At 41.0% G+C, this 65,149-nt stretch overlaps 12 protein-coding genes across 17 annotated transcripts in view; 5 read left to right on the top strand and 7 right to left on the bottom strand.

The window, feature by feature from the left end:
• drg2 (developmentally regulated GTP binding protein 2) overlaps positions 1 to 4,339 on the bottom strand; it is a 4,541-nt gene extending 202 nt beyond the window's left edge. Inside the window, exons 1-14 of the mRNA XM_030790085.1 lie at positions 4,233 to 4,339; positions 3,981 to 4,082; positions 3,563 to 3,723; positions 3,380 to 3,469; positions 3,215 to 3,275; positions 3,025 to 3,115; positions 2,833 to 2,905; positions 2,599 to 2,689; positions 2,183 to 2,280; positions 1,831 to 1,907; positions 1,317 to 1,405; positions 760 to 818; positions 389 to 442; positions 1 to 293 (exon numbers count right to left, since the gene is read on the bottom strand). The exon at positions 1 to 293 is cut by the window's left edge and continues 202 nt beyond it. Of these exons, the coding sequence (XP_030645945.1) occupies positions 207 to 293; positions 389 to 442; positions 760 to 818; positions 1,317 to 1,405; positions 1,831 to 1,907; positions 2,183 to 2,280; positions 2,599 to 2,689; positions 2,833 to 2,905; positions 3,025 to 3,115; positions 3,215 to 3,275; positions 3,380 to 3,469; positions 3,563 to 3,723; positions 3,981 to 4,044 (1,095 nt within the window). The 5' untranslated portion in view covers positions 4,045 to 4,082; positions 4,233 to 4,339 and the 3' untranslated portion in view covers positions 1 to 206. The remainder of the gene's footprint in view (positions 294 to 388; positions 443 to 759; positions 819 to 1,316; positions 1,406 to 1,830; positions 1,908 to 2,182; positions 2,281 to 2,598; positions 2,690 to 2,832; positions 2,906 to 3,024; positions 3,116 to 3,214; positions 3,276 to 3,379; positions 3,470 to 3,562; positions 3,724 to 3,980; positions 4,083 to 4,232) is intronic.
• Positions 4,340 to 4,641: 302 nt separating this feature from the next.
• On the top strand, positions 4,642 to 5,886 carry gfer (growth factor, augmenter of liver regeneration (ERV1 homolog, S. cerevisiae)). The gene is made up of 3 exons (XM_030790859.1): positions 4,642 to 4,848; positions 5,342 to 5,553; positions 5,651 to 5,886. The coding sequence occupies exons 1-3, from the start codon at positions 4,642 to 4,644 to the stop codon at positions 5,811 to 5,813; spliced, it is 582 nt and encodes a 193-aa protein (XP_030646719.1). The 3' UTR covers positions 5,814 to 5,886.
• A 1,585-nt stretch (positions 5,887 to 7,471) lies between these two features.
• Positions 7,472 to 11,689, top strand: syngr3a (synaptogyrin 3a). The gene is made up of 4 exons (XM_030790694.1): positions 7,472 to 7,573; positions 9,342 to 9,576; positions 10,122 to 10,267; positions 11,480 to 11,689. The coding sequence occupies exons 1-4, from the start codon at positions 7,472 to 7,474 to the stop codon at positions 11,687 to 11,689; spliced, it is 693 nt and encodes a 230-aa protein (XP_030646554.1).
• A 3,188-nt stretch (positions 11,690 to 14,877) lies between these two features.
• On the bottom strand, positions 14,878 to 20,302 carry znf598 (zinc finger protein 598). The gene is made up of 12 exons (XM_030790206.1): positions 20,058 to 20,302; positions 18,885 to 18,997; positions 18,670 to 18,799; positions 18,362 to 18,573; positions 18,036 to 18,253; positions 17,791 to 17,905; positions 17,516 to 17,694; positions 17,211 to 17,292; positions 16,265 to 17,094; positions 16,009 to 16,162; positions 15,629 to 15,773; positions 14,878 to 15,432 (listed from the first exon to the last, which is right to left on the bottom strand). The coding sequence occupies exons 1-12, from the start codon at positions 20,229 to 20,231 to the stop codon at positions 15,073 to 15,075; spliced, it is 2,712 nt and encodes a 903-aa protein (XP_030646066.1). The 5' UTR covers positions 20,232 to 20,302; the 3' UTR covers positions 14,878 to 15,072.
• Positions 20,303 to 22,273: 1,971 nt separating this feature from the next.
• flii (FLII actin remodeling protein) lies at positions 22,274 to 33,301 on the bottom strand. 3 transcript variants are annotated; one of them, XM_030790077.1, is made up of 30 exons: positions 33,218 to 33,301; positions 32,115 to 32,225; positions 31,833 to 31,904; positions 31,582 to 31,662; positions 31,220 to 31,305; positions 30,883 to 31,044; positions 30,630 to 30,733; positions 30,348 to 30,523; positions 29,934 to 30,091; positions 29,747 to 29,831; positions 29,270 to 29,417; positions 28,589 to 28,722; positions 27,753 to 27,965; positions 27,350 to 27,529; positions 27,009 to 27,091; positions 26,838 to 26,912; positions 26,660 to 26,743; positions 26,393 to 26,564; positions 26,116 to 26,220; positions 25,814 to 26,005; positions 25,346 to 25,534; positions 25,011 to 25,150; positions 24,613 to 24,823; positions 24,220 to 24,374; positions 24,036 to 24,096; positions 23,385 to 23,513; positions 23,123 to 23,229; positions 22,905 to 23,010; positions 22,748 to 22,813; positions 22,274 to 22,558 (listed from the first exon to the last, which is right to left on the bottom strand). In XM_030790077.1, exons 1-30 carry the CDS (start codon positions 33,278 to 33,280, stop codon positions 22,424 to 22,426), a joined length of 3,783 nt encoding a protein of 1,260 aa, XP_030645937.1. In that variant the 5' UTR covers positions 33,281 to 33,301; the 3' UTR covers positions 22,274 to 22,423. The 3 variants fall into 3 exon arrangements, with proteins under 3 accessions (XP_030645937.1, XP_030645939.1, XP_030645940.1); XM_030790079.1 differs by having other exon boundaries at positions 27,753 to 27,962; XM_030790080.1 differs by lacking the exon at positions 30,883 to 31,044.
• Positions 33,302 to 34,020: 719 nt separating this feature from the next.
• On the bottom strand, positions 34,021 to 41,785 carry top3a (DNA topoisomerase III alpha). The gene is made up of 19 exons (XM_030790502.1): positions 41,684 to 41,785; positions 41,465 to 41,524; positions 41,283 to 41,356; positions 41,110 to 41,185; positions 40,909 to 41,017; positions 39,774 to 39,917; positions 39,510 to 39,680; positions 39,139 to 39,239; positions 38,802 to 38,876; positions 38,434 to 38,516; positions 38,091 to 38,298; positions 37,701 to 37,886; positions 37,453 to 37,582; positions 37,239 to 37,352; positions 36,083 to 36,248; positions 35,459 to 35,605; positions 35,185 to 35,307; positions 34,354 to 35,051; positions 34,021 to 34,169 (listed from the first exon to the last, which is right to left on the bottom strand). The coding sequence occupies exons 1-19, from the start codon at positions 41,783 to 41,785 to the stop codon at positions 34,021 to 34,023; spliced, it is 2,916 nt and encodes a 971-aa protein (XP_030646362.1).
• Positions 41,786 to 42,722: 937 nt separating this feature from the next.
• smcr8a (Smith-Magenis syndrome chromosome region, candidate 8a) lies at positions 42,723 to 45,899 on the top strand. 2 transcript variants are annotated; one of them, XM_030790364.1, is made up of 3 exons: positions 42,723 to 44,391; positions 44,461 to 45,202; positions 45,449 to 45,899. In XM_030790364.1, the coding sequence occupies exons 1-3, from the start codon at positions 42,948 to 42,950 to the stop codon at positions 45,897 to 45,899; spliced, it is 2,637 nt and encodes an 878-aa protein (XP_030646224.1). In that variant the 5' UTR covers positions 42,723 to 42,947. The 2 variants fall into 2 exon arrangements, with proteins under 2 accessions (XP_030646224.1, XP_030646223.1); XM_030790363.1 differs by having other exon boundaries at positions 42,723 to 45,202.
• A 2,865-nt stretch (positions 45,900 to 48,764) lies between these two features.
• Positions 48,765 to 53,546, bottom strand: shmt1 (serine hydroxymethyltransferase 1 (soluble)). The gene is made up of 11 exons (XM_030789828.1): positions 53,471 to 53,546; positions 52,476 to 52,588; positions 52,078 to 52,223; positions 51,786 to 51,901; positions 51,481 to 51,641; positions 51,010 to 51,091; positions 50,562 to 50,774; positions 50,016 to 50,138; positions 49,610 to 49,726; positions 49,358 to 49,468; positions 48,765 to 49,202 (listed from the first exon to the last, which is right to left on the bottom strand). The coding sequence occupies exons 2-11, from the start codon at positions 52,566 to 52,568 to the stop codon at positions 49,030 to 49,032; spliced, it is 1,335 nt and encodes a 444-aa protein (XP_030645688.1). The 5' UTR covers positions 52,569 to 52,588; positions 53,471 to 53,546; the 3' UTR covers positions 48,765 to 49,029.
• A 314-nt stretch (positions 53,547 to 53,860) lies between these two features.
• Positions 53,861 to 56,148, bottom strand: pdap1b (pdgfa associated protein 1b). Its single transcript, XM_030790372.1, has 6 exons — positions 55,835 to 56,148; positions 55,387 to 55,478; positions 55,205 to 55,300; positions 54,962 to 55,080; positions 54,559 to 54,710; positions 53,861 to 54,365 (listed from the first exon to the last, which is right to left on the bottom strand). The coding sequence occupies exons 1-6, from the start codon at positions 55,845 to 55,847 to the stop codon at positions 54,310 to 54,312; spliced, it is 528 nt and encodes a 175-aa protein (XP_030646232.1). The 5' UTR covers positions 55,848 to 56,148; the 3' UTR covers positions 53,861 to 54,309.
• A 284-nt stretch (positions 56,149 to 56,432) lies between these two features.
• Positions 56,433 to 58,061, top strand: bud31 (BUD31 spliceosome associated protein). Its single transcript, XM_030790289.1, has 4 exons — positions 56,433 to 56,618; positions 56,806 to 56,928; positions 57,047 to 57,213; positions 57,428 to 58,061. Exons 1-4 carry the CDS (start codon positions 56,525 to 56,527, stop codon positions 57,476 to 57,478), a joined length of 435 nt encoding a protein of 144 aa, XP_030646149.1. The 5' UTR covers positions 56,433 to 56,524; the 3' UTR covers positions 57,479 to 58,061.
• A 1,333-nt stretch (positions 58,062 to 59,394) lies between these two features.
• Positions 59,395 to 61,927, top strand: cpsf4 (cleavage and polyadenylation specific factor 4). 3 transcript variants are annotated; one of them, XM_030790384.1, is made up of 8 exons: positions 59,395 to 59,690; positions 59,903 to 59,953; positions 60,034 to 60,186; positions 60,270 to 60,365; positions 60,485 to 60,578; positions 60,676 to 60,748; positions 61,047 to 61,127; positions 61,214 to 61,927. In XM_030790384.1, the coding sequence occupies exons 1-8, from the start codon at positions 59,588 to 59,590 to the stop codon at positions 61,280 to 61,282; spliced, it is 720 nt and encodes a 239-aa protein (XP_030646244.1). In that variant the 5' UTR covers positions 59,395 to 59,587; the 3' UTR covers positions 61,283 to 61,927. The 3 variants fall into 3 exon arrangements, with proteins under 3 accessions (XP_030646244.1, XP_030646242.1, XP_030646243.1); XM_030790382.1 differs by having other exon boundaries at positions 60,966 to 61,127; XM_030790383.1 differs by having other exon boundaries at positions 60,676 to 60,762; positions 61,052 to 61,127.
• A 690-nt stretch (positions 61,928 to 62,617) lies between these two features.
• atp5mf (ATP synthase membrane subunit f) lies at positions 62,618 to 64,235 on the bottom strand. The gene is made up of 4 exons (XM_030790321.1): positions 64,156 to 64,235; positions 63,124 to 63,231; positions 62,910 to 63,026; positions 62,618 to 62,780 (listed from the first exon to the last, which is right to left on the bottom strand). The coding sequence occupies exons 1-4, from the start codon at positions 64,169 to 64,171 to the stop codon at positions 62,752 to 62,754; spliced, it is 270 nt and encodes an 89-aa protein (XP_030646181.1). The 5' UTR covers positions 64,172 to 64,235; the 3' UTR covers positions 62,618 to 62,751.
• Positions 64,236 to 65,149: the final 914 nt, after the last annotated feature.

Raw genomic sequence — 65,149 nt, 5'->3', positions numbered from 1 at the left:
TTTAGGATCTTCCTCGTTTCTCTATGATAACCAGATAAGTTTCATAAATGATTTGACATAAACAAGAATGACTCATTCTACTGTCTCTGATGGAGCTGATCTTTTTGTTTTTGACAAGATAAAGTTACGTATTACTGAACAGAAGTCCTTGAGGGTGTAGATGTGGTGAAATGTCCTGTTCATAAAACAAAGTGACATGACGGTTTTTATTTCTTCACGATCTGTATGACATCCTCGTGCTCCATGATGTGGGTAAGCCCCACCCTCTGGGGGCTGTACTTTGTGCTTGTTCCCTGCCAGACAAAACACAATGAAATAAAACCAGCATCTTGGAAAGACAACCCTCTTCAGAGAAGCTTCGTACAACGTTGGAAATGTACAGACTTACCCAAACAAGTGCATACTTGAACTGGCTTGCTAATGTTCTGTGAATTCTGTGACACTGTAGAGAATGAAAAGAAATATCACGCATCAGCTAAATGCTGATTACAAAGATGAGTATTAGAGCTTGGGCAAAACATGTCGTTTTTGTTTGTAATCATAAGTTATTTTTGTCCAGTTCCACACAGAGCACTAAACAAAAGCCTTAGACTATGGTGTTATGTTGTGCTGTGGTCTCATGTTGTGCTGTGCTGTTGTGTTTCGTTGTGCTGTGGGGTATGTTGTGCTGTTATGTTTTGTTGTGCTGAGGTGTTGTGTTGTGGTGAGCTGTAGTGTTCTGTGTCATGTGTAGCGCTGAGACCTCAGATGGACACATACCACATGTTCTACTGACGCTCCTCTCCTCATGATGATGGGGTCGCCGAAATCTGGACGCTCTAAAGTCCAAAACAAGAACAGGAATAAATGATGCAGAATTAATGAGTTACAGAGAATGTGCAGAGAAAAAAAATACTAATCAAAATGTGAAAAGTAAGGTTGTCTGTCAGGTACATACTGAATTGATTTTATTTCATTTCTTGAGACTTTACAGGATAAGTATGCTTATGGTCAAAGTATATGCAATTCATTTCAATTTAAGATATTTTGCTTCAGAGAATGAAAAGAGAAACAACAGGACAGCACAAAGTATGGAGCACTAAGGACATGGTGAGAATCACGGCTGGAGGGGTTGGCATTGCTTCATCTAAATCAGGCCACTGCAGAAAACCAAACTCATCCTTACAAAACCAAAGGCTCAACTGTAGGTTCACTTCAAATGTCTTTTCAGGTACGTTCACAACAGTTGCAGCGTGGTAATCTCTCAAACGTACGTCATATTGGAAGAAACTGCATTTTCAGATCATTAAAATGTCAAAATGTGCTTAGTATCTCACCTCCCCTCTTCTTGGTGTAAATGCAGATCAGAGCCAGGTATTCCCAAAGCTGCTCCAAGAGGTAGTCAAGATTCAACTTCATTCCGCAGCTGCAGGAACAGACAGAAAGGTTTTTACTGTGTACCAGTCCTTTTGTTTTAAAACAGATCAATGTAAAATACAAGTTAAAATTCATCTGCCACACTGAACACTAATTGCAGAGATTATGGGTGGTAAACAGTAATTAACTTGCATTTAAATGTATTCCACAGAAGTACTGAGCTGGACTTGAAAGGAGTGAACTCCATTCCATTCAAACTCCACTCTCAATTTTTTTCTCGCTCTCTCCTTTTTAAGTGTATAATACCGAAGATTTTTTAAGGAACTTCCTCTTTTGGCATCTGAAGGAGAATGGGATGTGTGTGTCTTCCTGTGACTTCAGTGAAAGCCTCAGACGTTTCATCATCGTTGAACATTATTATAGTTTTCTGGTTTAGAGCATGTCTGTAAACAATCAAAACATGACCGCACTAACCTGATTACCACACTGTTCGGCCTGCGGGCAAGGCGGTCCACCTCCTCGATCGAGATCTGGTCAACTTTGTTATACACCTGACAATGGAAAATAAATGAACATATGCATACATTTCTTCATTCACTCTAAATTCAATCCTTTATGCATCACTCCATAACTCACTTTATCCTCTGGCATAGGTTAAAATACTTAGCAATGCTCAAAAAAAGAGAAAACACTACAACACAGTGATAGCATTCATTCAGCTGGAAACAGAAACTTAAGACCTCACTCAATAACCAGCGTTTTGCACAGTGAGTCTGATTTCTGATAACACAAACTGTTTTCTGAGAGGAAAAAAATGTGCACTTACATATAGACAAGGCATGTAAACTCTGTTTCCCACAATGACATCAATGAATTCATCTGGAGTGCTGTCTTCTCTGAACAAAACCTCTGCATTGAAGATTTCTTACAGAGTCACGTTAAGGTATATCATTTTCACAGAGCATGTATGTTCTGTGTCCCTGTACGTACATTCAGTACAGTGGACTGTATAAATGTACCATAGAGTTTGTCTGCATGTTCGGATCACAGAGCGAACAGCATGACAGTGCCGTAGAACGGACTGTATAAAACTTCTGTGGTGTACATTTTTCATAAATGAACAGCGAAGTGTTTTATATGATTACACAGTCAAATGGCTCTATAGATGTACCACAGAACGGACTATATGATTGCACAGTAGAGTGGATTAAATAAATGAACCGTGGAGTGGACTGAGGATACTGTACTCATGAAGAATGAGCTGCACAAGCTTCTCAGAGCAATGTGTCAGAGGAACAGTTGAGTTGTAGGAGAGTCCACCGCCTTTCTTGGGCTGCAAAAGAAAAAAAAAATGGCTTCACCGGAACTGCACTCCATCATCACAATCAGGATAAATGAGCCTCAGAGCTACACCATTCTCAGAAGCTCCTCACAAACTGAGTTACTCTCTGATGCAGAATGAACTGGAGGGAGTACCTTGAAGTAGATATTTGGTTTGCATCGGTTTAGTCTGATTCCAACAGATTCCAATTCTTTTTCTAGAAGCTCCCTAAAAGAGAATGACAAAAGTTGCAATCGTATGTACTGCCCAGTAACAAGTTAAGAGGAAATGCACCCTCTGGGGATTAACAACAAACTCCGCATACAACCTCTCAAATCACCACCAACCTCTGAACATCCCCTTTGGTTGCATCCAGCATCATGATAACCACATCTGCCGTTCTTGCCACAGCTATGACCTGTCTACCTCTGCCTTTTCCTAAGAGACACAGAACAACAGAGAGCTTAGCAAAGAGGAGGAGGGAGGGGAATCAGTAAGCAAATCATTCAAACTCAGCTCACTGACATATTAAATTACCTTGGGCAGCACCCTCAATAATTCCTGGCAGATCCAACAGCTGAATGTTGGCTCCTTTGTACTAATGCAGAGAAGGGGGTAGGGAAATTAACATTCTACAAAAAATATTTAACGAAGGTAAAAAAAAAAAAAAAAACGGTGAGGAAATAAATCTGCTGGAAATACCTCGATGACTCCTGGGATACAGGTCAACGTGGTGAACTCGTACGAGGCCGCCTCACTCTCGGTTGATGTCATTAAGCTGAGAAAAGTAGACTGATTGACAGAGTACCAGTGTTATTCAACCGACTCATTATCCACATTCTATATGATTATATTGACCACGTGACAATATATGTTGCTGGTTACCTTTCCGACTGATGGAAAGCCAATAAGAGCAACCCTGGCATCGCCAGATTTCATCACATCAAAGCCTTCCCCTTTGGCTCCAGCTGATTTTGAGGGTTCCAAGAGCTGAGCTCTATATTTAGCTAGTTTGGCTTTTAGAAGACCCAGGTGGTATTCAGTCGCTAAAGGCAGAAATATACCTCTACTTAAAATTTTGACCGTGGCAACAGCATCACCATGTTTGCGGACATACAACAACTTTCTTGCTGCACAACACATTACGTTAACATATACCTCTAAAAATTCTCTCATATCTGGTGTCGAACTAATAATTACAACAGTCGGTCGCTAAACAGTGCACGCGACTCCGAGACATGTCAGCACATAGTGAGACAGTGCTCTCCATATTATGGTGGTCCAATGAAATTCTTCAACTTACCTTTGTTCTTCTGAGTCCGAGAGATTTCTCTCTCTATTTCTGCTATTTTTTCGAGAATCCCCATTGTGGCTTAAGTTAATTAATGGCCCTGTACCCTGTGAACTTATCACATGACAAAGAAGAAGAAAGAAAACGTGTTAAAGAAAAGGGACAAAAAACTAGCCAGCTACGTTGAGTTAGCAGGTCCGCTTTTAGCTGATATGTGATTGATATTTAATCAGTTTTCGGAAAAGGAGCACACTCCAAACATACTTTTTCTGCCCCGAAACTTTATCCTCCCTTTGATACGTAACAAATATGTTACGGAATTGCTGTCAAAATAGCAGTTTTACAGAACTCGAACTCTGCAGCATGCCCGAATGATGACATCATCAACCGGAACCAATGTGTGCTACGTATAATTGGTTCCGGTGAAAACAGATATTTTAACACTGAATCTATGGTTCCATTCTATGTACTGTAAGTAGCCCTTGAAATAAATGCGCACATATTTGACGTTTATATTCATTTAATGGGTTAAATTATTGTTAACTGAAGTGAGCTCATACGTATGTGTTAAGTCCATTTTGAAATATTAAAATGACAAACAAATATCGTGTCTGTCGTTCAGTAGGTTTAGCCAATGACATAACAATCCCATAATGCATGAGATTTCTGGAAAATGGCAGCGTCTGGAGGGTCACGATCATCTGCGAGCAACCCACCCGGGTTTGAAAGTTTCCCTTTTCCTGTGCCAGGCATAGTACAAGATGACACTACAGCTAAAGACCAAGAGAAGAGTGGAGAGACGAAAAAGAAACCGTGCAGAGCGTGTACGGATTTCAAGTCATGGATGAAAGTGCAGAGGAAACAGTCGTCAGTGGTCCAGGTGACCTGACCATCAGACTTCATTCAGTGATCAGTTCACTAAATCATAGCTGTGAACAGGTGTAAAAGAACAAATGTAACCTACATTTCCAGTATTGGTTCGCAGATTTAAGATCATGTAAGATAATGTGACAGTCACTGGGTTCTTTTTTGGCTTTAGTTTAATGATAATTTACTAGATTCAACCGAATATTGCGTAAATTTGTTGCCAAGGCTGGAGATTACTGGCATTGTAGGCTATACAAATAGGGAAAGGAGTGAACTTCACTCGGAAACGCGGAAAGAATGACAGGCTAAGAAGACTTTTATTTTTCTGGAGCTATTTAGCCCGTTTTTAATACAGTAAACAATTGGTCCAACTTAAAAGCAAAGCTTATATTTTTATTTACTTGTTTATTTTCATTGGGCATTACTTTAATTAAACAGTACTGTATCAGAACTATGGTTGAGCAGATTATGAAATCCATGTAATTGTTTATGTGTGTTTTGGCCAGGAAACCCATGTTACAGAGGAAAGTGAGAAGGCAGTAGAATGCCCTCTTGATAGAGAGGAACTGGGCAGAAGTTCATGGTCTTTTCTTCACACCATGGCAGCCTACTACCCTGATTCGCCGACCACAGTCCAGCAGCAAGAGATGACACAATTTATCAATCTGTTCTCGAAGTTTTTCCCCTGTGATGAATGTGCAGAGGATTTGAGATCAAGGTAAAAGTTGCTAATTTGAATCCCAGTGTTTAATCTGAACAAACTAATTACTTAACAGTCCCTTTTCATCATTAAATTATTTATTTGTTTTTCTCAGACTGAAAACAAATCAACCAGATACAAGTAATCGCCACAATTTCTCACAGTGGCTGTGTCGACTTCATAACGACATCAATGTACGACTAGGGAAGCCAGAATTCGACTGCTCCAAAGTGGATGAGCGATGGAAAGACGGCTGGAAAGATGGATCGTGTGACTGATCATAAACATGATGGCTTTGGCTGAGATGCTTTTCTGTGAAAATAACCGTGCCTGTGTAATGCTGTGTCATTGTGTTTTAAATGTGTTATATTTGATTATGAATATGATGGTTATTGATCTAAAATACACTTTCATGATAATTATATTTTCAATTATATTTTATAAGCAGTGCTATAGTTGTTATTTCAGGTCTGAATGAATACAAGATTATAAAACTGATAAGTTGGCCTAATTATTGCTAATGATTGTCATTAATTATATTGCTAATAATAACTGTTTAGTACCAGAGGACATTTTCCTATGGAAGATGTCGTCCACAATGCTATATCTGTTTTTACTGGTGGAAAGAAATTCCATCATTTTGGTGTTTTGTTTGTGAGAGAAAGCTCTTTCCTAGAAGCTGCTTTAGAATCACCCAGTAGTCTTTATTTGGGTTGATGTCTGGTGACTGTCACAGCCTTGGCACATGGTTCACATGGTTTTCCACTCTCATTCAGCCACATAATGACCACTTGCACCCTGTGGATGGGGTGTTGACGTCCAGGAAGAGAGCGCTCCCACTCAGGTTAGAAACACTTCGCCATAGAATGTCGGTGATTACACAGAATGACTTTTCTTGACGTGTTGGGCTTTACTTTACCCTCTGAGGGGTTGAGCTGACCTAAAATATTGCAGGGAGATGCAACCAGAACCCTTCTGTGTGAAACAAGCACGCAGGCTGGTATGTTTCTTTTGCAGTGTACCACATGTGGGCTCAGCTGCTTCTTGTCAGGGTGAGGGATGAGTCATCTGATCATATGACTTTCTCCCACTGACTTTTTTTTCTCTCCTGAGCACTGCCTGTGTTCTCTGCCCCACTTACTACAACCTGACCACAGCATCCCACTCTGAGCAGTTCTCAATGGACTGTTCTCTGTAAAGCTGCCTGTTCACACCCTTGATGGATTTTTTGCAGTCAGCTGATTCAGTGTGGATCATTCGTTTTACCTTGCATCATACATGGACGTTATGGTTAAAGAATAGTTGTCTTTAGCTGATATTGTCTTTTCTTTTAGACTTCTATGCCAACATCACATTAGCCACATTTCCTCATGAAACCTTAGCAAAGTAAGCAGTCTTTCTCATTGGAGTTCCTGCCAAAGTGCGCCTCAGTTGTCACCGCCCATTTCATAGTCATGTCTCGTAGCCAAAATAAAGAGTACCTGGGACTGCATTACATTTTTCTACATGATCCCACATATGATGGGCTTTTTAAAGCTTAATTAACTCAGGGACCACGCCTTTGGAAAACGCCTGCTTTCACTGTAGTTTAAGTATGAGTCATTGTATTGAATCATTATTTACTGAACATTTTGTGAGATGTGAGTCACATTCCGTGAAACAGTGACATACATTCATTTTAACAATCGCTATCCTCAACGACAGTTTACAGGCTGCACCACATGAAAGAAAAAAACAGCAACAACAAATAAAAATCGACGTAATCACATAAAATCTTTGGCCTCACTATTTGAAAAAACGGTCGGTAGATGCTGCTGTTGAGGCGATCCGTTTTTACATGGGCTCGCTCGCAGTGGGAACGCCACTGCCAAGCAGTGGGGTGTGTGTGTACCTATCTCGACCCAAAGCCTAAAGCCACAATAGCGGTAAGAGGAAAATGGACGGAGCGGGCTCCTTTGGCGCTGGAAGAGCTGGAGGTGCTTTCGACCCTATTGCCTTTATTCAACAACCCCAGACCATCCTCAGAATATTATCGTGGGTAAGACCAATTAATTTTGATGTACCCCGCTGTAATTTCCGTTGCATGTGTGAATGGTCCAGATAAGGTTGGATTACAGATATCCATACATTGTGATGTATTGTGATTGTTAGATAACGCAACATCCGTTGTGCTCTATGTATGAGAAGGTATTTAGGAGTCGTCTTTGTTCACTTAATAACAGTATTTTTTTTTGTTGATTTAGAAACCCTCCCCCCCAAATAAAAACAGACATACAATGCCATGATATTGACATCATATAGCAGTAGGGTGGAGAGTGTGCAGAATGTGTTTTCACAATTGATGAATATTTTCAAAATCCCCAAGACACATTCAAATCATAACCTGGACCCATTAAGTAAACTGAATACGTAGTTTATTGCGTTTGAATCGCTCATCTGGTAAGCTTTTGTGTGGGCTTCAATTTAATCTGTCAAGTGTTCCTCTTCTGTAAAGCGCACGGCACTGATTATGATGATGGCGTTAACTATTTCTTCGTATCCCTTTTATAGAGACTACAATCTATCCTCCACGTAAAAAAAATAACTAGTTCCCCTACACAAATATATCTGTAATTACGAAAAAGATATTTTCGTTAATGTAGCTTTCCCGGTAGAAACATATGCGCATCCGAATCCCCGCCTATATAAACGGCACACCGACATTTTGATTGGCTGTCATGATGCGGACTGCTCTGCACTTGTGGATCAGACCTAACGTGAAAATTTAGTTGTTCTGTATATATTATTCTGAAAATACGTTTCAGCTATAAATGCGTTTTATAAAGTATATGTGATCATGATTTGAACGTGTTCAGTGAACTGAAAACATAATTTTGTCATAGCGTGGGCTAATCAGGGTTGCCGGCTATATATTTTGATTTTACCAGCCGAGCATTCTCAAAGATCAGTTTGCAGTAGAACACGACCTACAGTATCTTTAAATCTTCTTTGGGAGGGAAACTTGTACTGTACAGCGGCTTTTAAAAGTTTATGTTGATGCGAAGATAGAATGTACAGAAAATAGTTATAAGGGTCGTGAGGAGAGACTGTTTGGAGTCTAATAATTCTAAAAGATGGCATCCTTGAATTGCTGATGGTTCCCACTCCAAATATATTTGTCTGAAACGTTATTAACTGATACAGGAGTTTTTCAGAAAAATTGTTTTATTTTCATGGTGTGGATTTTGTTATGTTGCCAGGTACTCTTTTACAACAGAGAAAAGTCACATATTTTGAGAATTCGGTCTCTGCTTCTAACTAATTAATAACTAGCACCCTTTGTTTCTCCGGAAGACCCCATCAAGGGAAAAGGAATTTGGTCAAGGATGCCAATCTATGGGTTTTTCCCTCTTTTGTCATTGGATGACTGACTAGAATAATACAATAAAACAAAGCCGTACTGAGTACAAAATGCATTACTATTGAGACTAAGACTGAAAACTGATGCTTTAAAAATCAACAACATACTTTGAATGCCAATTACCAAAGGACATGCAGGTCACAGACAGTTTTGGTTTGGTGTTGACAATATTGATTTAGGTTGATCACTGGCCGCAAACACAGTGCAGAAATTCAGATTATTATGATTATGTTTCAGGGACACTGAAGCATTTCCTTGTGTACAGAGAGACAGAATATGGCCTGATTTATTGTACTCATAAGAAACACCAAAATGGTACTACATATGTCACCATCATATGTTAAATGTCATATGTTATCTATTATTCATAATAGAGTTTTATTTTTCCTATCTCCTTCCATTGTAGATCTTCTCCATGGTTGTGTTTGGATCCATAGTGAACGAAGGCTATGTCAACAGCGGGAGCGAAAGGCTGCACTGCGTTTTCAACAAAAACTATGATGCCTGCAACTACGCCATCACCATCGGGCTAATAGCATTTCTTGCATGCATCTTTTTCTTTGTAATGGATATGAAGTTTCAGCAGATCAGCAGCGTGAAAGACAGAAAAAAAGCAATCATGCTTGAGATCGGTTTCTCAGGTGAACGGACGCGACGCTACTCATGCCACGCATGCAAAACTCCATTAATGAGGGATACTGGTCATCCAGTGAAAGCAAAAGTAAACAGTGATATGAGACAACTCGACTTAGTGAACACAGATTTCTGTTTGTCTTTGCTTCTTCTTCTTCTTTTTTTTTTTCTTTTTTTTTTTTTACCAACTGTAGTTATTGGACCTCTCAAACTCCCGCTGCGACCAATTTTACTACCGTGTTATGGTTTTGCATAATGATCAGCCTCAGTTTTGCTAAATTGTCCCTACGTCAGTATGCCCTCAAGGAACTGCTCTACAGTACTACCACATGCACTGCAGTCTTTTTTGCCAAAAGACTTTTTTTTTCACACCAGGGACCTATCCAAATAGAACACAATGTCCTTCGTGATAAATGAGTTACAGAGATTTTCTTTGAAGAAGAAGCCTTACCAAACCTGAAAAGTTAAATCAGAAGTTACTGTTTATAACCAAATAACTTCAAGTCTTGTTTATTTATGTATTACACTGAAATGTTGTGATGCTTGTTGGCAGGTTTCTGGACATTCCTATGGTTTGTTGGTTTCTGCTTCCTGGCTAACCAGTGGCAGCGCACCACTCCAGATGAGATACCCTTGAACCAAGGAGCTGATGCTGCCAGAGCTGCCATTGCTTTCTCTTTCTTCTCCATCATTACCTGGGTGAGTGATTTACAAGAGGTTCTTACAGCAAACATGTCTGCGTTTCAGACACAAAAAGAGATCATTTTCCCCATCATAAAGGCACAAATTAAATTTTCATGCAAGGCACTTAGAATTTTGTAAAAGTAGGTCTGAGAAACCTCTGTAGTGTCATAGTGTTCCAATATTATTCTAGACATAGATCATTTGTATTTGATATATTGATGAATTATGTGTCCAGGGTAAATATTGAATTGGGAAACATGATCCACTCCTCGCAACCACATGTTAGAACCTGGGATAGCCTCTCTCCAACCATAATGTTTGCCATTCAGTCTCCCTGGGCCTTGGGCCTCAGGAAATGGGTGAACAATGATAGGGAGAACACAGAGAAAGAGTCCTCTCTGATCTAAGAATAAACAGTTACATAGTGACCTATCTAAGTCTCTTTAGATGGATGTAACGCTCTACATTCTGGTCCTCAGGGTAAGCAGAATCACACAATAGAATCACTCCCATTTCCCTTGACTGGGAGTTCAGGTCAAAACAAACACAACAGTCTTTCTCTTTGTGCATTGCTGGTTTTTAATGAGGCAATTTGATCAAATCCGCTCAGTTTACTTAAAAAGACAACTCTTTGTCTGAGAGGAATTTCTTTGTATTCAAAATGTGTCTGAAATGTGTTCTGTAAAACTCGCTCTGATATGGTTTTGTAGTTTTACACTACAGCCAATGACTTTTTTGACTTTGCCATTGTTTAACTTCATAGTTTATTTCCTGAGTATTCAAAGTAGGGACACAAAAACAAAGTCAGTGTTTGTTTTTGTCAAAAAAGAGAAAAGAATGTATTTTTGTATTTCTCAGTCAGACATTAAGATTTTGTTCACATACATACATACGCATGCGCACACACACACGAATGCACACACACACACACACACACACACACACACAAAGAAACACTATTTTTCATCATTAATGTTTTTAAATAACACAACAAAATTCTTGAAAATTTTAAATGTTTTTAAATATTCAAACTCAGTAATTTTTAATACAATGTACTCTTCAGTCAAAAAGAATTGCTCAGTTGTTTTTTTTTGTTTGTTTTGTTTTGTTGTTTTTTTTAAGGGTGATTTTACAGAATTCTATACCTGTTAGTGAGCGTTGTTCTCATTAGTTCCTGGAGTAGGCTACTCTGACCGCTTGTTCTCTTTTTGTCTGATTTCCTCCCAGGCTGGCCTGACTGTAAGAGCTGTACAGAAGTATCTTTTGGGAACAGACATGACGCTCTTCGTCTCAGACCACCTCGACAGCAGCACAACCATACAGCCGTACCCCACCGCCCCGGGCGGAGAAACCGCTGACGCGTACCAGAGCCCACCTTTCACTGAAAACGCAGACTCCACCACCACTGCCCCCACCTATCAGGTGCCAATCTACTGAGGGATGTTGCCCCAGCGAAACCGCGTCAAAACGAGTGTAAAGGGGGGTGTGGCTGTCCGGTCCGCTCCACAGATGATGAAGCAGTATTCATGGGTAGTGCTGTGATGTGATTTTTGTGTACAGGAGTTTATTGAATATGATTTTTGGTGTTATCCCGATCTGCTTTCGTAGTTTTATGTTGCTAAGCCAGTTGTAAAGGAAAAATAGGCAAGTTCAAGAGGAAGAAAAAAACCCAAACCATGATAAATAGAGAGAAATGACCATTCTCCCTCTCAGTCTCAATCAATGTCCAAAGTGACTTTCCAGGCCAAATTACTGAAGCACTCGCCCGAGTGATGCAAAATAATTTAATGCATAAATACACAAAATAGGTATGTAGTAAAAAAATGGATCTTCCAGAAGCCTGCTAAAAGGATACTGAGCATTTATGAGTAAATATTAGAAGTTAAAAGGCTCTGCTTTTTAAGTTTTGAGAAGAGAAAATAATTGTGTTGCATGTGTCTCATTTAGCGCCATGCATTGAGGACAGTAACTTGAATGAATAGGTTTTCCATATGCTGTAAAACATGTAATCTAAGTGCAATATCTGACATATAGTTTAAGCAGATTTCAGAGTCTAAATGTAGTCTTCAGATTACTACCTATAAATGTTTACCATCTAAAGGCTGCCAAATTGTCTTTTTTGTTTGTTTGTTTGTTTTGAGGAGAGCAGTCTTCCTCAGCTGAGGCAGAGGCCTGAAGTGTAGATAATTGTGAGTTTCCGTGATGAGGTGTGTCTCGTTGTTCAGTGATGCACATGCAACATGCCAGTTCAGTGTTTGATTTTAGTAGAGGCATTTTTCAGAGTTATACACCCACATCGAGACAGAAGTTCAAACGTGGTTTTATTTCAGCTCTGAGAGTGGATTCTGATTGGTTATTCCAGAGACCCTAATAACCCAGCACCATCAGTGCATCAGTGTGTGTCTCTGTGTTACAAATGAAATGTAACAGTTACAACACCAACTACAAACAAATGATTTAAAGCAAAATTGCTTTCGTAGCTCTGACCTGTTTACTATCTAAACATAAAAAAAAAGATCAATGAAGATATGACGGTTTTAATCCCTTAAAAAACATTAAATTATGAGATTTCAGGCAAAGCATAGACATCTAACCACCCTCAAAGCTACAATATCCAATATCCAATATTTCTCCCATTTCCAAAGTCAATTCAATGAAATCAATAAATTAAAAGAAAACCTGGACAGAAACACGTTTAATTTTCTGGTCATTTGTCTTAGTTGTTGTTTTTGGGACCAAAAAAAAACCATTTTGAAATATTTTCCTGTGGGTGTTGGCAAAGAGACATTTGGTGAGCAGTGTCGGTGGTTAGTCTACTGTGTGATAAGTCATCTCTGATGTTTCTGTGTCTCTCAGATAGGACTGTGTATACTCCAGAGTGGTTCAGATTGTTAACTCAGTACATGTCAATTGAGTCTGTTTGTGAAAATGGTCAGGGTCTTGTGTTTCCTGTTATAAAGCTGCACTCATGTTTAAACAGCTTCATGGACCAACTCTACAGTATGGGACAGAATAACTAAGAACATTTTTTCTCTGGTGCAAAGTTTGAAACACTGAGAAATATCAGATTTTAAATGTAAGATCAAGTAGTCTTAAAAAAAAAAAATTATGGCCATCATCAAGCATAATAGTAATGAATCAAATATTTAAGTCTCAAATGTTAAGAATTTGCTTTTTATTCACCTTTGCCCGATGAAAATGTCCTGTAAATCTGTCCCTTTCTATCTTTTTTCTTTTTTAAACATGACACATATACTCTCAGGCAGACTAGCCCGTCGTGTGACTTAATGCTGTACACAGAGATGACGTTCTGTTGTCAAACTGAGTGTCTTAAGACTTAAGCTGTCTGACATTATGAAAAATAAAACGGACAGGGTTTTTGACAAGGGGCTCTTTTGTGGATCTGTTCTTTTGGGGATGGCGACGGATAACGTGCATGGTTTAACAGAGTGAATCAAAACAACTGTCATACACAACGCCTTCGTTTGTGCGGTTTCCCTTTCAGGGAGAAAAAGATTTTTAATACAGAATTAGCCAACTGCAGATCTTTCACGGTTAAGTAAAGGGCCAGTTACAATTAGCCACAAAACTCAGAGGGGGGGACAACTTTACTAATAGGCAATAACAGACAATGCAGAACCGATGTGTTTAGGTCAGTTAATAAACTTACAACGGGAGAGAGGCATTAGCATGAACTCTGAAAGACTCTACTGAAAGGGGTAAAATAAAAGTTAACATATTGCTGTATGACCGTGTTTCTATTGATGGCTGCCACTGTAGAAGTGACATTATTACTTAAAACAGTCCTCTGATGTAAAAAAAAAAAACCCAAATGCTGTCTGTCTTGTCCAACAAATCCTTTTCAAATACACTTCACTGTACATGACTGTAATCAATAGTAGGGTTGATTTAAAGAAAACGTTTCAAAAAAAAAAAAAAAAAAGCTTGTGGTGAATCAGTCATTACACGTATAAAATTTCAAAAAGTCTGAACAGAGTGTGTGTATGTAAACATGTGCTTGAATTCACCACAGAACGGAGCAAAGTGCTCGGAGGATGAATGTATGCATCAGCAGTGTAGCAGCTAGAGGTGTGCGTGACGACTCCACTGTTTAAATTACAAAGCTCAGAGTAAAGATTATAGACTTACAGGTTTCTGTTTTGAATCCCTAGGAAAGTATCCCTCACTGATTATTTGCGCCTTGTTGCAAATTACTCAGAATTTCTTTTTTCCTGCAACTCACTGTGGAGTAAAACGCCTTTATTTGTTAACGTCGAGCTGTTAAACATTAAGGGACCGAGCGTCGGGGGAGAAATGAACTAAATGTATTCTTTTTCAAAGACAAAGCCGCTTTAATAGAATTACAAATGACCATGCTCAAGTAACTGACCGCCGTAGAAATGAACCCATAACAGATGGAATTCAAACAAAACCCTGAATTACTCGAGTAGCTTTCCAACTTTTCAAGCAGATTTAATTAATCTCCCTTGAAAAGGGATCCAGTATGCTGAAATGAGTTGAGTGGAAAAAAAAAAAATTTAAAAAAAATGGCACAGTCCTGATTGGTCATCTCCATCGTAGAATTTTATGGAGAGGAGAAAAAAAAAAAAAAAAAAAAAAAAAAAGCTCCAATCAAATCAACGCCCCTCCTCCCGGCGAGTGCTGTAGTCATCCTCACGTGTGTAACCACCACTTCACATTGCACTTCAAGTAAATCTTCATCTCCACGAGCGTCTTTTCATACCAGAGAAGCACTAGCCCCTGTGACGCAGACAGCCTTGGCCGAGCTTTGGCGGTATGTGTGTGTGTCTGGTCAGCTGTTAACTGATGATTTTGCTTATGGACTGCAAAGACGGAAAGTCGTCGTTTTCCATGTGCAGGGACTTGTGGGCGTTGAAGTCCTTTAGTGCCAGAACCTGCCTACAGGTGGGACACACCTGGCAGTCCAGTTCTATGCTGTTACTGGTGGTGCTGGTTTGCCAGGCTTTCTTTTTGTTTTTACCAGGTTTGGGACCAGTCTGCTGTTTCTCCAGGGCCTTGGAGTCCCCGTGGGCAGTGAGCAGCTCCTGTTGTTTTTTCGTGTCTGGGAGTAAAACCAGCAACTCGTTGAAGACTCTCTTAAAGTTGTCCCCCAGCAGTTCCTGGCAGCTCTTATGGTACTGGGCAGCTGTAATTACACCCTGATGGACGGAGAAGCGGTCGCTTTGTAATTACATTCAACCAATGTACACAACAGTACGCATTTACCGTATAAAATTAATATGCTTATTAGTTTTAATTGGTTCAAAGGTGACAGTGGTGTTACAAAACCACTCTGGTTACTACATAAAAAAAAACCCATCTCTGTCTCTCGCTTATTGGAATAACGTTCTTTACCTGTCTGAACTGGCCTGAATAGTTTTTGAACTCATTGAACTTAGATTCATCATTCTGGAGGAAGTTTTTAATGGATTGGATAAGGTCCATATTTCTCTGTTGGAAATTTTCAGGTATGAGGTAGTTCCCAGAGGTCACTGCAGGTCTGAAACAAATAAGTAACAAACAGAACATATGAACAACAAACAGAGCATGGTAACAGGAGCAGAAAGAGACAGATAGATAGATTTACAATACACGTATGATACAGAGAGAGATACACACATAGACAGATAGACATACAGTGTTGCACGTGGACTCAAAGGGTTTTTTTTGCTAGTAGTAGCACATTCACATTTTTGTGTCCAACATGTATGTAAATAAAAAACAAACTGCCTGACCTACTGAGAGCAGGAATGACAGGTTCCACCACATTGCTGTTGAGAGGGACACCGGTGAAGCCTGGGGGAGGTTTGCTGACCACGGGCGCCAGTCCTGGAGGAGGTCGTGGTGCTCCACTCTGAGTGGTCTTCATAGGAAACGCACTTTTAAAGCCTAAGATAACACACACACACACAAAATAAATGTCAGCAGGGTAACGCCACGCTTCAGATGTAATACAACAACTGTGGACAGGTACTTAGTGAGCCATTATACCAGGTGGGGGTCTCTTAGCAACTAAGGCTGGGAAGTCCTCTTCCTCTGGTGGTATGGGTGGCTCCAACGTCGGCACCTTTTTAGGAACCGGGGGTTCCTCAGGGGGGATGTTGGGGGCGCTGCTCTCGGGGGGCTTATCCGTATATCCGTTCGCTAACATGCTCGTTTTGGGAAGCACCGGGGCTTTGGGGACACTGACATCCGGGGGTTTCGTTTCAGGTACATTCTCTTTGTGCGCCGTGTTGGGCAGCATTTCGTCGGGGTGCGCGGGGGCTCCTGGCGCGGAGGACGCAGCTTGTTTCTTTTTCTTGCCTGCTTTGGCACTTGACTGAGCTGAGGCACCTTTGACTGTCAGCAGGGAGGAAATGTCCAGCATGGTAGGCACGGCCCGGATCTCCTGAGTGGTTTTCCCAGCTTGGGGGTCGTCATCATCGGACGAAGACAGAGACTTGATCTGAGCCGCGGCTCTGGCGCTCTCCGCGGAGACGAGCTTCTTCTTGCGCCGAGAAGAAGAAGAGGAGGAGGAGGAGGAAGAGGAGGACAGGGCTTGAGGGAAGCTGGCGGATGTGAGGGGAGCAGAAGGTGCGGGTGTCGGTTTGACTGGTTGCACTATGGGCTTGCTACCTGCCTGAGACCAGGCAGATGTTGCGTTACTCTGGGGCTTGTGAGGTTTGATCTTGGAGACCAACGCTGGAAAGTCCTCCTCTTGGAAGGAAGACGGTTTCTTGGCCTGAGCAGAGTAAGCAGGTGTCATGGGAGTGGACACCACAGAACCGGACAGGCTCGGGAAATCGTCCTCCTTCAGCGCAACAGGAGGTGGTTTGATCGTGCTGTAAGCAAAGAAGAGCGAGATCGTCAGGAGGAACAATAAATAAATAAATAACGAAAAAAATTAAAAAAGAGGATTAATGATATCCAAAAGGTCATTTAAGCAGATTAGATTTACCTCGGAACAGGTGGTGGTGCGGCGCCCCCTAACACAGGGAAGTCGTCACCACTCAATGGAACATTGTTTTTCATCGCTCGACCTGAGATGGAAAATGTAAAACACGGATATTTTAACTATATATACACTTAAGACCTTGCAAAGATGATTTTTAAACACTGTAACCTCATGTGAAGTTTTTGAACAGTTTTAAAAAGGGTCCATCTTTAACCTAACTGCAATTATTATTATTTTTTTTATACATATATAATAATAAATATACTCATTCATACAGCTGATATGCCTGACGTTTTGTTGACTACTACCTTGAGAATTTTCAGGCGGCTTAGCGGGATTTCTGTTGCTTCGGAAGTTGTCAACATCCATCTTTTCCTCTTTGTGTGACTTTTGGCTGTTCCTCTCCTGCATACGTACTCTCTCCTCTTGGCGACGGATCGCTAGCGAGGCTCTCAGAGCTGCAGCCGTCTCCCTGTCCTCTTCCTCCCTGCACAATAAAACTCCCCTGTCAGTACAAGGACGCTCCACCCCAGCACAAGGCTAACACTCCCTGCTAGACGGCACTGCATTAAAAAGGTCATACCGGTTGTATCTCCAGCTTCTCATGTTCTGCGGCGTTCCTTGAGCTCTTCCTCTTCCAGATCGTCCTTGTCTATTGAAGCGATCCACTTCTTCGTAGTCCTCTCCCCCTACCATACCTTGAAGGGACATAAGGAAATGAGGAGGGACCAGTAAGATTAAAGTGATATCCTTCAAGGCAAGTCGTGCAGGTGTTGAGAAAGCTCTGGGCAAGCAGAGTGCTTGAAATTGATTTTGCCTCTCTCTTACCATCATTCCTCCTCTGCTGCCTGGGGGCGTAGCTGAACTGCAGATCGATGTGGCGGTTCTGTCTCGCTTCGGCCCGGTTCTTGCTGTGGGCGGCGGCCTTGTGGGCCTTATAGTCGATCTCGGTCCGGAAGGCGTGAGTGAACTGCTCTGTGCTGCAGTTCCCCTCCTCACAGAGATAGTGGCTTTCTCTGAAATGTTCCCTCAGGTACTCATAATCACTGTGTAATGAATTACAGCTGTATTAGTGGGTAAAGTAATCTAGTGTTAGGCATATTCTGACTGTCGTTAGGGTGAGGAGCGTTAAGCGCTGGGACATGAGAACAGACCTGTAGTATTCTTGAGCTCCGTCTGCATCACAGAAATGACAGAAGTAATGATCTCGTCGCAGATGCTTGAGCAGCTCGTCGTTGTCAAGGTAACGGTCGTCACAGAATTTGCACAACGGATGCCCGCGGTGGGAGGTGTCGTCCGGGTCGCCTTGGGTTCGATGACGAGCCAGTTCTTTGCGACTGTACCACTTTCGTTCATAGGAGAATATCTGAGGGGGGGGAAATTATAAGGGGTATGATAGACACGTGCACGCTGAGGTGTGCTATATGACAAGTGACTTCCAGGTTAACTGCCATTTTCGTACCTTTAAGTGTTTGGCACACAACTTGCAGCAGAACAGTTCATGTTGTTTGCGCATGTGTTGTTCCAGCTCCTCAGCTTTTGAAAAGACTTTCGGTTCTGAACAGCGCTGACATTCATGTAGCAAAATCTTCCTAAATTCATGAAGTAAAACAAGGGCATTGTAAATAGGTTAAGGGTAAATACAGCAAATAGCAAACATAATTATGAATGACAAACCTGAACTGCGCATAGGTCCTGCCATCACTGAAATATATGTCATGTTTCTTCTCGAACTGAAATTGCTGATATGGGAGAGTGGAAAATGGCTGAAGCGTTTTCACAAAAATGACCTGAAAACAAGAAATTTGCAAAGTCATAATTAGCAACAACCAGAAAAAAAACGTTACTCTTGGAGAAAAGTGAATTAAAATTCATTTACACATAGATAATAAACATAATCTCGCAACCCTAATTAGGATAAGCAGTTTAGAAAATGAATGAATGAAAGATGAACATAATAATGATTAAAAAAAATACCCTTCTCATTATTACATTTGACAGCTGTTGGCTACTACAAAAGAAGTATTTTTTTCTAGCAGACTTGAAATGCCTTGTTTGTATTGGGCTCTGCTTACTACTGATAGATAAAGCGAGAAATGACACGTTAGTCTGTGAATAGGTTGGCCTCTGGCCGGGAACACACCAGCCTCCATATGGAAATTGATCTGCATTGCTAGGTGTACCTAAAGAGACAGTCAGACACGGCTGAAGCACTTACATAATAACGTATTGCCTTTGCTGAATAGACTTTAGCTACATGACAGCGACGCGTCACTGCCAGACGATGTCAGCTAGGTTAAGTTTCTGTTGGTGGGTAACTCTAGCCAAGTACCAAACCCAGTCATCTAAGACAGCACCAATACTCAAAGCTAGCACTGCTAAACAATAAACTAATTTGGAAATGTAGATACATTACAAACGAACGTCCCCGTATGGTAGCCAGAGGTATGACTTCTTGTATTGAACCCTGCTAGCCAAGCTATCCCGGCTATCCAGCTAATCGCCGAACATAATCAAGTTTGTCATCGAGTTTGCTTTCCACAAAACCTTTTCTTCACCCCGTGAAAAGCTAGATTCACTGTGACCAAACATGTTCAAATTACGACGAGGCAGGTCAGCCACACGACGTCTGTCACCTAGTTACATATTGAGTGAAAGACAGCATAACTTGTGGGCTAGCATTATCTAGCTTGAATGGCTAAAGGTTGGCCGCACATGCATTCAAACTGAGTGAACCATTTTCACAATTTGGGCAGGTAACAAACAGACCATTTTCAAAAACCTGATGAAATAGCCACTAAAATCAGATGTGACAAGTTTTCTTCCCACGCTCTGAGAAGCAGGCAGTACCTTGTCAAGTTCCTCGCGGCACACGGCGCAATATTTCTGATCGCACAACACCCTCATCTTAGTCGAGCAACGGTAACACACCGGGTGATCACACTTCCCCAAAGCATAGATCTCTATATCTTGGCAGCACAACACACACGTGCGCTCGGCTTCCTTTGCAGCTGTAGGATCCATGGTACAGAAGGCACAAATTCCGAGATTTTTGGTTTTCAGGCTAATTTATCAGTGGTGAAGTCTGTAAACGGAACACGGCAGTGAGACCAGTGGAACTGTAATGGTATTTACGTAATAGATTGTTGCAGTGCATTATGGGTATCTCACGAATGACGTTCAAGTAGGTTAGCAGAGACCAATGATACGCTTATTAATAACCAAACGATACCATGGAGATCTGAAAGAAATGCATAATTAGATTTTGTTTATGTATGTGTTCACTAATTTTGTATATATAACGTGTAGAGCGTACAGAGATATTCCTCTAAATATTAAGGTTATTAACATACTTGTTTAGTATTTGTTCTGTTTGACAGTAAATTTCCCCGACACAACGTGGTGTGAAATTTAAAGAAATTCTTAGATGTTAAGAATACGGTTCCGTAGCTTTAATGTTTTGAATATAAACTAATCTCAACCAACAAAGACACTGACATGCAGGACTGATTTGTATCTCTAACTTCTAAACGAATGATTTTTATTTCTCATCACCACGCTATGATACAATATAGTATATCGATAACTTATAGTACTATGTATGTTTGTACTACCTGGGTTAAATGGTTGAAGTATGTTTTCCAGTATGTTCATTGTTTTGCCTTTAATAGTACTTAATGCAGTTTAAGTCCTACATAATCGATTAGTGGATAAATTTTCCCATGTGGTCCTTAAAAAATCTTTTTCGGCGTACAAACAATCGCAGTCCAGTTTACTTACCAATTAATGAGTGACAGCTATTGAATTGGAATTAGCATCTTAAGTATCTCCTAAACGTGCATGCTGTACGATACGTAATAATACTTCAAAGAGAAGTGGAATGGCAATTCGTGAAACTTTATTTCCATACAAAATACATAAATAGAGCATCTGCAAGTGAGTTCAGAGGCAGTAAATATTTGTACAAACAGAAATACACATACACGTGCACAGACAATATGACTTAGTGACAACAATGAAAGTGAGAGACAGCCATTAAGTTCTCCCAATCCCTTTGTGATAGCAGATTTGATAAACATGATTAAGATCAGATTACATGAATTTGCTCTGACTAGTAAATGATATTCCTCAGTCTAGATTGCACATACGTCCAACATTCCCAACAATTCAGTTGGTCAGTGTCCAAGCAGTAACGGAACAGGAACCTGTACTTCAGATACCTCAGTTACACCACTGATATTACTGCATTTAGTAGCACACACCTATGCTAATATGTAGCATTCTAGACGACAGGTTTTTTTTTTCTTAAATTATATGTTTGGCAGTTACAGGGCATTCAGCAGTAAACAGAAAGACCATTTATAAATGAATGCAGTGTGCAGAAAACCTCTCATTTCTCTGATATCATACAATTTGACCTGCAGTGGACCCGTCTTGGCACAGTCGCTATCACAGTGGAGCGCAAAGCAGTAAATCAGGACTGCCATCAATTGCAAAACAAACAAACGAAAAACCCTTCACTACATGTGTCCTCGGTGGCAACAGCTGATTCTGAAGAATTATAACAAATGTAGTGACGGCCAAGTCTCACTTTGTGCTTGTGCAGTGGCAGAAATCTGATATAGCTCTTTGTATTTTCAGAATACAACACTGAAAAGGAGTAGCTGTGTTAAAACAACAGACATGGAAAGACGCTACTCCATATACAAGCAAAATTAGCTTTAAAAAAAAAAGAGAGAGAGAGAGAGAGAGAAACCGCTGCAAAAGCTGTTCTACGTCATCTTTAAAAAATAAAAACACACGACAATGCAATTTCGCAACAGATTCATACGGCCAGCTGGTACAGTTGCGCTAAACTATTTATAAAACCTACCTCTGAACAGATATGTTTCATTCTGAGAACTAGAGTAATCCCTTGAAGTACACAGCAATCTAAGCAGCTTCCACTTAATTGCTGTATTATTTCTAAAAATCGTTTCCCATGTTGAACATTACACATAAATATAAAATTCAATCAATCATTTTGTTCAAATTGACAAAATATATATATATATAATATTTATGGGCTTTTCAAACAAAGTACTACTATAGCGCAATGCACAGAGGAAATTACTGTAGCCTTCTTGTTGGTGATGTACATTGATATGTGAAGAGTACTGTTGATGGATGTGTTGGGATGTGTATGGACTGTGTGTGTGTGTGTGTGTGTGTGTGGTCTATGCGGGTGCAGTTTTAAAGGTGCTCCAGGCATGAAAGCAGCGGGTGAAGCAGTGTGGCTCGTTGCCTTTGCGCACCAGCCGGAGCTTCCTGGGGTGCTCGGGGTCTTTGGAGCGCATGTGCTGAATGTAAACCTGTTTTAAAAGACATCAAAGCAATGAGGGTCACAACTGCACACATGTATATAAACAGCATATGAAGTACTGTACTGATTTTTTTTAAAAAACAGGGTTATTAAAATGAGTGTATTAAAAAACATATTTGTTGGTAATTTGTTTTTGAAGAGGAATGACAGACTCTAATATGAGATGATCTGGACTCACCTGACAAGCCTTCAGACTGAGTTTAATCTCAACCTGACTGGTCTGTGTACCCACCCACATGTAAACCTGTCATACACACACATTACAGTCAACCACAGTGTCATTAATGCGTTGAAAATGACAGACTGTGCTCTGTGACAACGGGCGTGCTCCTTACCTCTTTGCCATTGTCCAAAAGCATGATGTCATCATCAGCAAGGTCATCCTGACAGAAGTCAGAGCACTTCTCTGACACAGCAAAGTAGCCCTTTTCATTAGAGCACCTTCAAGAGGGGGGAAAAAAAAAAAAAAATCCCATAAACTCTCAACATCAGGCCGCAAAACGGTAGGCAGCAGTGACAGCACATGACTGGATGTGCACAGTAATATTCAAACCTGAACAGTCTGGCGTATTTCATGTAGTCTGCGTCTTCATCGTAAGGCTTCTGTGAGCCAATGCCCACCCAGAAGAAGTTTTCAGGTTCCTCCCCCTCATTAATCACCTAAAGACAAGGGTAAAAAAACAAAAAACAAACAAACAAAACAAACACAACAAAGACAGGGATTGGTCCAGAGAGGGTTGTGGAATGCTTTAATTATTCACGTTTCTATGAAACGTGTGTATGATTTTTGGCATCATAGACTAGCATTAACATACCTGTTTGCTGTAAGTGTCATCGAACATGGAGTTCATAATATCCTCTGCCAGTTTAGCCTCATCCGGATCTGCTGCCCGGCCCACCCAGGTGTACACTATGCCCTGGTTGTCTGTGCTTTCAAATGGCACCTAATAAAAACACACCATTCTTTTCACCATCTTATAGCTTTTAACATTACCAAGTTTGTTTGCGTATTGCGTGGAGTGATGCCCGCTTTCACATAACTCCCCACGTTTGTTATTTCAGATTAGTTGGAACCAAAGCTCATAGCAAAGAGAATGAGCTCATAGCAGGGATTAACGTACAGTCCAATAAACCTACTCAAACAGGAAAGGATTTAGTCACACTTCAAACTATGTAAATAAAGCAGAGTGTCTCTGATCATTCACGAAGGCCACACCCCTCCTACACTTATATGTCTCACTAGTTGATAATCAAACCTGTGTATTTCACGTTTCTGTACACAACTTTCACATGAATGGTCCTACTACAGATTCACTGAGAGACTTTGAGCCCAATCACCTGCCTTGTAGGCTCAATGTTTATGTTTAACCATTAGACAAAATTTTAAACAAAACACACAAACAAATTTTTGCTGAGCACACTTACTTCCTACATTTAGCGCAAGCATAAAATATAAACCACTTTACCTTTAGAATGAAACAGAATTCAGAGTTCAGATTGCCGGAGTCTGTAGCTATCTGGATGGTCCTAGAAAAATAATTTAACAAATGTGTGTCAATACATAAAGATGTCCAAAACAAAGGGAAGCATGAAGCCTTACTTTCAGACTCCATAAAATCTTCAGGTATATAGCTGGGACCCAACAGTTACCTGGTACAGAGTGCACTGCCATTGGTCCTGATATGATACAGGCTTGGCTGCACACTGTCCACCTTCATCTTCCTCTTCCCTTTGTGGATAATGAACTTCCTCTTAAAGTGAGACAGGAACTTAAGGTTCTCCTGCTGCTGAGTCATCCTCACAACCTTGATCACGCGCACGCACACGCGCACACACACACACACACACACACACACACACACACACACACACACATTACATTTTAGAATGGTGTACTATTATTTATTGCATAACAAGATAGCTGAAGAAACAACAACTGATTGAAATCTTACATGCCTCTCTCTTTCCTGAAACGGAGTTAAATGGAAGTCTGTTTTACATGTGTTGGCAGACAGACATCGTTGAGCACGTGAGTAGGCATACCTCCAGTTTTCCCGGGAACAGGCTCTCAAACTTCTTCTGCAGGCTGAACGTAAACGTTAACCAGCCCATGTTGGACGCTTCGCGGCCCTGCCAGAAATACACCACGCACTGGAAGTCTTCCTCGGGTTGTTTGTCTTCATCCTCTCCCTCCTCCTCTCCTTTTTCCTTGCCTTTCCCCTGATCGTCCTCATACTCCACGGGGACCCAGTACCTACACAGCACGGAACACACGAGCGCAAAAATGTCACTATGGCCCACCGGCAAATGTCACTTCTACGATTAACCGTGTGCGGTCACCTTAGGGAAAAAAAAAACATAATCGCACCTCGCGGTAAGGTGCGGTTGCTTCACGGAGTTACAGAGCGGCAGAACATTCGGATCATCGTGTTTACACCCACCTGCAGAGGAAGACGTAACAGTCCTGAGTGTGGAAGTGCCCAAACTCTTCCTCCGGCAGTCGTGCAAATTTCTTCCCCTCCAGCACGAATCCCTCCATCCCGTCTAGGTCTTCGTTCCACTCCTCCATCATCTGCTCTGCCTGCAGGTGGAAAAGAAAAAAAAAAAAGAAAGAAAACAGGTTCAAACGGATTCTGGACTCAGAAATCACTGAGTGCAACACAATGACTAATACTGTAAAAAAAACAAAAAAAAAAACAACCAAAAAAACTCAAACAAACAAAACACATGACGTAATGGAAAGGTGGGCCAAGGGTGTTGGCAGCCAACTCCTCACCTCTGTGAGAGGCATGGGCGGTTGCCTGGGGAGGAACAGGGCAGTGAGGTCTGCTTTCATCTGGTCCTTCTTCTCTGCGTCTTTTTTCACCTTGCCTGACAGGCTGGCATTCTGCTGCACGCTCTCAGCGTTTCTGGTGTAGTCCACTTTCAGTACGTCATCCCAGTTCTTGAACTTCGATTTGAAAACCTTACAAATACAAATCGTTGAATATTTGGGTACATAATGTGTATTTCATTTGGAACAGCTTAAAACACAACCGCAGATCAAAATCACAGATAAAATTCTTCTGAGACTTTGGCCTCGTGACAGAACTTTGTTCAAAAAAGTGGTTCATAGTTTACCAGCTATTCCTGAACCCAAAGGGGGTGATTCAGACACTCTTTATTTTAACGAAGACTGACCAACGCTGATACGGAAGTTTACCAAAATTTTGACTGGTTCGGTCAGTCAGTTGATTAATATTACCTGACACTCGGTTCCCTCCAGGTTTCGAATGACCACAGCGTGCTTGGGCCGATGCAGCATGCCACACACTTCTTGACCCAGTTTGAGAGCAGCCGCTCTGACGAGTCTCGGGGACTTGCGTCCGATCCAGATGAAGACTTCAGACCAGCAGTCTAGGATGTAGACTCCTTTAGTGTCCAAAAGACTTTGGAGCTGTGGTCAGAAACCAGCCGGTGAGTCGAAAAAGTTCCATAAAAATGAATAACACAACGGAGCAATTAAGGAACTCTGCATTAGAGAAAAGTCTGAACAGATCAGCATACCAGTCGGAGCTCCGGTAGCACGTCCAGTTTGAACTTGTTCTTGTGTTCCACTGAAAGCTTGTAGTTAATCTGAGGGAGCTCAAGGTATCCCAGGCCCAGGCCAACCTAAACACACCAACAGAAACTTTCAAATGACTGTTGAACCACATCATGCAGGTGGCCTGATCTCTGGGGGATGATTTACAATCATTATGCAGTATGTAATCTCTATAGTGCACTGTGTTAGCATGCTTTACAATATTCCACTTTATGACATGAATTATGGATCCTATCTTACCTTGTAGAGTTTGGGTCGGACGGGAGCAAAATCATCCGGAACATGTTTCTTGATTTCCTCAGGCTGTCCTCCAAGAATTTCCCAAAACTCCGGAGGTTCCTGATTTTGCATCAGTGTGATGATCTCTGCCTTTCCTTTCCTCTCGTTCTTATTGATTTTCTCAGCAAATAACCTGAACACAGTATTGTCAGCGTTACAAAACAGCCGATGTACATTGGTGAATGTAAGAACAACCTTCTCCAAAAATCTAAATATAAAAATCTCTACCTGGCTTTGGTGGTACCACTGAGTGTGGCATTGGCTCCTCTCCACACATAGATTGCAAGACCACAGTCGACTAGGAACACGAATCTGGAAAAGGAAACACAGAGTGGGGAATGAAGCTGTAGCCTGGTGCAGTGATTTTCCTGAGTCTTGATAAGGTAAGAGTGTCTGTGGGGCTTACCGCGGGTCCAGAGATGATGCCTTCAGAGGTACAGACTCCAATTTGATGTTCTTCTTCCCATATACCCGATAAAGTCTGTTGACAAAACAAACAGATTAGACGGAATTCTCTACAGCATTCACACACACGTTTGTGCTCAAATGTTTTGGGCTTTTTTTTCTTGTTTTTTACCTGCTTGAGTACTGTGTGTCCTCTACTGTGTAGAACCCACTGGCTGTACCACCCTCAATGTAAGAGATTTCGTTGTCAAACACCTAAAAACATAATCAAATGCAGGTTAATATCAATAAGGTGGGACAGTCTCAGTCATAAGGATTACTTGCTGTCAATAAGCACCACAGCTTTAGAGTTTGAAGTGTGAAGCATAACTAGTTCATTTGGATGGTAAGGAGTGCTTTTTGTCACCGTGCCCTGTCTTATGAACGGGTCACGTGCTGTTTTATGGATAAACAGTCTTATTCAGCCTGACTCTGTCCGGGGTGTAGAGTGTGGTTCGAGCACAGAACGCTGACCTCTGTGAACTCTTCGCTCTCGTCTCCCATCTCCTCCCTGACCGTCCGGCACTCGGCTCCCAAGTAATTCCGCAGGTTGACAGCGTGGATGGCGGAGCAGGCCTTCTTATCCAGCGTGGCTTCCTGCCCGATCCAGTAAAAGATCTGCCAGTTCAAGGCTCCGTTCTCATCCAGATATGTCTGGTAAAAAGCACACGTGGGACAGCTGGGGGTTAGGAAAGAGGTTACGCTGTTTCATTCCAGTAAATGTTACATCCAAGTCTATACACCTGGAAGAGGGTCTTATTAAAAAAAAAATCTCATGTATGACATCTTATGTATGAACATCAGATGTATGAATCAACACACACTGCCCATGTTGAGTACAGTAGTAGTACAGCACACTAAAGGTGGTCATGCCAACCTTAAGCACAATGTAGCAGTCAGCTTCGTAGAACTTTCCGTGGAAGGCCTCGTCCACCTGGATGGGCACAAAGTTCTCGATCTGCCACACGGACAGCCCCGGGATCTGACCCACGTCCTCCACGAAGAACTCCGAGTAATCCAGCTGCGGTTTCTCCAGGTTCTTGTCCCAGCGCTTGGACTTCAGGTCCGAGTATTTCAAATCCCCATTCTCCTGATAAATCAGAGGACAAATACAGGTCAGAAGTGTACTATAAGATTCATTTGGAATAGAATAGAATATCTTTATTGTCATTGCACAAGTACAACTGTCACTACACAAGTACAACAAGATTAAAATTTGCAACTTCTGTGCTTGATGCTGTAAAAAAAAACAATAAATAAGGTAAAAATAGAACAACAAATAAGATAAATCAAAAATAAAGTAAGTAAAAAAAGTAACGAACAGTATGAGCAGCGTCCAGCAGCAACAGCCCAGATATGCAATGCAGCAACAGAACCAATACGGCATAAAAAAAGTAGCAAAGTTCAATGAAGTAACGAACAGCATAAACAGTATGTGTAGCATAAACAGTATATGACAGTCTAAACAGTGTCCAGCTGCAGTAAATAGTGCAAACAGCTCAGTTTTGCAAGAACAGCTCAGATGTGCAAAGCGCAGCAACAAAACCAAAACAGTATGGAAATGCAGATGTGGATATATTTCCATTTAGCAACCTTCACTGTCCTAAATGGCAAGCACAGTAAACGAAACTGCTAAAAGAAATGTAGACAAATATTGTTCAGCGTTCTCACATGAGGACTGGACTCAGTAGTGGTATACAGTTAGCGCCTCACCTCGATGGACTTGTTCTTTTCCTGGGCCACATCCGACATGCCCTTCAGCACTTGCTTGGCCTGGTCATCCTGGGCTGAGTCCTTACGCCGCCTCAGCCTCATCTTCCTGGCCATCGGATCTCGGGGACTGTTTCCTGTGAAGAGGGCAGTGTACACACAGTTCAGATCAAAGTGACAATAAACAGTCAGTGGTCAAACACTACCACAGTTACAAAGACTTGTTTTTATTGGCTTGATACTGCATTCAATAGCTTTAGGTTACAGGGTTAGACACTCTTGAGAAACTTGTATCTGTCTGTGGTTTACTCTCTTCATTTCCTTCAACTTTTCTAGCACTTGTATCTGTCTGTGGTTTACTCTCTTCATTTCCTTTAACTTTTCTAGCACTTTCTAGTATCTGTTCTAATACTGATCTTAGTTACAGCATTTATGTCACAGGTGGTTCCTTAATGTTTACATGCTTGTTTTGTATTCTGCCCGTCTTGGTAGTTGCTTTGGAGAAAAGCGTCTGCCAGGTGAATACATGTAAATGTGAATGCATTCTTGGACACTCTTACATTACCGGGTGTTAATGTTTGAACAGTGGTAAACAAAGATTGGTAGACCTATAGACACTCAGAAATGATACTTAGTCAAGAAATAAGAAACTGGTTATAGATACATATCCCATTAAGGCCCTACCTCCACCAGCTGCGGCCACAGTGGCCGGAGACGCGCCAGCCAGTCGCAGTTGGTTTTGTAAAGAGAAATCGATGTTGTACCACTCAGCCGCCCGATCCACAGGTTTAGGGGGCATGACCAGGTTGGGGTTCTCACGAACATCTAGAACCTGCAAACGAGTTCAAAATGCTCAACAGGCACAAAGAGTCTGAAAACACTGAGAAATAAATTCATCATAAATTCATCTCTGTGCTTTCACGAACCTCCATTTGTTAACAGCATAAGTGAATCATTTCTATCCAGTCCCCCAAAAAGGAACACATCAAAATCTGTGCCCATCTGTTTTATGAACTATTAGAGGTCCAGAAGAGATAGTGAGTCCTTAAATAAATTGTCCTAGCGTAACCAGTCTGTTAAAACCGATTTAAAACAAGCTGCATGTGGAGATATAGAACAACCGGCTGCGGTTTCAGTGAAAGGACATAAATCCACACTTACTTCCAGATCAGTGAGGAAATGGATTGCTTCAGGCAATGTGACCAGGCGGTTCTTATTTAAGACCAGTTTCTTCAGTTTTCCACACCTGAAGAAAACAACCAATAGTCAAAACAATGTTAGGGGACAAAATGAGTGGTTTCGTCTAAACGTCTAAAAAAAAAAAAAAAAAAATCAAAATGAAGCATACCTGCACAAGCCTTCAGGAATAAGCTCCAAATTGTTATTGGCTGCCATGAACTCAACCAGATTAGCCAGCTTCCCAACACCAGATGGCAAACCATCAAAATCCAGTTTGTTTGAGTTCAAATACAACTTCTTCAGCTTGGACAGCTTACATACTGCAGACTGCAAACAAATAAAAAAAATCAGGAATGAATACTTCAGCGTCCTCAAACTAAAATCCTAATCAGGCCCTAAATGTATGACGACTGAAAAAAAATACAGCTTCTTACGAGTGACACTGCCTTAACAGGCCTGACTATTTTTTATTACTAATGCGAGTGATGTGAAAAGAAGGTGTTTTTAAGTAAGTCTTGTACTTGTATTCTATAGTCCTGTGTTTTTTTGAAGAGAGGACAGGGAAATGCAGTCAAGCTCTTACTGGCAGGGATGTGAGTTGGTTCCTTGACAGATTCAGGGTCTCGAGGTGGGTCCACTGATCAATGCAGAGCGACAGTTCTGATATCTGATTACTGCTCAGGTTCAGGCGTTTCAGGTTGGTCAGCGAATAGAGACACTCAGGCACCCGGGTCAAATCGTTACAGGACAGATCCACATCTGAGGAGTGAGACACGGTGGCTTGTCAATTACTCACCCACAACAGACACTTAACCCCTTTTCTTTACTGACTTAAAATTCTAAGGAGAGATCTGAATGAACATACCCGCAAGATTAGTGAGGCCTTCCAAACTTGTTGGCATGTTGCTTTGAGTGCGCTGCGTGTTTCTCAGGTGTAGAGTTTGGAGGGCTACCATAGCAGGTAATTGTCTGTTAACATAAGAGGGGAACTTATAAGAGATTTGGGACAATAGACAGAGGGCAGGGCTAGTCATCCATTCTGTTTGACTGATTGTTCTGCATCGCTAACTGGGCAGATCAGTAATACCATTATGAAAAAACAGCCAGTTTGGTCTTACCTCAACTGTGCGTGCATAAGGGGGTTGTTATTGAGTATCAAAGTCTGTAAGTGGACCAGGCGTCTCATCTGAGGGGGCAGGCTATCCAACTTATTATCACTAAGGTCCAGGTACAGGAGATCGGTAAGGTTTATGAACAGCTGATTAGGTATTGTCTCAATGCTGCAAAGAGGAACATAGAATATGAAGAAAAAACAAAACAAAACAAAAAACAAAAGAAAATATCCATTAATGAATTATTATCTGATCATTGTCATTAATCAAAAGCTATATATGATACAATATAAATACACATAAACACACGATTCAACCACTCAACACATGACAGGAGTAATACCCATTGTGACTTAGGTTGAGGACAAGCATGTTCCTAGAATTTTCTAGATCCCTCGGAATCTCAGTCAGTTGGTTGTAGCTCAGGTCCTAAAGACATGACAACACAGGACAGATTAAATGATTCACAAGGTTTGTCATCAAGAAAACAGCATGACTCAGCATCGCTGAAAAAATGAGTGTGTGTGCATGTGTGTGTGTGTGTGTGTGTTTGTGTGTGTGAGTAAAGGTGTTGCTCCTGTGCTCTAGTGAAAGTAAACTACAGAAGTATTGCACATTTTGCAGTTTGGTGGAAAGATGTTTGTCACCTTCCCTGGAAAGCTGGAAAGCTCTAGACAGCACTGAGTTAGGGAAACATTTACATACCAGCACAGAAAGGTCATCCAGCTGAAAGATGTCGTCTGGAATTCCTGTATTCTTTAGGTTGTTTGCTCTCGCTACCACGGCCTTCACGTACAGATAAAAAATACTTTTAGTACGCGCAACCTCTCACCTGATTATGGCAAAGCTACATCCTATTCAAAAAAATATGGATTTCTAGGATGCATCACAATCACAATCACCGAACGTGTAAATGAGTTTGAATATTTTTAATGATTTATAACTCAATTATTTACCCTCAGGTTTGGGAGACTGGAGAGCTCGCCATGTAACGTTGTCAGGCTGTTGTGACTTACTGACAAATGCTCCTATGGATTAAAAAAAAGTAAATGAAAGAGAGAGAGAGAGAGAGAGAGAGAGAAAGAGAAAGAGAAAGAGAAAGAGAAATTCATTCAGAGAAGTGATGCTGATATTATAAGTGTTTTAAATGAGACTTGCCTTCATAATGTGCACATCATAACAAACAGAAATGTGAAAACATCTCAGACAAAACAATGCTTAAAAACAGAACCAATCACCAGTTTCTGGAGGGAGGCCAATTCTTCTGGAAGATAGCAAAGTCCGGTTCTGTTGAGTTTCAGCCATCGCAGGCTGGTCATGGATTTGACATGTTCCGGAAAATAACCCCCCTGTAATCAAGACAAATGACTCATGCTTTAATGGAAAAGGTGGGTCTTCCTCACTTTAGTAGGAACTGTAATATCTGTGCCCTGAAGTCCACATTCAACAGCACATTTAGAGGAATAAGCGTTAAAGAGCCTGATTTAAATTCGATTATCAAGGGCATTTAATTTCATTACTGCGCCATTGAAATTCACTTCTTTCTATTATGGCAACTTTAATCATCAGCATTTTGTCAGTTTCTTAAAACGTATGTGAATTAAGGGCGTGTCGGTCATACAATTAAGTCATCAGGCAGAAAATCCCCAATCTAAACAGCACGTTCAAGTGGTTCTGACAGCTTAAGTTAAACCGAACTTTCATAAGCAAAGCCGTAAAGACAGCACAATTTTTAAAAACATGCGTTTGAAGTCCAGCAAGATGCCCACCAACAGCTGACGGGGGAAGGTAACTGCAGTCGTGAGGACACACGAACTGATACTTTATTATGGCAACAAAGAGCTTAGTAGCTAGTTGGGTTCTCCGTAGAATCCTCTCATCTTTCTAGACGTACAGTTACAGTTTGTTAATTTTACTGCTACATGGGTGAGGTGTTGAACTTGACCAACCGTTTCAAATGGGTTGATATTTAAGATAACCTAACATTAGCTGACATGTTGGCGATGCTACCTAGCTTTGTAATCCTAAATAACAAAGTTGCGCAGTTTCCGAGGAGGCAAACAACAATGATTTGAACTCTGCGTTTCTCTGGACCGATACGTGTTCAGAGAATGGCTGCTGTCAGAGCACTTTTTTGACCACACCATATTTCTGACAAGTCGCTAACGCCCAGTGTTGTTCCTGGCTAATCAGTTAGCTTCACCCTGTTTTGACATGCTAACTTCTCTAACCAGTTCTTTATAGTCATGTTGCCGGCCCACAAACCACCGTTACCAACAAGCAACATGAAACAGCCGTTCTATAAGTAAAACAGGGACCTTAAATGAAACAGTATACTTACTTTAAAGTCGTTCCCACTCAGGTCTACCCCCCTGATGAAGGGGAGAACTCCGGTGGCAGCCATTACGGATTGAGGATATCAGAATTCGAGTCTATTTCTGGTTGGTGCTGAAGAATTGCTCATTGCTCTGAGAGCAGCTGCCGGATAAACCGCCCCCTCTCTGTTAAATGGTACATCCCTCTATTTTCAACACATTACACTCTGTCACGCTCTACAGGGGAGGAATTACGACTGACGGTAGAATTTAAAGTCGCCCAAATATGTGAAACCCATACTTGTTGGTTAAGTACTTTTGCTGGCACGTATGTCAAAATGTTCCAACTTTTGGACAGTTTTCAGTATATAGACAAATAGACGCAAAAACATTCATTCCTTTGCTGTCGCTGGCATGTATATATTGCTTTATTAAATGATAAATAAATTCCTGGGGATGTTATGATTAAAATATAAGCTTTCAGATACACGCAACACATATCATCCTCAATAAGAAAAAATGTCTCTGTCACAGAAAAAGACTGTTCACAGAGAGACAGTAAAGTGTGTGAGTTCTTTGCTAAAATATTCATGAAGTAATCTGTGAGATGTTTCATGTAGGCTAAATTTAAAAGTGATATTAGTTTTATTTGATGTGAATGACCGGGAACTCATTAGAGAAGAGGCTCAAAATGCAGTTAAAATGTTCTTTATTTTATACAATCATTTAAATATTAATTTCACCTTCAAAAATTGTTTTTTTAATACAAATACTAATATGTAAAGACTATGGTAGAAAGCATCTTCTGATCAAATTCAGGTAGTCCTCACTATCTGTGTGGACAGTTGTTTCGGGTGTGGCCAGGCTCATGGCAAATTCCACAGGTCCTGGGTTTTTTTGTAGCAGGGGCCTTGTTCGCAGATGCTGAACTCTTCCTCGATCTTTTCCCCCCTTCTCCTCCACCAGAACCTCCGGGGGCTGAAAGGGAGAGATGGAAACACTATAATCTCCCACTATAACAACCTCAGCCCATACAAAGCCTCTCCCCCTTTCTCCACTGCCATTCTTTTCCCCATTTACGCTCATGTGACCTGATATCCACTTTTGTTATCATTATCAGAATAAACAAATTATATTCAAAAGTATAGGAGTGTGAAGGTACCTGGAGGAATGTTCTCATCCGTCCACTGGAAGAAGCCGCACTGCTGTTCCCGCGGTTTACCGCAGGTGTGAAACATTCGGCCTTTGTTAGGCCCGTCCTTCATCACGGTCCTCGTAACAGCGGGTTCATTACAGTTACACATCGTCTCTCCTACGCTGCCCCTCGACCCTCTGTTGTTTTGCTGTTGGGGTGTGTTTCCAAAGCCCAGAGAAGGTCTCGGAGGCTGGGGGGCCTGACCGGGTGGACCTCTGCCCCCTGGGGACGCCCCGTGATCGTGTGGCTGATCTGCCCACAGGAAGAACTTGCAGTTCCCCGTGTTGCACTTGTAGAACTGCCGACCTTGATTGGGGCCCTCTTTGCGAACGGTGAGGAGGAGGGCATCTTGGCCGCAGTTACATACAACCGTGTCGCTCTGCTGGGCTGCTGAGGGCTGGCTTGCCCATAGGGATCTGTGGTTACTTGCCCTAGGCTGAGGAGGTGGTGCTGATAGGTCATTCTCAGCCCTGGGTCTAAGGGCCTGATTGGCTCTGGGCTGACGAGGAGCTCCACCATTATTTTGAGTCCCAGCATTTCCACCTCCTCTGAGGTATTTCAAATTCAGGACCTCTCTAAGTGTGTCGTCACATCCGCCAATGCAGCCTACAAACTCCAGAGGCATCATGGGAGGCAGGCTTCCCCTTTTAAATTTAAATTTCAGCCTGTAAAAGATTAAATTATAAAAAAAATATATACGCATATGGCATTCTGTTCACAGCAGAATACACATGAAGTGATGCACCATCCACCAAAACAACATCTCCATGGCAACACAACAGGAAGTGCAGCACTTACATATGAACAGGATGTGGATGACACGTTGGGCAGATGCTGTCATCTCTGCTGACCTCTAGAACTGTATCTGGGAACCAAACAGCAGCCTTACATGAAGGGTAACCCATACATGACAGAAACTTCCTGCAAAAGTAAGGAAAAAAACCTGTGAGAGAGAGAACAGACGCAAAGAGGAACTGCCAAGTAAGAAGGAAGGATGAGAAGTTCTTCAGTATAACTTGAGTAAAGTCCAGCGGGACAGGATTTGGATAGGACAGAGCTGTCATCGTCTCACCCTGTGCTGTCCTTTCTTTTTTTAAGGACCATGTCCCTGTTGCACTGGGGACACTTTCTCACTGGCAAAGGCAACTCTATGTCCTGTTCCTCCTGCTGTGTGTACTCCAGAGCCTGGCCTAAGTAATTTGACAGGGCTTCGTCCAACCTGAGGCCAAAATGTAAAGTGTTTCAATTATGTTCAAGCATTTCAATTACGTTCAAGCGTTTCAATTACGTTCAAGCGTTTCAATTACATCCAGGACAAATTCACATGTATATGCTCTATGGAACATTTATGGTTCTTTGTACAAAAACATGAAAATGTAATTTAAAATAAGCCGTAAATAAGGACAGGCAGTGACTAAAATGAGAGAGAAGATAATCTGACAGAGCATATCTTCAGTTTTGGTCATTGCTCAGAAACTCACTGAATTAACTAAGCTTGCTCGAGAGAGAGAAATGTGCACGGGTCTACTTCAGTCCGAAGTTTTTATGCACCTTTCATTTTTAATGCAACTGCGAAGCGTGTAAAACAATTCGATTTGCTTTGTAACGATGTAATACATTGCTGTGAACTTGTACAGGAAATGAGTATGCACATGTTATGCGGAGGAAGTGTGTACACATATACGAGTGAACTCACTTCTTTGCCTTCCTCACAGACTCAATGAAGACGGCCTTGTATTTCTCCACGTGATGTCTAAGTACAGATGCTTTGTCTTTACGGCCCTCCGAGACCAGTTTGAGGTCAGCCTCCAGCTCTGCTCTCAGATCTGGCTTTGACATCTCGTAGCCCATTGAGTTATACCCTGAAGACCAAGAAAGATCTGTCAAACATCTTGATTTCACTGTGCCTGGTCGCTTCTGTGACCAGCAGGTGCATGACGAACGTGAAGCTCTTTTTTGTTTTTATTGGTAATGGTGTCGAGGGGTGAGGAATATTCCCAGCCGGGAGCAACGAGCACTTTTTAAAAATGATGAAGTCTGTAAAACATCTTTTAAAAAAGTCAATAAAAACGCCAGAACCTTCCGCCTGTGCTCTCTTTGTTTTCTACCCTCTCTTGAACCTCCATGGTCTCTCTTCCTGTTATGGTCAGAGATAAGTAAACTAGTGTCAATAGTTCTCGATATCTGTTGCTTCTTCAAGAATACATTTTTTAAAACATGTTTAGGTATTTGGAGACAGGTATGGCAAGTTTGCTTGACAACAGGCCACTACTTGGCCAATGTAAAGCTGTGCAGTTGGCCTGTAAAATTCCAATGCTAGTGGCTGTCTTGGCCTACTTAGGTTTTAATGGACACTGATTGATTCCTGCGTGTCTTTGTAATGTTGTAACTTACGCCCCAGCCCTAGCACTGCACCACCTTATGTACTGGTTTATGTTCTGCACTGAAGATCCAGACAGTGCTGTGCTTAACATAGTACTACTTGCACCGTAAAGACTATACTACTCACTGAATGTGTTTGACTAAAGCGTCGTTTCTGAATGTGAAAAAAAAAACCCTTATCTTTCCATCTGCTGTTGAAAGAATTCTCATTAGGCCTGCTGACTGTCACTCATCTTACTGGTTTCATTATCGCTTTTTCTCTTTCTCAGTAAAGTCAGTCTAGTTTTAATGAGTTCTTTCAGTTTTAATAACTATGGGAAACTCACATTGGACAACTCAGGTGTGGGAGAACATTCCTCAGGCTACTTCTTTAGGGTGTAACACTCCCCAACCTAGATAATGCAGCTTTGCGTCAACCTATGCACTCGTCTTGGTCTGCGTGTCATTTTCAGTGCTGTAAATCCGCTCACCTTCGACGAGACCCATCCCGAGCTCTCCGGGCAGGAACCTCTGGTCGTTGGTCAGGCCCACGTACATGCGGCTCTTAATTGTCTCAATATGCTCAGCGTGAGTAGCATCGGTACCTACAGAACCAGAGAATCTCAAATAACACGGCTCTCACCACTGAGATATGAATAACATCAAACAAATGCCAAATAAAGCGGAATGACATAATTATTATACCAATGCCGTGTTTCTCCATGAGAGCGATCAGATCAGCCTCCGTCAGGAGCTGTGGAGGGCTAGTTTGTCCTTCCACCATCTCAATAGCCGTGGGCTGGAATGTAGTCTCTGGTGTATATAAAGGAATGACCTGTGTATGAAAAACAAAACAAAAAAACAAACAAACAAAATCTCCAGCTGAGTGAAAACAGTCCTGCTGATACTCAGTGCGTCATAAATTGCTGAACAGTTCCAGAACTGTGTGCTACCTTGTTGCTCCACTTATCATAAGGGTAAACGTCCAAATAGTTCCGGGCTATGATGGTGAGGCCACTGGCTGAGAACTGCTCCTGGGCTATTTCAATTTCCACTGTCATCTCTTGGCCCTGAGCGTCTTTGGAACAGCACGCCAGGAAGTGGCGGACGATGAACTCATACAGCCGCTTTTCATTGCCCTGGAGAAAGGGGAGGGGAAAAAAACAAACAAACACACAGTGATTTTAGTTTGGGACACAAAATAAAATCCATTTTGTTATGTAATGCAGCTTATCTGGGAAAGAAGTACCTCCATGTGTGGATGTGGCTAATAAGGCATGTCTCGTTATAGTTTACACTGAATTTACATACAGCATCCTGTTTACGTTCAGAGCAAACGGCACCTGTAGGGTATTTGTGTATTTAGTCGGGTGAATGGGAGGATGGGCCTGATCAGATTTGTTTCCGTTTCGAGGAGTGGGCCCGCCATTTTCCAGAATCCTCTGGGCAAAAAAACCCCATTCACTGTCCTGGGTTTGCTGCTCCACAAGCGGAGTCAGGTTCAAGGTTTTTGGGAACATGTTGGTCTCAGTGCGAGGATAACTGATAAACCTGGAATAAAAATCAGAGATACGTATTCAATAAAACACAGGCCCCATCACTGAGTTCTAATTTACGCAGTCCTTCTATTGCATAGAGCGACCGTCATGCACCAGCAATGTGGTTTAAGAATCGTTTTAAACTTACCCCTGTGTATACAGTTTTTCTGCTGTTTTCATTGTTTCTTTAGCACTCATCCTCAGTTTCCTTGAGGCCAACTTCTCAAGTTCCTATATAACAAAAATTAATGAATCAAAGACTTCCTGAACTACAGGTTTACATAAGATATTTAAGAATGTAATTATTGCCAGAAATAAACAGACAGCTCATATAAAAGGGGGAAAAAGTTATGCAATCACTTTAGGACAATTGTTTTCCATGCAGGATGCAACAGAGGCCAAGTAACATTAGAAGACTGTAAACAAATCCCATTTATTATTCATTTGCACATTAGTTATTCAACTGAAGCAAATGTATTCATGTCTTTATGATGACGTGGTTTTGACATGACGTACCACTGTGTCAAGGGGCAGTGGTCTCCATTTGCTTTTCGGCTTACTCACAACAGACATCACTGTGGCCATGGGATCCTGAAAAAGGTCAAATAAAAACATATCTTAAAAAATTAAAAATGTAATCTCAGTGACATCTGTTTCGCTTAAGTTATACATATTCAAGTAAGATCACGGGTCAAACAAGGACAAAACTGGTTCACAGAAAGAAAAGCAACTTCAAATGCAATATCATGAGCATGTCATTTTGCGTGAGATAATCTACCTTTGGCTAATCAATGCTTTTACATCATGTTACAAAAAAGCAAACAATTCCATTTAAAAAGGAGGAGACACTTACCTCCATGCAAATCTGGTAAAGGACAAGGCACGCAGTGTGATTGAACAACCTATGCCTTTTCCAGTTAAATTCCACCGACTCTTCTCCAGTCTCATGAACCACTGAAAGACACCAATTCACAGAAACATTCAGTCCGCTCAACAATTAATGTAGTGTGGCATGTCACATTTCTTCCATAAAGAATGTCTTTCTTTAAACACACACACACACACACACACACACAATGACACGGATGTAGAGTTGAAACTGAAATATAATATGATAGTGTACCAACGCCATTTTAATAACATAGCACAAAATAAGCTGAATAAATGTTCCTGAACAGCAATCACTTAAATTTTCTGTTATCCTACAGTTCAACACAACAATACCTTTAATTTTGAAAAAGCTCTCAGGAATGAACGCCTGAATGGCTTTGAACCTCTCCACCACAAAACCCAGAGTGGGAAACTGACAGCTTCCATAGCTAATCAGCTGATTTGACAGTGAGTCCGGAAAGATCTTCTGCAGCCGTAAGGTCTGGAACCTGGTAAACGACGCTCCTTAAACGCAATGCGAGACAACCAATCAGATGAGACGCACAGTGAACTGGTTGTAGATGCGCCCAAATGCAAAAGCACAGTGACTCCAGTTACCGATGCGAAGATCGAGCTCCTGTCTGACGTCCACCGCATCGCTGACGTTTATGTCGGGTTCTGTAAGCGTCTCACAGGCTCGCCTGATGGAGTTCGGCGTGATCTCAGAGAATCGTGCACGGAACACCTGAATGTTTGGCTTCACTAAAATCACGAGGAAAAAAAAAAATAAAATCAGCTCAACTCAAACCTTCTCATTTACGGCATGGGAATGATTTTCTGTACAACTGACACCATTTAAAGTTTCCATAAGGGCAGGAAACTCATAAGTGTACAAGCATATTTGGTATCTATTTATCACTTGCTTCTACAGTTATTGGGATTCACTGTGGGATTCAAAGAACAACCACCTAATCACCTTTCTCCAATCAAACGAAAGGGTATCTCTGGCATTCAAGTCAGGAGACGACAAACACCAAGTATTGATTTTGTGATCAATTCCGTTTCTCTGTGGGTTTTGGTGTTTGCCTAGGGTTGCAGTCATGTTGGGGGGGTGTTAAGGATGCCACTGGCTTTAATGAGAGCCCCAGGTTCAGACAGCAAACAGCTCCACAACATCAATAACCTGCCATCTTATTTTACACTAGATATAGGGTTCTTTTCTGTAAACAGTTTTCTATCAACAACACCCCTGCCCCTGGCCAAAGTGCCCTATTTTTCAACTCATGTGACCGTGGAAACCAGTTCCAATGCCCTTGCGCTTACATTCATTAGCTGCTGTCCATAAAATGTTTTCTGTCAGTCCTTTAGAGAGCCATTATGGCCTCTCTGCACTGAAATAGCAACTAACTATAGATTTAAGGACTTGGTGCTCCTAAGATAACACCATGTTCTGGAATTTTCCAACTGAGGCCTTTGCATTCTTCCTGCATAATTAAAGCATCCTTCCTCACTTTATGAAAGATGCACTGGGGCCCAGATACACATTCATCATTGACAATGCAAGTTTAGTATTGTTCCAGGATTTTTTTCACTGACTTTTTTAATCCTGTTACCGGACTTACGGAGGTAAACAACCGTTTCCCCTTTCTTTTGCAAACTGATGTGTATTATTGAGTGGGAGAACATGACAAATAGCTTTTATTTGTGTACCGGAACATTTCCCCCAGTTGATACATATATGATGTAAGCTCACCTGCTTTACAGACGTCAATGATCTCAAATCCTATATTCTCTCCCTCTCTGTCACAGTCAGTCCAGATGATCAGAGCTTGGCACTGTCGAACCTCTTTCTCCAGAGTTCTCTGTGAGGTAATTTCCGGTAATTTCCATTAGACTTCTGGATTCTACCACTCAAATATTGCGATTCAAATTCACAGCACAAGACAATGCTAACCTTAATGTTCACAGAGTTCTCAGGGCAGTATTTTTCCACCTCTGCGTCAAATAACAAGACAGGGTTGCAGCTATGCCTGTGAATACAAACACGAAGGATGATTACTTCACTCTATTTTGGGTTCTCAGTCACGTAGGCTGTATGTCACCTATGTTTAAGAGAAGTACACTGACCATTTCTGAAAAGGAGCCTTGAATTCAAGGGCTAAAAGATGCCCCGAGACTGAAGTCATCGACACGCTTACATCCTGGGGGTTAATGAAAACAAGACTATCAGTGCCATAATACTGTCTAACATAACAACTCTCTCAAATTTCACTCGTCACTGTGTGTTGACACACAGGCTGGATACTTACTTGTCCAAACAAGTTATATTCATACTCGTATATCTTATTGTAGACTGAGAGGCCTTCTCTCTATGAAAGGAAAAATATATTGATTAAATCACTCTTCGAAGCTCTTCAAAGAAAAGCCCGGCTGGGCTCAGAGAGGGTAAATAACTGGGAGAAGGAACTCGGACTAAATAAAGGACAATAAAAGTAATGAAACGACATGAGTAAATAGAATAAACGTACCTTTCTTGCTCTCCCATTTGACATTATCTCGGCAATGCCTTTAGCAGCATCATTTTTCTCCGCGACACACAGTACTTTCTTAATTTGAGTCCTTCTGATCATGCTGATGAAAATTTGTCTACGAAAACTAACGCCGTTCACATTTGTTGACAATCTCTTCACTGTCAGTCGAAGCAATGATCTTTGTAAAATATTCACAACCATAATCTATGCGCCCATCATGCAAGTAGTAGTATTCTAGACATTTAGACCATGATAGCAATTAGTCTATTAAAAGTAAAACAATACCAAATGACTTCAGCTAACAGTAGGCTAACTTCTTAGTTGTGGGTTAAGACTTGTTCGTACCCTAGCACGTAGAGAGTCCAAACCAGGTACATGTCTATAGTTCATAACTGTACACTCAGACTACTATCATTTACATATAAAAAGAGGCTAACATAAGTACAATTACGAAAACGTTAGTTAGCCAGCCAAGAGTCTACTGAACTTTCCAATTTCGGCGCCTGTCAATAAATGTCGTAAATATCTACCGTAAAGCATTCCGCGAGTGTAAATTCCTTTCTTGTGTAAATACATTCGTTTTTACACGATTAATGTGATTTTATGTCATGATACATTTTCTTTAATATATTGTAACAAGGAACAATCAGACAGTAACATTTTAATACATTTTAAAACATCTAGAAAACTATTCACGATCTCTTTCTGCACTTCCTGATGAGGACATAGTCACGTGGGCGTATGCTATCATTTGGCTTTAAATATGGCTGCTGTGTTAGGAAGGAAGGATTCCTTTGAAGGATTTGGAGGAACTGTGGCATCTTTTGCGACGGTAAACCGTTTTTGTCGTTATCCGTATATATTGACTATATAATTTGAATCTAAGACTTTCGCCACTCGTAAATACCTTTATGTTGACAATAGCTGTTGCGTATTAAATTTATGACAGTTAACTTAATGTGATCCTTTGGCTAGCCAGGACATCGCTGCACAGGCTAGACTGACGTGAGTTACCAAATTTCCTCTTTGGTAACAATATGTCATCGTTTCTCCAGCTGGAATGGGGAATGGGTTAAATTTCGCTGGGCCTCACAGATACGCTTAAATGTGTGAGAACGCACTGATGAAACCTTCGGTCCGTCCACTAGTCATGGCTCCATTCTCGAAGACATTGTCCACTGACTGTCCCTTTGACATTCTGAAGCCCTCACGAGGTGTTGTGGTATATTTCCCCTAATGTCGTCTCAAATATTCAGAGAATATGATTGGCTCACCTGACGTGGTGGCTTTTACCAAAGAAGAAGAATTTGGGGAGGCATATACAGATCCCTGTTTGCTCCCTGAAGAGTTTTCTGTGCCTTTGCTCACTGCGAATACAAATCCATGGACAAAGACCTCCTATGCTAAATTTTCCAAGGATTTCATTCTCATCTCAGAGTTTTCAGAGCAAGTGGGGCCGCAACCTTTGCTTACAATTCCAGATGACCCCAAAGTGTGTGGAACATTTGACCTCAACTACTTCTCACTCCGAATAATGTCTGTGGATTACCAGGCTTCTTTTGTAGGACATCCTCCAGGTAGTAGCTACCCAAAGCTCAATTTCGTGGAGGACTCTAAAGTTGTCCTGGGGGATTCTAAAGAGGGTGCATTTGCTTATGTGCATCACCTGACCCTGTACGATTTGGAGGCGCGCGGATTCGTAAGGCCGTTCTGCATGGCTTACATCTCCGCCGACGAGAGGAAGATAATGCAGCAGTTTCAGGAACTTTCCTCTGGGTTCTCTAAGGCTTCCGAGTGTTTGAAAACAGGGAACCGAAAGGCTTTTGCAAACGAGCTCGAAAAGAAACTCAAAGACCTGGAATACACCAGATCAGTTCTGCACAAAGAGACAGAGCTGCAGAAGATGAATAATGGCTGTTACTCCTCACAGGCAATCGAGAAAGCTAATGAATTAGCCAATGTTGAGAAATCCATTTATGAGCACAAAGATCTTCTGAGACAGATTACATCTTACCCAAACAGAAAAGGGAGAAACCCAGATAAAGTGCAATGTGAGCCTGATAAGCCCTGTAATACAAACATGTTTGACAATACACTCACTTCTAATCATTCCGAAACTGAGGAGTCGCTCGATGGAGACGATAGGAACCAGCAGTCTTCATATGTGCCCCAGCTGATCAAGGCTAAATCTGCTAAATGTTTTGATAAACGCTTGAAAACACTTGAAGAACTCTGTGAAACAAACTTTTTTCACCAGACCATGGACCAGCTGCACTTAATTGAAAAGTCTTTCAGAGGAGATCTCTGTTACATCTACACCAGCCAGATTGACAGGGCTCTTCTGAGCAAACAGAAAATAACCAGTTTCCTTTTCGAAGAGGATAAGGATTGGGAGGAAGAGGCGACATTAAAGCATTTATGTGACGCTGCTAAAACGGATATTTTTCCACCCCCGACGCTCAACATATCAGGTGAGCCAGCAAGTCTAGAAACCTATAAAACCTGTGTAGAGGCGATTCATATTAAAACGGAAGCAGAGTCATCTGGGACAGGACCCCAAGAGTCCAGCACATCTGATCTCACCCAGGAGACCTCGGAAGAAGCAGCTGACTTAGAGACAAAAGGGAGTTTCAGCAGCGACAAGAGCATAGAAGCTATTGGAAACATGAGTCCCGCGAACCCACAGCCCCTTTACCCTGATGATAGTATGAGGGAGGCTGGCAGCGAGGAATGCACCGGCTCTGCTGCAGCTGTGTCTGAGGACAAAGGTGCAGTCAGTTCGACCTCCGCTTTCTATGAGGGGCCTTCCGTTCAACCCCACGTTGACAATACTCGCTTAAAGACACTGTCTATGTTAGGGCATGACTCGGACGTGAATTCCATGGACGTGTTTGAAACGGGGAATCTTGTTCAACTGGACACAGCCTGCTGTATGGGACAGGAAGGTTTTATCTATGAAGAGCCTATGCCCGAGCCTCTGCAGGAGGGCTCCAGTGACATGGTGGTTAAACAAGAACCACAGTCCTTGCTTCAGAGGGATCCTTCCCTACAGGTGGATTATGCCTTAGGAGAGCCACTCCTCACAGAGTCTCCTGTGACTGGCTTGTCTCCTCCTGAAATAAACGCCAATTCGCTGTCTGAGGACATGGCTCGAGTCAACGTGGAAGACACCTCCGACACCACCAGTTACATGAGCACCTCCACCAGCTCCGACCGAGCCCCGTCTCCTTTCGGTTTCGGCAGCCCGATCACGGTGAAGCAGAAGAAGAAGGCGGGACACAGCGCTCTTCGCTTCATCAGGCAATACCCCTTCGCTCAACAAGCCATATTCTGCCTTCTGAGCGGACGAACGCTCGTGATTCTCGGAGCTGACGAAGGGACCGTCAGGAAACTCGTCAACGCCTTGTCCATTTTCGTGCCCAACCTCGGCAAATATGGCGAGATTGTCCAGCCTTGGCTCTCCACTTCCTTTCAGCTGACAGATCTACTGCGATGGAAACTCATTGGACTGCAGAGGTAGGACACAGAGGCTTTTTACTAATGTAACAAAGGTGATTTGTAGGAATACAGGTTCTACGTTGTTATACAAGCGTTATTACAATACGTATTATAACCCACTTAGCGTGTTGCGATACAGAAAGGTTTTTGAGTATAAATTTTTACTCAAATGCCAATATGTATGGAGTAAAACGTAATTACATTTCATTTGCTGTGCCGTCCTGTGACAAATGGCATCTCTTTTCTCTCTGTCTTTGTCCCCAGAGTGGCGTCACCGACAGGATCAAACATGCTCTACTCTCTAAACCGCTACAGTCGCTACATTGGCATTCTGGACTGTGACAACAAGACACTGCGGTGTCCCCAGTACAAGGGCACACTGATCAACCACATGGCCGACCACAGGACTCAGATCAAGCGCGGCAGCACTTACTTCCTCCACATCCAGAGCATGCTCACCCACCTGGCGGCCAAGGCTTTCCTCTACACCTTCTGTCATCACCTCCACCTCCCCATGGAGGGCGACGACGAAGCCTCTTTGGCATCGCGCAGGACTAATTTCTTGCTCCATCTGGGCTACAGTGAGGAGGAGAGTAAAATCGTGCACTTCTTGAGCGAGCTCATCAAGCAGAATTACATTCAGGGGCCTTCGAAGGGGGTCAGTCAGTCGATCTTTAGTTTCAAATACACCACCAGCTACTTGTACAAAATCTAGACGCGAATGTGACTGTCATTTGGTTCGGAACATTTGTGACACTTTCAGGAATCCGAATGTCTCGTCTTAAGCCTGCCCCGCCCCACCCACCCCCATCCCCCTACCCTCCTCCCCACATCCCACACACCCATTCAAATCAGGAGACCAAGAAATTGTGAATGTAACTTATTTGGTTGTATAGTTTTTTGTTTTGTTTTGGTTTTTTTTTTTAGATATTACCCTGGCATTCCAGTAAGCAGACGGTTGTGGTTATTGTCTGGTGTCACAATTGTGATTTTAAATATGTGTCTGATGCAAGAACTGTGTATTTTGAGTGATTTTCTACATTGTTTTGTTGTTTTTGTTTTGTTTTGTTTTTTACATTTTTTTTAAGTGTTGCCTATATTTTCTCAAGTCATGTAGATACATCCAATTCTGTATTGCAAGAGAAACTCGTCACTTATGATCCTTAGTCATTGGCTTCTGGTTTTGCTGGAACAAGATTGTGATGAAGCCCGTACTCTTGACTTAGGAGGCAGTTGGTTAGCTTTCATTGTGTTGTGGGTCCTTGCTGTAAAAGCACAAGTGAAGGCCAGTGTGTTTAAAAGCTTGGTTTATAATAAGTAAGGTTTTGAGAACTGTTCCGAGTCATCATTTTAAATGTTCACTTTTTTAGTGCTTTTCTTTTTGCCTCAGTTTAATCTGAACAGCAGCATTTGTCCACTCAATGACAAAAAAAAAAACCACATTTTACTGTCATCTTTTTTTTTTTTTTAAATATCTGTCTGTGCCGAGGGTGGTGAATTCACAATTTATAGTTTGCCTTAACAATGTTTTACTTTTGCTTACAAAATCACTTAGGATCAGGCATATGAATAGACATTTTTCTGAATATAAGGCAGAGTTTTATGAAGGATGTGATTTAACTGTTGATTTAGATGCCTACCATGTGAGCATCCTTAGTCAAAAAGCCAACCTTTTCTGCATTCATAGTCCAGAAAGATGCCAAACTTACTGATGTAACTGAAAGCACCAAATATAGTTCACACTAATGGTAAATACACCAGTGATGCTAACTACTTCTTTCTTCTCCCTGAAAGAGTGTTTAAATCATTTACGATCTGTGAAGTGGGAAACATTGATTTATCAGTCAGTCTGCGTCAGAGTTGAACTGAAAATTCCAGGGAATTTAGGCACTCAAAGGCTGAGTAAACCCATTAACCTCTGCATTAAAAGGAATCACATAATCAGGGTTCAAAAGAAAAGAACAAAAACAAAAAACTTTATGCATGTCAAAACTCGTCCCAGTGGAGAACTGTTACATGACATTTTTGCATGTTCTTAGAATTCAACAATTTAATGAAGCAAAGTGTTGAGCAGCATTCTCAATGGCTTCCACTATATTTCACGTGTTGTGGGAAAAAAAAAAAAATCAGGTTCTCTTAAATATTAAAAAAAAAAAAGAAAAAAAAAAAAAGTTGATATTACAGCGTAGTGTCAAAGTTCATGTACAAGCGACGTCAGCATGAGTAAACCTGTTTGGATAGAGTGACGTATATTTATGTTGGATGTTTTGAGATATGGAAATGATTGATTTTATGATAATATGATGGTGGGCCAAAATGTATATTTTGTGTCTGTAATTGTTATTTCACACTTCAGCACGATGGCTGTTGTTGGTTGAAAAAGTAGACTTTCTGTCTGCCATCCACTATTCAGTTTCATCTCAGATGCATTTCCCGCCAGTGCAGTTCTCTTTCACCCACTATAATTTGCACCTGTAATGATTATAGGGTTATTATTTTTTTTTTATTGGATTGATGTTACATGCATTTTAATGCAAATCTGTGGAATGTAATATTATGAAAGCCATACTATTGTATGCGTCTTGTGTCTTCGCACATCAGTGTCCTTTCTTTTTGCCCTCCCCCCTTTTTTGTTTGTTGTTGTTGTTGTTTTTGTAGTGTTCACATGAGAAACAGTTTGTCAGCTTGTGTTCCACTTTCAAACCCAAGCCAATGTTTCAAAGTATTGTGATCTTTTAGGCAGGGTAGTGAGGTGTTGATTTAAAATGAGCTGTGAATTTCAGTCACGTTTTATGAATCCCACAGTCCATTGAGATGTTTTCCACTGTGAAATAATCCATGTTAATCTGCCTTTAACGTTTATTAAACTATCTCCGATTTACATTTGTAAAGCAAGCGGATTTTGTCCATAACAGTTATTGAAATGAAAGTTTTATTTCCTTAATCGTTTTATGATGTAAAATCATATGATGTCTTAACACAAGCCTTTCACATGACATTTCTAAATGCAGACAAACTTTCTAAACCAAAACTTTCCACGTTTTATAGTAAAGTAAGGAGTACTAGTAAGCCAAAATAATTAAAACAAGGGAAGAAATAAAATGACTTTATAATCTGATTTCCTCAGATTTATAAACAATTTTTCATATGCAATGTTTTGGGGGCAAAACCGCTAAGACTCACTCCAGCTTGCAGAGACTTGTTCGTTGAGATGGGTTTTTTTGGTCAGCTTGATACTGGCTTTGACAAGGCTTAGCTTAGGTCAAAGTTCAATTTTCTGTTTGAACTTTGATGAAATCAGACAAAAAAAAGAGTTCTACCATACCCTGCAAGTGCTAACTGGTTCAAGCAATTTTATTGTTTCAAACAAGAACTTTTATTATTTTAAATGTTTATTGGCAGTCAGGGCATCACAAAAACTTTTTTTTTTTAAATTACAGATAAGAGCTGAAATTTTAAATATCCAGTGCATGTCAAACCATGATGAAATTTTTCCCAGTAAATGTGGAAGCCAAGTTGAATTGGTTTGTGTATAGAACTGGTATTAAAAGGAAAACTTGCTCAAACGATGGTCGGGGGGGGGGGGGGGGGGGGGTTGATTCCCAAAAGTGGACATCACAATAAGCCAAAGATAACCGTAAATTTAAAATCAACTCCAGCAGTCAAGTCTGAAAATAGAGCAAGACTACGTTCTCTTCATGGAGGATCATCTAAAATTAGAACATGGTGTAACAGCAGTGAAAAGAACCAGTCATACTAGGACCAGTCATATTAGTCAGAAGCCAGAGAGAGGGCAGAGTGAAGGCACATCTTCAGCAGACTGAGAGGAACACGGTCCGGTGGGATTACAGCTCCGGTAGCCCGGGCATGGGGAACTTTCCAGCGAAAGCCTCCACCTCCTCTCTGATCTCCTTAATTCTCATTTGATACTTCACATTTTGAGCAAGCGTGTCCTTAAACTCCTTCAGAGTGGCTTTGGGGTTCATGTTTGACTGGATCTCCAAAGTGAGTTCAATGCCTAAATGTAAAAAATAACAATAAATAACAATAATAATAATAATAATAGACTTCCTTATTTAACGTGTCTCTTTCAAATTATGAAGAATATTTCTGCATGTGTCATTAACTTTATCTTAGTCAGCGATATTTTATCAGTTCATACAGTGAACTCACCTTTGTGGATGAATTCAGCAACACGACGGAAATCATCCTCGACCAGGCCTCGGGATGTGAGCGCCGGAGATCCGAAACGAAGACCGCTAGGACGCAAAGCACTCTTGTCTCCTTCGTTGGGAGGACAAGACGAAACAGGATGTCAGAAAAAGTGAGCCGTCATCTACAGGGTTTATTACATGGATAACCCTACAAGGCAGGGAGATGTATAATCTTATAAAATTTGCCTTGAAATTCAGTTTGAGGTGATACCTGGGCAGGTGTTCTTATTGCAGGCGATTGCACAAGCTTCCAGAACCTTCTCGGCCCTGCCTCCATCAGTCCCGTTTGGACGCAGGTCGAGCAAGATAAGGTGATTATCAGACCCACCTGTGTCAAAACACCAGTCGTTTGACATCATATGATTCACATAAGGAACAAAACTGGCAGACAATGTAACGTCTAAAAATGATTGTCTGACACCAAGTGGCCATTGTGAGGAACTAAAGTTCTCAAAAACAGGCCACCACGAAAACAGTCAGTAAAAAAAATCTGTCCCAATGCACAATACACACGGGAAATTACAAAAGAGGCTATAGTCCCGTAAAGTTATAAAAGAGGCTGAAGACACAACGGCATGGTGACCAGCACGTAACCATAACTGAAGGATGAAACTCACCAGTAACAATTTTGTATCCCCTTTCCATCAGAGTGGAGGCCATGGCCTTGCAGTTGGCCAGTACTTGTAACTGGTAGGCCTTGAACTCGGGGGTGAGGGCTTGCTTCAAAGCTACAGCGACCCCTGTGTACAACATCCACAAATCATTGGCCACAATAATCTTCAAGAAACTCGATGACCTCAGAATGAGACAATTTTAGAACACAGTAAAGAGACAGACATTACAACACAGCTAACCTGCGATGGCATGGTTGTGCGGACCACCCTGGAGCCCAGGAAACACTGCCTGGTTTATCAGACTCTCAAGGTTGTACAGAGTCTCTTTCCCAGTCTTAGCGTCCACACTTTTCACTCCTAAAGTGCAAAAAAAAAAAAAAAAATTGTGAACTCCAAACCAATTCTTTTATTGCCACAATGAAACCTATCCAAAATGGTAGGTGAAACAGGTCTGGTTTTCCATTGGGTATAATAAGAATCTAGCTCTGTTAATGTCTGACAGTGGTGATCTAGATTATCGAAAATAGATTATTCATTTACTAAACCAACCCTTTCTGTAAAAGATAACTCCAGCTCTGCAGCCTCTAAGGGTCTTATGGGTGGTGGTCGTAACGACATCGCAGTACTCGAACGGCGAGGGAACGACTCCCGCGGCGACGAGACCGCTAATGTGAGCCATGTCCGCCAGGAGGTAGGCTCCATTTTCATCCGCTATCTTTCTCAGGCGAGCGTAATCTAGGTTCCGGGAATAGCAGCTGGTACCTGTGGGAACGAGACAGAAAGGTTAACGAGCATTCACACAGAGAACGGCATGGGGAGAACAGAGCGCGCGCACAGGCGGGAGAAAAAGCTCAGTTATCCATGGGGTAAGAATGTGTATGAGTAAGCATCTGCTGATAATCAGGTCATTGTTAAACACACAACAAGTTCAGAAAAGAACTGTATTTGTGCCCATGGGATTTTTCTTAGTCAAATGTCATCATGTAAGAATACTGACCAGCGATTATCAGCTTTGGGTGGAAAAGTCGAGCATTTTCTTCCAATCGGTCATAGTCAATATAACCGGTCTCTGGGTTCACCTATAGCAGAGAGTGAATACAGTATAGAGACGCTTCCTTATGTAAACAGACAGATGTTTGTATTGTGCTACACTCAAGAAGCCCCCCCCCCTTTACCAAAGATCAGAAACAAATCAAATCCATGTATTACGTCACGAATCATTTACAGCAATAATAAGTGTAAATCTGCTATGACAGCTGTTTTATTCCCATTCTTAATTATCTAGAATGTGTTTAAGAGGATGAAGACCATAACACACTGACGGCTTTTTTCCCCCCCTATCTGGTACTGATGAGCAAATCCACGAGAACAGTCAATTTGTTACGCAAGTTGAAAAACATGGATAATGTTTGTGTTTGCCCACAACACTGCTATTTTGAAAGGCAGACCGGGTCTTGCGTGATGTTACCTTATATGGCATAGATTCAAAGAAAATAGAGGTGGCTGAAATTTTCTTTTTGTCGGTCATAAAGCCGTGGGTCAGGTGACCCCCGTCGGGCAAATCGAGTCCCATGATCCTCCCGTGCGGCTCCACGATGGCCGTGTACACAGCGAAGTTGGCTGGTGACCCTGACAAAAAAAAAAAATAACACAAAAAAACAAACCAATAACATGTTATGACACACTCTCAGAACATGCAACGCAACAGACGTCAATAAAAAAAAAAATAAAAAAAAAGAGGACACCACACGGCAAACAGTGACACAGACTTACCAGAGTACGGCTGAACGTTCACTCCCCATTTCTCTGGGTCAAGGCCGTAAACCTTCAACGCTCGTCTCTGGCACAGCCTCTCCAGTTCATCCACATGCTCCGTCCCACCGTAGTATCTGGGGAGTTTCGTTTCACCATAAAGAGATGTCGTAATCAGGGCCGCGCTTTCACACAGTTACCGTAATGTATACGAATGCTATCAGTGCGAGCGCGCAAAGCTTCTTATCACATCACCTATATGTTGAGGGCACAGGCATGACACGGTAAACTGTGATGAGGTGTTTTCTTTTACCTTTGGCCTGGATAACCCTCGGAGTATTTGTTATTCATGCACGAACCCAGAGCCTCCAAAACAGCCCGGCTGGTGAAGTTCTCAGAGGCAATGAGTTCTAGCCCGTATGTCTGTCTCTTCTTCTCATTCTTGATGATTTCATATACCTGTTCAATGACAAAACAAGAACCCCACAGAACATCCAGCATTAAAATCAACCGTGCCCCAGTGCCCTGACGTAACCTTTGGACGGCATAGTATCTTGTAACATGCCTGACCATCACGATCGTATCACGTTACTTTAACCATATCAAAACGGCTGAGTTACTCCCATTGCCTGTGCGCACACTGAGAGAAGTTAGTGGTAATTACGTTCATGAAATGCAGTATTTTATAATTACACTCGCTGGTGGGCTCACCTCTGGGTCGTTAGTGCTGAGGGGCTCCAACAACATACTGTTGTGGGACTCCCAAATGTCTTGGTCCGCGTTATGGCCGTTGGTGTGAGCCATTTCTGATTTCTGATTCCTTCCTTTGTAAAGATCAAATGTACCAAGTTCAAACACTCTGCTATTAGATTCTTTTTCATGGTCAACTACTAGAGACTGAGACAAACAGAGGCTTAATGATGCATTAAGAGATGAAGCTCTATTGAAGAAAAGGTACAACTCATTATGTCAACTTTGTCATTTACTACTGAGATCAGCTTTGTGTGGTGACATATGCCAAGAAATGAACACAACCATTAAATTCCTTAAAACGAGGGTTCACAAAGTGGTGAAAATCTGCAGAATTTCTGTTCGCGTTTTAATTCAATACACTGACCTCGCTACAGTGACAGCTCTATTTGGGCTTAAAGTCAGCAGTAAGGACGTAACTAAAAACTCCTGACTCGAATCAGTTGTCTTCCTTCTGTGCAATAAAAAGTCTTGCTTAAAATCTCTAAGAGCGATTGTATAGTATGAATAACGTTACACCGAAACTACCGTAATGCCTTAAGATTATTTATCCCAAAACTGTTCTCACAAAAATATTTCTTAAATCCGTTCAACTTTTCAAGTTTAGATCACCGAAGCAGCGAGCTAACAGTGGAGCTAACAAAAGTTGCCAGCGGTTTTGCATGCATTACCCTTGCCCCGACTAACAGGTGAAAAACTGATACTAGCAAATTCTTACTGTCCCACATTTTACCAACTTGAATTCACTTATTTTAATCTGTTATCTTATATTCTTTATTGATGATGCAACTGCTGGCGTTCTGCACGCTTGCTTTACTGTCTGCCATGTAGTCATTCGTTCAAAGGCAACGTTTCCAATAGCTGTAGCTAGTTAACCTCTAACTGATCACTTTAATGTTGAACAATTCACACGTACTTTTTCAGGACAACAAAATTTCTTTCCATTAGTTACTTACTGTTTTCCGTAACGAATTTCTTGGCGACAATAAGGCGAATTTTCAGCTGTTCAGCTAAATCTATCAGTAGCCAAAGTCCGCGAAAATCATGAGCCAATCATCGCGTTGGAGGCACAGGCGAGAACCTCTGACCCCTCCCCATTCTCGAACCATCAAAATTGTTATCCAGATTAAATTTGCGTTTATTCCCCCCCTTTTTGAATTACACCACAACTGACAACTTTACCAAAAGATCTAGTTATTTTCACTCTACACTTATTATTCATAACTACTCCATGGTTTACTCGCACGCGAATTCATAGTGAACAAGAGAACACAATGTGTATTTTTTCCACAGACACTCAAGAAATGTTTTTGTTCACTCGTCAGGCACCCTTCTTCAATGGAGAGCAAACCCAAAATACTATATTTTATTCTCAGAATAAGTATCAGAGTAGCAATTCCTTGAGAGAGAATTCTCAAAACTTGTTAATATTGTTGCAACATAAGACTGTAGGTTAATTGCACCGTAATTTACCCTCTCACAATAATTAAACCGAGACAGCATTGACATAACTGACTCAGTTAAGAATATTAATAATGATAACAAATATATTATTATGGGCATTCCATGTTAACAGCTTTGGTGAAAACATCTGGGCTCTCTCAAGAGCATAACTGTTACAATAATACCTTCTTTCAGTGTTAAAATATACAGAACTATTAAATATCTCTTGTTTTGCAATATCTTACAAAGCATCTCACGTCATCCGCATAATTTTTTCCCCTCTTAGGAACAGCAAGGTCGATACATTTGTACACACAGCAACAGTCCAAAAAATGCATGAAAACATCTCTGATCACTTGAGGGACAATGTATGTAGTCCTTTCGCTGCTGCCGCCGCTGCCTCTTTCGCTAAAATGAAAGGCAGAAAAAGACAAACGAGTTTTTAAACACTTAAAGAGAATTTTAGTGAAGATTCATAAAAAATACATGTGAATGATTTGTCAATGGTTTAAAACATTATTTACTCCATCTTTGCGTTCAAAAACACTTAACAGATGCAGACCTATATGTAACTTTTTTTTTTGTAATCACTTCTTTTTACCTTTCCGTTCCTCTTCCTTTTTGCGCGCTGCCTCCTCACGCTGCTTTCGAATTATTGCGAGTCGGGCGAGGTCTGCTTTAGCTTGATCTGTCTTTCCAGCTAAATGCATTTTCATATACCTCTCTTTGGCCTTCTGCTTTTCTATCTCTTCTCTGAAATGTGTAACAAAAAAAAAAAAAAGAAAATATGTAACATTTGAGAAGAGTGTACATCTTTTTATTAAACAGGAGTGTCAATAGTAAGTGCCTCAACATCTCCTAATGACTCACATGATAGTGTGTTTTATGTAAAACAAATGAAAAGTATGGGCATTTGTTAAGCTCAAAGCACATACAGACTTGTTTATGTGCCCTTTGTGTGAGGGACTGCCTGTTACACACCATTATCCAACTCCGTGACTTACCTTTCTCTTCTAGAAAGTTGTTTAGGCCCATCCAGCTCAATGTCAGTCACTTTCTTTGCTTTCTGTGCGGCTCGATTGGGGTTTTCAATCTCTATCAATCCCTCCACCCCCTTTCTTCTCTGGAATAAGAAAGAAGGCATACATCTCTCAAAATCATATGCATTCACTCCATGTATTTTTTTTTAATCATTAAATAATAGTTGTCAATTCCAGTTATAGTGACCAGAATTCAAACATTCATACATGAGAGCTTTCATCGTCGCTGTCTTCAGAGCCTGACGCAGGCAGTCTCTCTTCAGACTGGTTGTCATTGACGGATGCCCCTTCTTCCTCTTCAAGCTAGATTAAGATGATAGTTTTAACATTCACCTGTATATCCCCTACAGCAAAATAAGACTGAAAAGCAACCTGCTACTAAGACATACCTTTTTTCGCTCTTTTTCAGCTTTCATCTGAGCATCTATTTCCTCTGGACTTGTGTACGTTCTCATCCGACCTTTATGTCCACCCTTCTTGCCTAAATGACATGACATGATGAACACTAAAGTACACCCAGATCCACGCATCACAGCGATTATGCCTGCTGTTCTGAATACATCGTGAACCATCATTAAACCAAGTTGGATTAGTCAAGTGTGCGAGTTTAGTTCAGGGAATAGAATCCTTACAGCGGCTAGGAGTTGAAACTACTCAGTAATATACCAGAATGAACCGTTTGCTAATCAGTTCCGTTCAGACAGTTCTCTTGATGTAATACCAGCACGCAGTATGTACCACAATACACATCCTTTGTTCATATTAATTATTATTATTATTATTATTGTTATTATTATTGTTATTATTGTTCAATTCGCTTTATCGAAAGTGTCTTACCTCCTTTGGGCATTTTGTCGACTTTGTTGAAAGTACTGAGCTGACAAATCAATAGTAAGATGTTTACTCCAGCCACAGCTGGTTAGACAGCAAGACAGTAATTTTGACACCTAGCTAACTAGCCACACTCCACGGACCCTGCAGTGTTTTCAGCTTTCAGGCCAGGTACCCACTGTCTGTTCGGTACAAATAATTGACAAGTATAAACTAGTTTATTTGACCTCAAAGTCATACAAAATTTCCGAATTTTAGAATTTATTTAACATTTACATTTAATCAAAGCAGATGACGCTGACGAGACAGGAAATGTCTAAGGCCGATAATCGAAGTATTCGAGCATTTATATTCAGGCACATTTCAAAGCACCTAACCTGATGCAATATGTCTTGACGGGAAGAAATACGCAAATTTTATTTTAAAGTAAACTGCATCAGAAGTATTGTATATTTAGTAGTGTATCAAATGGCGATTCTTCGGAGTTTCTACTGCTGAAAAATTGTGAATTTTACGGGTAGACGAGATTTTCGAGCGCTTCTCATGCTATCTTCGTATATCTTAGGGGACGATTGAAAAACCGAAGGACCTTTACTCAACTGACGTAAACAAGACGCGACCACAACAGGCAAGCGCACCGCAGTCGATCTGGATAATTCCAGAACCTGTTATTGTTATTGTGAAGAATTCTGAATCATGCCCAAGGTAAAAAGAAGTAGAAAACCACCTCCAGACGGCTGGGAGCTGATTGAACCAACTCTTGATGAGCTGGATCAGAAAATGAGGGAAGGTGTGAAATTCAGCCGCCGCTTATTCACTAGCTGTTTGCTAAACGTTTACCTATGTTAACTGATGAATTCAGTGTTTCTGGTTAAGTGTGACTGTTTCCTGACAGTAAACTTGTGCACATGAGTTATAATTGATTAAAGGTTGTCATCTATCCTTTGAAAATAGCAAAGCTTTTATTTTCGTTATAGCCGAAACTGAACCTCATGAGGGAAAACGGAAAGTTGAATCGCTGTGGCCAATATTTAGGCTTCATCATCAACGTAGTCGCTACATTTTCGACTTGTTCTACAAAAGAAAGGCCATAAGCAGAGGTAATGTTAATTCTAAAGTTTATGAGTCATTCTTGTGTTCAACTGTAATCAAGTACTTGCACACGGACGCAGGAAGGGCTGATCTTATTTGTTTTAATTGGGTGTTTTTGGTTTCCAGAGCTTTACGACTACTGCATAAAGGAGGGATATGCAGATAAAAACCTGATTGCCAAATGGAAGAAACAGGGCTATGAAAATCTCTGCTGTTTGCGATGCATTCAGACTCGTGACACCAATTTTGGTACAAACTGCATTTGCAGAGTTCCAAAAAGCAAACTTGAAGTGGTGAGTTGGTCCTAACAGACACTTTCCTGTTTTGTTTTGTTTATTTATTTATTTATTTATTTATTTTTAAATACCACTTTCCATAGTGATTAATCAGAAATATATCATTTTTAATGCCTTGTTCCATGAGTTATTTACTCATGTGAGCTTATTTTATTGAATACAAAATAGTGATGCATATTATTTAAGAACTTTTCCTGTCCTCTCTCTACAGGGTCGTATAATTGAATGCACTCACTGTGGATGCCGGGGATGCTCTGGGTGAATCAAAGACATTTGATGCCTTTTTCCTCTTCTGGGACATCAGGGCTCATCACATCCTTGATCTATATGTCTGTAAATATCTCTGTCCATCCTTAGGTTATTATTCCATTCCTTACTTTACATCTGTATTTGACTGTGATTGAAAATGAGAGTGCATATTGTCTCTCATTTTAATGATGGATGGAATGCTGTTTCTTTAATATACACTTCTTTTGTTTTCCCCTCATGTTTTACCATTCAGAATAAAATGTATTGTTTTTAAAAATTTTTCAAAAAATGTCAGTTGAAATATGACATGTTGGCAGCAGAAGTAACTTTAGGGACTTCCTTTAGGGTCATTAAAGATCTTTGAAGTCTTTTATATCACAAAACAGGACCCTGGCTTTGGTTTATCTCATTGTATCATCACTCACTGGGATTATATACTTGCTTCAATATAGATACTCTTAATTGTTTTGTGATGTGTTCTCAAAATAAATTTATTTTGGGATAATCAATGCATTTTTACATTTCAGTTTAGGGTTTAGTTTAATTCAGTTAGGGTGAATTTAATGTAATGTCCTACCATTTGGAGACCTTTTTTGCATTAATAAAACCTGAAAAAGTTTACTAGTGTGTCAGTTACATTGTGGAAGCTTGCAGTATTGGTTTGTTATTCACAAAATGCAACAAGAGCTCTTTTGCTAAATTCATTTAACTTCATATTATTTAACATATTTATATTATTTGACTTAAAAGGCTTGAGGTACTTAGAAAGTTTTGACGCCTCCTCATTTCACCAGTGGTATACTGATATGCACTTCCTGTGTATTTAAAATATGACATTTTTAAACCTGCGTAGGTTTCAAAATGCTGGCAGTTCAATTTTATTCAAATGATGCTTTTTATAAAAGACATCAGAAAAAGTTTTTTATTGAATAAGGTCTGTAATCTTCAGTGAGGAACCCTAAAGGAGACACTGGCACGGACAACGCTACCCACAGATGAAAAAGTGGAAAACCATGAAGGGAACCATGGCACAAAAATGGAAGCTTGGTGTCCTCTGGTTGGCATCAGTTTATCGTGTTGTCATTACTCTATTATAAGTAATGAGGGTATGGAAAATTGTAGGGAAAATGACACTTTTTTCAGATTTCAGTTATATAACTTCAGTGGGGTTAAATCGGCTTTTACCGAAACTGACTTAGGATCATTTTTATGTCAAAGGGAATTGAATTATTGGTTTGTACATATATTTTAGAGGATCTGTGTTCATCGTGGAGGTGTGGGAGCGTTAGTTCAATTTATTTGTGAGTGGTCTTCAAAGTTAAACAAACACTGGTGAGTAAATTATATTGAAAGGAGGCATGGTTGTGATTTTCTCTGTAGAACTCCTTAACGTCTACTTTATAAATCACTGAAACCATCTCAAACTAGAAAACTATATGTCTATAAATACTACTATTGCTACTGCTACTACTACTGGTACTACCACTACCACTACTAATACGTTTTCTTGCCAAACACAGTCACATATAACCTTGACTTGGTTACTTTGCATCTCAGCATTGCAACAAGGTCTAGGCGGGAAATATTAGCGACCCCTAGCATAGGAGAAAGGAACTCGAGTTCTGTATTTAGACGCACAGGAGAAAAAAAAGTCTAGACATTTCAATCGATGGCCAAACATACAGTATAAAATGTGATTTGTTTGTAATTGTGTAAGATGGAGCAAACTCTTCCTTGTTTAAAAATTCACAGGAGCTAACACGTTTTAGAACTTTTTTTTAAAAAAGCTTAGAAATCGGTTACTTTACGAGTGTTATTATTCGATTGTGCTGAATTTGATTACTCTTGCTTTCAAAACGAAGTTCAGAGTTCAGGAGTCAGTAGGGAACATTTGGGGAACGAGGGAGCAGTTGGTTGAGAAGTATTATATGCAACTTGTCCAGATCTTGTTTGTAAATTTCTGAATTAGAAGTGCTGGAAACACATACTACCTTTTTCATATAACAGGTTGTTTGTGCAAATTAGTTTTCTAGCCGTCAAACAGTACCTCATCTGGTTAGCTTGCTAGCAGAGTAGCTAGCGACGAGCGACTTCGGTGATAGAGATAATTAAATCTGCCAAAATGCAGGAGTTGATTGCAAGTGTAGATCATATTAAATTTGATCTGGAAGTTGCAGTTGAACAGCAACTCGGTGCTCAACCATTGCCATTTCCTGGAATGGACAGTAAGTATGATATTTTTTTAAATAATTGTCACAGGCTAGCTACGAGTTGAATGCGTTAACATCACTAACTTTTCTGCCATTGTGGTTTGGTGATTTTCAGTGAGGGCGAGAGACAAAAAGCATGTCATTTCTAAGTAAGGATGTTAGTGCTTTTCCAACTTTAAGTTGTGGAAACATAACAAATCGCAACGGTTTGTTGTCTTTTATTTCAGAATCCGGCGCAGCTGTTTGTGAATTTTTCATGAGGGCTGCTTGCTTAAAAGGTAAGCAGCTTGGGGCATACTGACAGGGAAAAGATGGTGTATGTGTTTTGCGCTGATCTATGTATTTCATATGTCGGCAGGTGCAATGTGTCCTTTTCGGCATATTAGCGGTGAGAAGACTGTGGTGTGTAAGCACTGGCTTCGAGGGTTGTGTAAAAAAGGAGACCAGTGCGAGTTTCTACACGAGTATGACATGACAAAGATGCCGGAGTGCTATTTTTACTCAAAATTTGGTCAGTACTCTTGAAATTTGTCATTCTAAACTTTTACTCTCTTTTGTTGAACATATGGCTAACATGTCTCAATTTTCTAACAGGGGAGTGTAGCAATAAAGAATGTCCATTCCTACACATTGACCCAGAATCTAAGATCAAAGATTGTCCCTGGTATGACAGAGGGTTTTGCAAACATGGTAAGTCCTGTTTGGCAAAGAGCTGAAATACTATGACCAACATTAATATCATGTAATACCAATACCAGGAGGAGTTACAAACAAGCCAACCCATGTGTTCTTCTGTTACCCTTGTTTAGGTCCAGACTGCAGACACAGACATACAAGAAGAGTCATCTGTGTTAATTACCTAGTAGGCTTCTGCCCTGAAGGCCGATCCTGTAAATTCATGCAGTAAGTTAAAACAGATCAGACCTTGCATCTATGGTGTCATATGCTTATTAATAGCTTATTAGATCAGCCTTTTTGACAACAATTGTCTAATCCTCAGCCCACGTTTTGAGCTACCAATGGGAGCAACTGAACAACCACCATTGCCTCAGCAAGCCCAGACTCAACAGAAGGTACCTGATAACATATCCCCGTTATTCATTACTTTGATTGTTGATGTTAGTGGATCAATCTTAAAGCTCTACATGTGTCCCAGTCATAATCCACTATGTTCTGTCCCTGTAATATTTGAAACTATCAAACGTGGGTTTTGCCGTGAAATTGACCATTTTTCTTCTGTTTTCCTTCCTCTCTCTCCAACACCCCACTCCCCATACACCTGGGCAACAGCAAAACATACAACCCTTGAACAGGTCATCACTGTCGCTGATACCTTTAACCAATACCAACTCCAACCCCAATAACCAACAGAGAACTGGTTTAGTGCAGACACACAACAACATGGGGGGTAACCGTGGACCCCGCCCGCTGGACCAAGTTACATGTTATAAGGTAGGATCACATTATCGTCTTTGAAATGTTTCTTTCATCTTCCCAAATGAGGGTTGTGAACCAATATGCGCATGTGTTTTTTACAGTGTGGCGAGAAGGGCCACTACGCCAACAAATGCACAAAGGGACACCTGGCTTTCCTTAGTGGACAGTAAAGTCACTCAGCTCTCTCACACTGTTAGTGGTGACATTGTCAGTCACAGATTGCCTTGACTGTATCTGGAATTTGAGAGCATGAAGTCTGCCAGCTCTGGTTCTCTTGCCTTTACCTGAGAGATCAGGACAGCCTCAGTTTGCCACGTACCTGACTGGACTATGAAAACGCTGACCGCGTAGTTTACAGCCAGCTGGTGGATTTGGGTGAATTAAAGCCGAATAAACCTTGTTTCAACCGATGAATTTTGAAGACATTAAGTTTCCTTTGTGTCAGGATACTTTACCTCATTTTGTACTCGTCCACCTTAAAACATGATGGGTTCTCTGTGGGGAAGTTTTAGGAGCCTGATTCTCCATTTAATAGGCTACCAAAAGTTTATGTACATTAGTGTGGATAACATTTGTATCTGGAAGCCATTTATGGTTTATTACACTAGTAATAGCACTGAAGTCATGATTGATGTTTTTAATTGACCTGAACTGACTTTGAGGTGATGTGGAAAAACATTATTTGTATTTTGTAGGTTTCTATGAATACAATGAAAAAAAAAAGTTCATTTGTGATCATTTGTGCCCATCAATTTAATGCACACAACATTAGTTCAACTGCAGAATGTCAAGATTTCTATTCTCCACATTTTGTAAACTGTAAAATAAATTTTGATTTAAATCATGTACTTGTATTCCTTGTAAAACTCAATCAAGGTGCAGTTCAGGTTTGCTCTGTTTAGAGTCTACTTTGACACAACCATAAATGCTTTCATTTCAAGTTCAAGTTCAAGCCAAAATTCCACTCTTACCAAGAGCCAAGTTTATAAAAAACTATTCACTAGTCATAACTAGTCACAGCTTGAGACAGTCACAATACATGATTATAGCCATACTTCGAAACTCATTCACTATCTAAGCCGCTTATCCTGATTAGGGTCGCTGGAGTCTATTCTAGCGCTCATAGGGCGAAAGGCGGGGAAACACCCTGGACAGGTCCATCACAGGGCAGACACACAGACAAACACATTCATACCTAGGGGCAATTTTAGTGTCTCCAATTCACCTAACCTGCATGTCTTTGGACTGTGGGAGGAAACCGGAGCTCCCGGAGGAAACCCACGCTGACATGGGGAGAACATGCAAACTCCACACAGAAAAGACCCTGGCCACCTGGCCAGGACTTAAACACAAGACCTTCTTGGTGTGAGGCGACAGTGCTACCCACTGCGCGACCATGCCACCCCTACTTCGAAACTAATTTTTAAATTTTCTGCCATTGATAAATGGGGCCGTGTAAGTCATTTCAGCCCCTGTAGAACTGCAATAAAACAACAGAGTCGACATCAAATAATTTTAGCTTTATTCTTGGTCACAACTATCACTTTATACACATCATAGAAAGGTGAAGGGTATGGCGATTACAACGCCGCAGACATAGCCACTCAGTGGCCTGCTGGTCCCTGCTGGCGTAGGGTTTTCAGTGGTACTTCCTCCAACGGTCGTGCTCTTCACATTAAAAAGAAAAAAAAAAAAATCAGCATGGAAATTCCATATCAGATAAACAACTGTACTAAATGTGTATCAACAAAAAGAGCATGAAAGAACAATATAGAAGCTGAAATGGGTAGTACTCACTGATGTGATCGTATTCCCAAAGATAGCTCAGGGCAACGTATCCAGCGAGGAGCATCGCAACTCCACCAATACCACCCTTCCTCACGTTGATGTATTTATTGTAGTACCTCTCATAACCTGCGGAGTACAAAGAGTTCAAGACATCAATACAATGCTTAACACTGTACACGATGATGTAGGATGGCAGAGAAAAAAAAATAACCCATAGATTTACCTCCGCGGACTGAGTTGATGAGTCCGTTGGGTGTGAAGTCCCTTGTTCCGAGCCAGGACGGCAGCTCCCCTAGCTTGACGTCCATGAGCCTCTTCTCAGCCACGGGTACTGGAGTAGAATAAAAATAAGATACGCTCTTTTAGTGCCCTCGGTACATACACTGATCCGCACGGAGGTTAAACACACACATCTCTGGTGTCAACTGAATAACAATGGGATGGACGAAAATCTCAGTAGAACATTAAGTCTCATCAGCAGCTATATAACTCCCGTGTATTTTGCTTGTGTAGTAATGGTGCTTGTACAAAAAGTTCTACTGTTTCACTTTTCCCAATAACGTTCATGATTTGGTCAACAAGGTCTGATAGTCCATGGTTTCTCGGTACTGAGAAAGAGTTGGTAATCAACTTGCCCATGTTTAACCGTGTCTTACATATACATTCTGCAAACAGCAAGGGGCAACTGATATCATAAGACACTTTAAACAGCGCATGTAAATTATTAAATAAGCTGTATTCTGTAAAATGGCTATCGAATAGAAGAGCAATTAAGATGCAAGGACACGTAAAAATGAGTGAACGATACCTCAGCACTGCCATGAACTAATTGGCCAGCTAACGGAGTACTCGGTGCACACTTTGCAGCTAATAGCTAGCTAGCTAGATCGCAAACCAGAGGGTCTGAGTAGTGAACACTTTCGCTATGTGTTTAAAAGTGTCACCAACAAGGCAAAATAACATATTATGAGAAATGTTTTCATTCAACGGTAGCTTAAAATTTAAACATTACTTGAGGGTAGCTGAGTTAGCTAACAAGCTGCACGACTGTGACAGAAAGTCCTTGACTTGACTCACGATTACCTCCGGTTATATTGAGGCCTTTTACAAAATCGCCACCATGTTAACAGTTAATCAAATTCCTTTAGGCTGAGCCCTTTGCTTCAACACCTCACAGCGTAATGTGCGGTAATGTACACACATGATTCTAGAAATGTTCCAACATTAATTGATTGTTGCTTGCAACAAACTGTACCTGGTCTGTCCGCCATCTTGGTCTTGTCTCGGCCAGAGCAACGCTGTGTATGTTGGGAATAAAATGGAGTGAGTGACGGAAGTGGGCGGGGCTATACTCCGAACCGTAAAGTCTCTCCAACACCGTGAACAACACAGCTACAGATGAGATTACGGTAAAGCAGACAGAACATATTACCAAAGATCTCCTTAAGACGTTATACTAGAAATCTTCACGCAAATGTCTTTGCATAAGTGTTCACTATTTTTCACAGATATTTCCTCTACTTTACTGATACAGTACTTATTAACAGTCACTGTCTTCGCGCAGCGTTGCACTGACCACGAGTGAAAAAAACATTTCCAGGTTAATTCAGTGATAAATTAGAATAATTATTAGCAACCTTCTTTTAAGAGACAGACCCAAGTTTGAGTGTGTGGTGACAGAGGAGATCAGAGTATCATTAAATTCTGTTATGGCTGTGGGACTGAACCATGTACCATTTGTTCAGTACAATTACCCTCAAGCTGTTGACCTCGCTGATGAACCGGCATGAAGTACTTTATCACCGTCATTATCTGGTTTTCCCCTCACTGTTGTGTGTTCCGTTAGTGGTGAATAATAAACTATTCCATCCCCTCCTCCCTTGCGCTTTTCTCTTCTCATCAGCAGTCTTGTTCTTCGGTTTATATGCCAACCCCCCCAATAAACAATTAAATAAATAAATCCTTTAAACAATCCTGTAACCTAAACTAATCAGGAAATCCCTGTGACTGAAATGCATGTAAGGCATCTCATTTTATATATGACATGCAAGGATAGTATCCAGCCTAAATTTTAACCACCGCAAGTTTAAATACACGACATTTCACCACTGGGAGGCAGATGTTGTAGATTATATAGGCTACATCCTGAATCATTAAGTTTCTAAAACTAAGTTTCTGAAAAAGTAAATATCACAGTAAATTTGAGTTGGTAAGTTATACTCTAATTTTGTTTAGAAAAAATTAATAGG

This window comes from Chanos chanos, chromosome 13 (genome assembly GCF_902362185.1).
Source record: "Chanos chanos chromosome 13, fChaCha1.1, whole genome shotgun sequence".
NCBI lineage: Eukaryota > Metazoa > Chordata > Actinopteri > Gonorynchiformes > Chanidae > Chanos > Chanos chanos.
Note: the sequence above shows the minus strand (reverse complement) of the source record. Positions and strands in the feature narration are given on the sequence as shown.

What these genes read in the sequence shown, in the direction of transcription:
- gfer (XM_030790859.1), top strand. Translation starts at nt 4,642, where the DNA reads ATGGCAGCGTCTGGAGGGTCACGATCATCTGCGAGCAACCCACCCGGG. An exon ending in AACAGTCGTCAGTGGTCCAG is followed by an intron (nt 4,849 to 5,341) that starts GTGACCTGACCA and finishes TGTTTTGGCCAG; the next exon opens with GAAACCCATGTTACAGAGGA. An exon ending in GCAGAGGATTTGAGATCAAG is followed by an intron (nt 5,554 to 5,650) that starts GTAAAAGTTGCT and finishes TGTTTTTCTCAG; the next exon opens with ACTGAAAACAAATCAACCAG.
- syngr3a (XM_030790694.1), top strand. Translation starts at nt 7,472, where the DNA reads ATGGACGGAGCGGGCTCCTTTGGCGCTGGAAGAGCTGGAGGTGCTTTC. An exon ending in TCCTCAGAATATTATCGTGG is followed by an intron (nt 7,574 to 9,341) that starts GTAAGACCAATT and finishes CTTCCATTGTAG; the next exon opens with ATCTTCTCCATGGTTGTGTT. An exon ending in GCTTGAGATCGGTTTCTCAG is followed by an intron (nt 9,577 to 10,121) that starts GTGAACGGACGC and finishes GCTTGTTGGCAG; the next exon opens with GTTTCTGGACATTCCTATGG.
- znf598 (XM_030790206.1), bottom strand. Translation starts at nt 20,231, where the DNA reads ATGGATCCTACAGCTGCAAAGGAAGCCGAGCGCACGTGTGTGTTGTGC. An exon ending in AGAAGCTGGAGATACAACCG is followed by an intron (nt 17,695 to 17,790) that starts GTATGACCTTTT and finishes TTTATTGTGCAG; the next exon opens with GGAGGAAGAGGACAGGGAGA. An exon ending in GCCGCCTGAAAATTCTCAAG is followed by an intron (nt 17,293 to 17,515) that starts GTAGTAGTCAAC and finishes TTTCCATCTCAG; the next exon opens with GTCGAGCGATGAAAAACAAT.
- flii (XM_030790077.1), bottom strand. Translation starts at nt 33,280, where the DNA reads ATGGCTGCCACCGGAGTTCTCCCCTTCATCAGGGGGGTAGACCTGAGT. An exon ending in CTCAACCTAAGTCACAATGG is followed by an intron (nt 31,045 to 31,219) that starts GTATTACTCCTG and finishes TCCTCTTTGCAG; the next exon opens with CATTGAGACAATACCTAATC. An exon ending in AGGCCTCACTAATCTTGCGG is followed by an intron (nt 30,524 to 30,629) that starts GTATGTTCATTC and finishes CTCACTCCTCAG; the next exon opens with ATGTGGATCTGTCCTGTAAC.
- top3a (XM_030790502.1), bottom strand. Translation starts at nt 41,785, where the DNA reads ATGATCAGAAGGACTCAAATTAAGAAAGTACTGTGTGTCGCGGAGAAA. An exon ending in GGAGCTCGATCTTCGCATCG is followed by an intron (nt 39,681 to 39,773) that starts GTAACTGGAGTC and finishes ATTGCGTTTAAG; the next exon opens with GAGCGTCGTTTACCAGGTTC. An exon ending in CACTGCCCCTTGACACAGTG is followed by an intron (nt 38,517 to 38,801) that starts GTACGTCATGTC and finishes TTTGTTATATAG; the next exon opens with GAACTTGAGAAGTTGGCCTC.
- smcr8a (XM_030790363.1), top strand. Translation starts at nt 42,948, where the DNA reads ATGATTGGCTCACCTGACGTGGTGGCTTTTACCAAAGAAGAAGAATTT. An exon ending in AAACTCATTGGACTGCAGAG is followed by an intron (nt 45,203 to 45,448) that starts GTAGGACACAGA and finishes CTTTGTCCCCAG; the next exon opens with AGTGGCGTCACCGACAGGAT.
- shmt1 (XM_030789828.1), bottom strand. Translation starts at nt 52,568, where the DNA reads ATGGCTCACACCAACGGCCATAACGCGGACCAAGACATTTGGGAGTCC. An exon ending in TTGAATCTATGCCATATAAG is followed by an intron (nt 51,092 to 51,480) that starts GTAACATCACGC and finishes TCTCTGCTATAG; the next exon opens with GTGAACCCAGAGACCGGTTA. An exon ending in AGTTATCTTTTACAGAAAGG is followed by an intron (nt 50,139 to 50,561) that starts GTTGGTTTAGTA and finishes TGTTGTACACAG; the next exon opens with GGGTCGCTGTAGCTTTGAAG.
- pdap1b (XM_030790372.1), bottom strand. An exon ending in CAACTTTCTAGAAGAGAAAG is followed by an intron (nt 54,711 to 54,961) that starts GTAAGTCACGGA and finishes TACACATTTCAG; the next exon opens with AGAAGAGATAGAAAAGCAGA. An exon ending in AAAGGAAGAGGAACGGAAAG is followed by an intron (nt 54,366 to 54,558) that starts GTAAAAAGAAGT and finishes CTTTCATTTTAG; the next exon opens with CGAAAGAGGCAGCGGCGGCA.
- bud31 (XM_030790289.1), top strand. Translation starts at nt 56,525, where the DNA reads ATGCCCAAGGTAAAAAGAAGTAGAAAACCACCTCCAGACGGCTGGGAG. An exon ending in AAGAAAGGCCATAAGCAGAG is followed by an intron (nt 56,929 to 57,046) that starts GTAATGTTAATT and finishes TTTGGTTTCCAG; the next exon opens with AGCTTTACGACTACTGCATA. An exon ending in CAAAAAGCAAACTTGAAGTG is followed by an intron (nt 57,214 to 57,427) that starts GTGAGTTGGTCC and finishes CTCTCTCTACAG; the next exon opens with GGTCGTATAATTGAATGCAC.
- cpsf4 (XM_030790382.1), top strand. Translation starts at nt 59,588, where the DNA reads ATGCAGGAGTTGATTGCAAGTGTAGATCATATTAAATTTGATCTGGAA. An exon ending in GCCATTTCCTGGAATGGACA is followed by an intron (nt 59,691 to 59,902) that starts GTAAGTATGATA and finishes CTTTTATTTCAG; the next exon opens with AATCCGGCGCAGCTGTTTGT. An exon ending in CTATTTTTACTCAAAATTTG is followed by an intron (nt 60,187 to 60,269) that starts GTCAGTACTCTT and finishes ATTTTCTAACAG; the next exon opens with GGGAGTGTAGCAATAAAGAA.
- atp5mf (XM_030790321.1), bottom strand. An exon ending in CATCAACTCAGTCCGCGGAG is followed by an intron (nt 63,027 to 63,123) that starts GTAAATCTATGG and finishes TGTACTCCGCAG; the next exon opens with GTTATGAGAGGTACTACAAT. An exon ending in TTGGGAATACGATCACATCA is followed by an intron (nt 62,781 to 62,909) that starts GTGAGTACTACC and finishes TTTAATGTGAAG; the next exon opens with AGCACGACCGTTGGAGGAAG.